Source organism: Nicotiana tomentosiformis, chromosome 10, assembly GCF_000390325.3.
Source record: "Nicotiana tomentosiformis chromosome 10, ASM39032v3, whole genome shotgun sequence".
NCBI classification, from domain to species: Eukaryota; Viridiplantae; Streptophyta; class Magnoliopsida; order Solanales; family Solanaceae; genus Nicotiana; species Nicotiana tomentosiformis.
The window spans coordinates 10492083-10564171 of NC_090821.1; the positions used below are offsets into that span (position 1 = coordinate 10492083).

Sequence of the window (72089 nt, forward strand, 5' to 3'; positions counted from 1 at the left end):
TTAGTTAATGAGGTCAACTAATCTTTATCACATAAAGACGATCACATAAATATTGATCTAACCGGATTACTAATGTCCAAATTAATAATCCTACGATCAAGAACAAAGTTTAGATTAAATTGTAAGAGACTTTACTCTCATTATCATGATCTCCATCACAATGACAAGTCTCAAAATTTAATCAAGGACCTTATTAAATTAATCAAGTAATTAATAATAACTATGATAAAAGAATATCAAATGTCATATATTTTTATATCAAATAACGTTCACAAAAATATGTTCAAATCATCAAATATGATATTGGATGTAGGGCATATCTACTGTATCCCTAACGACATGCACAAAGACACACTCTTACAGGCATGATTTCATTTTGGACTTCTAGGAGGAAAAATATCAATTTTGCAACTCCATTTACAACTAAAAGGTGGACATACTTACCAAACTCAGTTAACCTTGGATGCAAAGCAAACATATGGTGGTTATACGAAGTCTAAACAAAGAATCATTGTAACCGGCAACACTAAGCTGTCATGTTTAGTACCAGTAGACACCACCTCAAAAAATGCACACGAGAGTCACAAGAGCATATTCCAACTATTGCCAATGTCTTATACGTGCAGAAAAAAGTATGTGGTGACCTTCAAGAAATAGATTTGCTATCATCCCTGTCCGAAGAGAAACTTGCATTATTATAACCTTCAAGTTTTAACTCAGAATCTACATAAATGAGAAGTTAGTCTTTAGTCCTTCTTAAGTACTTAAGAATGGTCTTCACCACCTTCCAATGTTCCTCACCAGGATTTTTCAGATATCGGTTAGTCACTCCTAGTGCATAAGCCACATCAGGACGTGTACATGTCATGGTATACATGATAGCTCCCATTGCACTAGCGCATGGGATCCTACTCATGCGTTCTCTCTCTTCAGGTGTTTTAGGACAATCCTCCCTACTGAGAGTAATTCCAGTGCCTATCGGTAGATAGCCTCTTTTGGAATTATCCATGTATACCTCTTTAAGATGACATCAATGTACAAAGACTGGGAAAGCCCAAGCAACTTCTTAGATCTATCTCTATAGATCTTTATTCCCAATATATAAGCTGTTTCTCCCAAGTCTTTCATAGAGAACTGTTCAGATAGCCAAATCTTGGTATTTTGCAATGCTGGTACATCATTCTCGATGAGCAATATATCATAAACATACAGTATTAAGAATATAATTGCGCTCCCACTAACCTTTTTGTACACACAAGGCTCTTCTTCGCATATAACAAAATTGAACTTTTCAATTGTCTTGTTAAAGTGAATATTCCAACTTCGAGAAGCTTGCTTTAGTCCATATATGGATCTCTGTAGCTTGCAAATTTTATTATGATCAGACGAAAATGTAAAACCTTCAGATTGTGTCATGTACACATCCTTTTCTAGCTCACCGTTAAGGAAAGTTGTTTTCACATTCCATTTGCCATATTTCATAATCATAGTATGCTGCTATAGCAAGCAAAATCCGAATTGATTTGAGCATTGCCACGGGAGAGAAAGTCTCATAATAGTCGACTTCTTCTTTCTGACGATATCCCTTGGTAACAAGACGGGCTTTTTAGGACTCCATATTTTTGTCTTCTCCAATCTTTTTCTTAAAACCCCATTTACAACCTATATGTTTTATATCATTTGAAGGTTCAACTAAAGTCCATACCTTATTTTCCTTCATATATTAAATTTCGGATTCCATGGACTTTTGCCATTTCTCGTAGTCAGAACTTTGTATAGCCTCTTCATAGGTCTTAGGGTCATCATCATTATGATCAACCTCATTTGATACATCATCTTGTACTATTAGATTTAATCTAGTTGGCACATAACGTTATCGTGTAGACCTTCTAAGAGGTGTTTGTATAACTTGCTCACCTTGTGCTGGATTTAGTTGTTATTTAATTTGGTTTGGAACTGGTTCATTAACCTGTTCTTGAACTACATTTAGTTCTTGAACTTCAACCGTTGAATATGACAACTTCCTTGTCAACTTTAAAATATCCAATAAAGGTTCTTCAACTTGTGTCTCATGATCTTGATTTTGTGTTGATTCATTAGTTTCTTGAACTTCATCAAGTTCTATTTCTCCACTATAATTTCCTTCTAAAAGAAATTTTCTTTCAAAAAAGGTTGCTCCTCTAGCCACAAACACTTTATGGTCAGACAGGTGATTGAAATAATATCCCATTGTTTCTTTGGGATACCCAATGAACCTACACTTATCAGATCTTGAGTCAAGTTTATCAGACTGCAGTCTCTTAACATAAGCTGGACAACCCCAAATTTTAATATGTTTAAGGTTAGGCTTACGTCCTTTCCATATCTCATATGGCGTTCTAGAGACCTACTTAGTGTAAACTTTATTAAGTAAGTATGTTGCTGCTTCCAAAGAAGCAAACAACTCAATTTTTTTTATTTTTGCCTATTCAACAAGAAATTAATAGTTTTGCACTCCCTGGTTCATTTAAAGTGTGTATCCTGAACTCCTAAAACTTAAAGCACTAAAGTTAATTTACTTCGAGATGCAATCCAGCCTAGTTACAGTAACTCTACAGTTAAAGATTGACAAACTCCAAATATTCTTGTTTATAATGAATTTATCAGGAAAAAATATTCATGTGTTCCCACAAAAATTCATGTTGCTTGAACACATGGTTCTTCAAATGTAATCAGGTCCAACAAGTAAAAACAAAGTTCAGAGAATAAACTGAAACACAACCAAACAAGCCATGAATCAAACTATTATGAGGACATCTCCATAAATTTATTGGAAGATCAGTGAACCCCATCATAGATCTCACCATATCTAATAAGGTTCGATTTCTTCTTTCAAGCACACCATTATATTGTGGTGTTCTTGGAGGTGTCCACTGTGAGAGAATCCCATTCTCTTTGAGATACCTAGTAAAATCTTCACTAAGATATTCTCCACCTCTATCAGACCTTAGTACCTTGATACTTTCACCAGCCTGTTTCTCAACTTCACTACGGAACCTTTTGAACATCTCAAAAGATTCAGATTTGTGTTTCATAAGATACACAAATTCATATCTTGACATATCATCAGTGAAGGTGATGAAGTAAGAATATCTTTCATGGGCCCACAAACATCTGCATGAATTAGTCCCAATAATTCAGAAGCTCTTTCTTCACTTTCAGTAAATGGAGATTTGGTCATTTTTCCTTTGAGACAAGATTCACAAGTTGGATATGATTCAAAATCGTACTTGTCAAGGTACCCTTCCTTGTATAACTTGTTAATCCTTTTCTCTCCAATATGACCAAGCCTACAATGCCCAAGGTATGTATGATTTACTTGATCATCTCTTTTCCTCTTAAGACTTGAAATATGCATAATCGAATTAGTATTCACATTAGGTAAGACATAAACATCATGTTGGAGATAGCCATTCACATATAAATTATCACCATAATAAATAGAGCAAATACCATTGCCTATAATAATGCGAAAACCACGTTTGTCTAACATTGAAGTTGAAATTATATCCTAAACAAATTTAGGAACGTAATGACAATCATCCAACATAAGTATTTTGCCCGTAGGCATTATTAAAGAAATTGATCCTACAGCTACGGCCACAAATTTTGTACCATTTCTAACTTGTAGATTAACTTCTCCTTTCTTCAACCTTCTACTTATCTGGAACCCCTTTTAACATATTGCAGATGTTATAACCACTGCCAGTATCTAATACCCACAATGAAGAATCAGTAGTAGTTAAAGAAACCTTGAAAATATTTTTCATCAAAGTCTTACCTTGTTTCTTGTCCTTTAGAGTTGCAAGACACTCCTTGCAGTTTCTCTTCCAAAGTCCTATCTTCTTACAATGAAAACATTCAGCATCAGATTGGTCAGCTTTGCCTTCTTTGCCTTTAGGTTTGGTCACACCACCCTTAGGCGAAGTAGGTTTTTTCTTGGGTTTACTTTTACCATTACCCTTTTTTTTAGAAGAGTTTCCAACCAACATGACAATTCCTTTCTTCTTCTCAGATGCAAGTTGATTCTCATAATCAATCAGCATGTTAAGCATCTCATGAAGATCACAATCCATTTTATGCATATTGAAATTAATAACAAATTGTGAAAATGATTCAGATAGTGACTACAAGATCAAATCTTGAGAAAACTCTTTACCCTGTTTGCACCCCAACTTCTCAAGTTCTTTAATAAGATCAATCATATGATTGACATAAGGTCCAACTGGATAGTTTCCAGTCAATTTGGATCCAAATAAAGCCTTAGATAGATGGTATCTAGCTGTCCTACTTTGTGTACCGAACATCTTCTTAAGATGTTCGATGATCGCAGTTGGATCCATATCCTGATGTTTTCTCTGGAGTTCAGAACTCATAGAAGCGAGAATGATGCATTTGGTAGTAAGACATTCTTTCAAGTATTTATGATAAATCTTGGTGGCATCGTCATGATCCTCATCTGTGACTTCCTTGGCAGGCTTATCGATCACATCAATAAGCTTTTCATACATGAGAACAATTCTCAAATTTCTGTACCAGTCATCAAAGTTTGGTCCTACCAACTTGTTGATCTCAAGTATTCCACGTAGTGATATAGCATACATATTGAGAAATCTAAAACTAGAAAAGAAAAGACAATAATAACATATTTACACATATCATAAAGACATGGACTTTTATCTAAATGATATTTTCACTAATTATTTTAAACTATTTACCCTCATTATAGTTTAGGAAATCTTTATTTCTATTAGTGGAGTAAAGAAATCCTTCAACAATATGTATGAGCCTCTTGGAAGTCAAGTCGTTTCTCACATATATTTTAAAAGTAGGTACTTTTACCAATTGTATCCCTATACAATTTTCTTAAATAGCTCTATGTCAAATAATCCCCTGCTAGTCAAGCCGATCCTATTAGCATAGTTGAGTTCAATTATCATGATAGCAAAGAACTTATTGAATTTTATACTCTCCGGGTAGTCCAGGCGTCTAGTGTAAAATTAAATAACTCTTCCAATCCATGCATCTAATGCAATAAATAATTTTAATATATTCTCGAACTATAAGTCTCCTGGTTGTCAGGCCGCTCCTTATAAACAAGAAATAAATAAAATAATTTACTTTGATGGATAGCTCTATAATAAAATATCTTATATTTTTATTATTTAAGAACTCAATTTTAGTGTAAGGGAATTGTTATTAAAATAACTTTTAATAATATGATGATCAAATCTTTTATAGTACATGAACTTTGTTCAAGTTGTCTACATGCTTAGTCCTAAATTAATTTACATCACATGTAATAAATAATTCAAAATTATATAACGAACAGAAACGTGACATAAAAACGAAATTCAACATACTTCTAACATGTTTATCTTATATATCACATAAAATATTTCATGCCAGAATATTATTATTAATTAACATCTCATGAACTAATAACAATTAAAATAATAGTAGAATCCAATAACCTATTATAGATTATCGTCGTATCTAATACAAAATTTCAAATTCGAGTTACGAACTATCTCAGTAGTTTAACTTATATGAATACATATTTTATTCACAATAAAATAATATCAATCTATATGCATTCAAACAATTTGACTATTGCACAAGACACATGCATTATAGTTTGAACTCTTCAAATATAATCTCAAAATATTTCGTAAATATATTTTAGACACAATAAATCATGGCTCTGATACCACTGAAGGATTGCATATAGATGTTCGTAACACGCAGCAGAAGACAATAACAATCCTAGGCAGATCTTTTGTGTTTAAAATTTATTTACATGTCAAAGATCGGATCTAAGACGTACTTGATGAAGAGAGTCTCGTTTCAAAAATCTTCGATAGTATGAAGACTCTATGCGTATACACACCGAGACCAACCCTTACTATTAATTCTTTGATTAATGAAATCCGCTGACAAATTGAATCAACAATACTTCGCTGAAATTTTCTCAACTACTTCGAAGCAATAGTAATAAGACAAGAAAACAATTTTCCTCGTCGAAATTATTTCGCTCGACTGTGTGGCACTTCTTGTGAATCAAAAAACCTTGGCCATATATATATATATATATATATATATATATATATATATATATATATATAGAGAGAGAGAAAGAGAGAGAGAGAGAGAGAATCACCAAATCTTTCCCAAGTCAATTAAGGAAAACTAAAGGCGGTGGTTTAGAAGTCTAGTTCTAAACTGAATTTTTCCATAATTTACTATTGAAAAATACAAATCCCATTCACAACGGGACTTAATGGCCGACGAGTCCTTCTGGACTATACGTAAATCCAACTTTGGATTTGGTTTATGACTCTTCCATTAATATTATATACATATTCTTATATACATATAAATATAGATGTATATAAATATTAATTATGAGTATCAAATATATATCACATATATATTTTAATCAAGAGATATAATTTATTCTATTCCAAATAGAAAACTTCAATTTATTCACAATATTAATTATATTCCATGTGCTAGCAAAGTGTATAATAATATTTTATTTGGACTAATAACTTGATTTATTTGACTAATTAAATTCTTTAATTAAATTGTCAAATAATAAGTTAATAAGTCCTTTAGCAAAGATCAGAACACTCGTTAGTGTGCAGCCCCATAGGTTCAATACTAAATCGGTAGTAAATTAATCATATCAATATACTAATCAAGGGTGGTGTCTAGCAACACTCCTTAACGACCGAATTGAATGAAGTATACAATTTACTCTCAAGAATCAGTAGAAAAATAAAGTAATATTTTCTTCTGTCCATATAGCTCTGAGTCACCATAGAATATGGTTCAACTGTCAAATCCTAATAAGCGACCAATTATGTGTTCATGTCAAATATAATCGACCATTGAATGACCTAAGAAACTCTTTTCTTCTTTCATTCAATCGCCCTGACCAAGGTCTTAGTTTGGTCACTTCTAATTCATGACAACATGGAGCTTAAACTCATTACCAAGAGTTGCCAGATTTCATCTTGATCAATCACTAATTCTACAAGCATTTAATCGTACCCAATATTCTTTCAACTATCGCCCTAGGTCCATAGGTCTCTAGTATCAAAGCACAATAAATAGCTTGTCAATTACTATAACGATCTCAGGTTAAAGGAAACACTTACATCACATTTTTCAAGAGAATATCCTATTGACAATTTATGGTAATTCTAACCATTAGGAAATATCCAGTGAGTCGGTTCAATGATCGTATCTCTATATGCATCATCTATCTATGTAATTTAGTTAATGAGGTCAACTAATCTTTATCACATAAAGACGATCACATAAAAATTGATCTAACCGGATTACTAATGTCCAAATTAATAATCCTACGATCAAGAACAAAATTTAAATTAAATTGTAAGAGACTTTACTCTCATTATCATGATCTCCATCACGATGACAAGTCTCAAAATTTAATCAAGGACCTTATTAAATTAATCAAGTAATTAATAATAATTATGATAAAAGAATATCAAATGCCATATATTTTTATATCAAATAACGTTCACAAAAATATGTTCAAATCATCATATATGATATTGGATGTAGGGCATATCTACTCTATCCCTGAAATCGCGCTCAAAGACAGACTCTTACAGGCATGATTTCATTTTGGATTTCTAGGAAGAAAAATATCAATTTTGCAACTCCATTTACAAAGAAAACATATGGTGGTTGTACGAAGTCTAAACAAAGAATCATTGTAACCGGCAACACTAAACTGTCATGTTTAGTACCAGTAGACACCGCCTCAAAAAATATAGCGAACCTATCAGTCATTTTGCTTTTTAGATTTTCGTTTCCTTAAATAAAACTTTTCGTATATGCTTTTACTATTTTATGACCTGCGGGGATGATTGGTTCGGGTTTAGAAGGGTTCGGGTTGAAATCGGAACACTTAGTTCCTTAGTTGGCTTTTAAAAGGTTAAGTTTGACTTTGGTCAATATTTTGAGTAAACGACCTCAGAACCGGGATTTGACGGTTCCAATAGGTACGTATGATTATTTTGGACTTGGACGTATGTTCGGATTGGGTTTTGGATGACCTGGGAGCATTATAACGCTTAAGGTTGAAAGTTGGCTTATTGAAAGTTTAAAAGTTCTTTAAATTTGGTCTCGAGTAAGTTTTGGTGTTATCGAGGTCCGTTTGGGATTCCGAGCTTGAAAATAGTTCCGTATGGTGATTTAAGACTTGCACGGAAAATTTAGTGTCATTCCGAGTAGTTAAGGTATGATTCGGCGCGTTCAGAGCGAGTTGGAAGAACTTGAAGTTCATAAGTTGATCCTATTAGTTTTGGGTTGCGATTCTTAGTTCTAATGTTGTTTTCCGCGTTCCGAGGGTGCGAACAAGTCCGTTGTATGTTTACAAACTTGTTTGTATATTTGGACGAGGCCTCGGGGGCCTCGGGTGCCATCCGGACGATGTTCGGATCGATTTGGCCGCATATGCGAGCTCACACAAGCGAGCCCAGGGCCGCAGAAGCGCAAGGGAGGGGCTGTCTCGTGGTCACAGAAGCGGGGAAAAGGCCGCATCTGCAAAGGCGCAGGTGCGGGATTCCTACCGTAGAAGTGGCCTTGGCTATGGCCTGTAGACCGCAGAAGTGGCCTTGGCTATGGCCTGTAAACCCATAGCCAAGGCCACTTCTGCAGGAATAACTCTAGGTTTTGATAAAAATAGGATTTACCCACGAAAATGGTTACGGGATTGAGAGAAAATTATATATTTGAGTTCGTGAGGTTATGGATAACAACTTTCTTCAAACAATTTCCGGAATCCGGGCACATGGGCCCGGGGGTGAATTTAAAGAATCTTTCAATTTGGGTTGGGGAATTACTCTAATAGCTAAATCATTAACTTTTGAGCGTATATTGATTAATTTATACAATATTTGCCTAGTTTCGGATTGTTCAGCATCGAGTTGAGGCTTTAGGGTGAATTTGAGGCCGGGAAGTGAGCTTTGAGACAAGGTAGGTCTCTTGCCTAACCTTGTAAGAGAGAATTTACCCCATAGGTGATTTAAATTGCTATTTGCTTCTAATTAGGGGGAGGGGGGGGAGAGGGGGGGCTACGTACGCACGAGATGACGAGAGTCCGTGCATAGCTACTAACTATGCTTATGTCCGGATAGCTTAGGATTCGAATCATAAAATACTTGAAATGTTTGCACCTTACTTGTTAACTAAAATGCCTAAATTATATCGAAACTTGTTAGAGGAATTGTAAAAGATCGAATTTCACTTATTGAGTTTTGGCGGGTTACTTGACCCTTAATAAAAATAATTGTGTTTCATTGTACATTAGCCTTGTATTAGCTTTTAAACCAGTTATTTTTAAAGTATCATCTCTTCTTGTGGAGAGAGTCGAACGCCTCGACAACAAATAAATGCATCTATAGTTCGTGCCGCTCGACCCTCGGCAGTGTACACATTATTCTGAATCGGGCCGTACGACCTCGGCATAATCGTGCGTGATAACACTCGAAGTGTAATTTTATTGATATCTTTTCCTGGCTTAAGAGGCTAAGATTATATAAGACAGAAATTTATTTGGGACTTTCCATATGTGAAAGAATTATTTATTTTCTGCTTGTTATTGAGTTATCATTATTATTTACATAACCCATGCTTATTTAGAATTCTGTATTTCTTTGCTGTTAGCCCATAGTAAGTGTCAATGTCAACCCCTCGTCACTACTTCTTCGAGGTTAGACTTGATACTTACTAGGTACATATTATTTATGTACTCACGCTATACTTCTGCACTAACCATGCAGGATCTGAGGCAGGTGCATCTTGCGGTCACACCGGCGCGCATCCCCGATACCCTGAGGCCTAGTGGTGAGATGCTTCCTGAGCCGTTCTGCAGCACCTAGAGCCTTTCTTTTCTATTTATTTTCTGTCTATGTTATTTCAGACAGTAGTTAGAGTTTTGTATATTCTACTAGTGCTCATACACTTGTGACACCAGGTCTTGGCACACACTCTAATAGACTTTATGGCTTTGAAGTATTTATATATCTATGATCGCACTCAATTGTTTTCATGTTATTTATTAAACTTCCTACTTCTTAAATCGCTTAATAAATGGAATTTAATTACTTGGAAATCCATTAAAAGGAGTAATCACGTAGTTATTTTATCATTGGCTTGCCTAGCGGCGACGTTGGGCACCATCATAGTCTATAGGAGAAATTGGGTCGTGACGACATTGTATCAGAGCTAGGTTCACGTAGGTCTCACAAGTTATGAGCAAGCCTAATAGAGTCTTGTGGATCGGCGCGGAGGCGTCTGTACTTATCTTCGAGAGGCTATAGGGTGTTAGGAAACTACTATTTTCTTCATCTCCTATCGTGCAATTGATGCTGTGCTAAGTGTTATTCTCTTATTCTCTCATAGATGGTGAGAACGCTCGCGGCAGATGTACCCGATCATGGAGAAGTTGCTCCCCCTATTGCTAGAGGCCGAGGGAGGGATCCAGCTCGTGGTAGAGGACGAGGGCGTCCTAGAGTGGTTCCAGTCATGCCACTAGTGGATCTAATAGAGGATCCTATTATTGAGGAGCAGGGCGAGGTGCCTACAGCAGAGCAAGCCCCGGTGGATTTCATGTCCACACCTGGATTCCAGGAGGTCATGGGCCGTATGCTGCGGTTCATGGATTTAATGACTCAGGCTGGTTTATTTCCAGGAGACCCAGCCACATCTCAGGCGGGAGGGAGAGCACAAACCCCTACCGCTCAGGCTCCAGGGCATGCAACTACCGTATAGCTCAGCCAGTTGCAACAGCTATACCTGAACCTAGACCAACTGTGGCCGGCGATTCGCAAAAGCTATTGGACAGATGGACCAGGCTTCATCCTCCTGTCTTTGGGGGTGAACGGCATGAGGTCCCCCAGGATTTTAGTGATTGGTGCAGGGACAAAATGCACAACATGAGGATATTGGAGTCCCACGGGGTGGACTTTACCACCTTTCAACTGAAGAGCAAGGCCCATAGATGGTGGCAGTCCTATCTTCTCGGCAGACCAGCAGGTTCTCTTCCCATGACTTGGGACTAGTTCACACGCCTCTTCTTGGACAGATATATTTCACCCTCTTAGAGGGAAGAGTTGTGATTTCAGTTCGATTAGCTTCAATAGGGCCAGATGTCGGTGAACGACTATGAGGCAAGATTCTCTGAGTTGTCTCGCCATGCACTTATGATACTTACTACCGATGCAGAGAGAGTGCGGAGGTTTGTTGTCGGGTTGCACTCTGGTATCCAGGCCAATATGGCTCGGGAGGTAGAGATTGGGACTTCTTACGGGCTAATTGTGGAGATAGCTTGGAGGATCGATGGTGTCCGTCAGCGGAGCTGAGAGCAGGCGATGAGGGATAAGTGGTTTCGATATTCTGGAGAGTTCAGTGGTGCCCCAACTGGGGGCAGGGGTTAGTTCGTGAGGGGTCAGTCTAGCGAGCCCATATATCCAGCACCGTCGCCTCCTCGGGGTGCTCCAGTGCGACCTTATTTCAGCGTCATGCCAGAGAGTTACTACCGCCCACCAGCTATTCAGGGTTCCTCCGGTGGGTATTCAGGACATCAGGGTCAGACTTCAAATCAGCAGTCCACCGTACCGAGAGGTTATTTTGAGTGTGGGGACCTTAGTCATGTGTAGAGGTTCTTCCCCAGGCTTTGGGGCAAGGCAGTGTAGCAGGGTCAGCAGCCTATGATTCCAACACCAGTTGCCCTACCAGCCGTCCGGCCTCCCAGAGGCGGAGGGCAGGTGGGTAGGGGCCATCCTAGAGGTGGAGACCAGCCAGGAGGCGCTCCGGCCAGATTCTATGCCTTCCCAGCTAGACTAGATATAGTGGCCTCCGATGCCGTGATTACAGGTACTATTTCTGTTTGCGGTAGGGATGCTTCGGTACTATTTGATCCAGGGTCTACATATTCATATGTTTCATCTCTGTTTGCTCGTTACTTAGGGTGTTCCTCGTTAGTCCTTGGGTACTCCGGTTTATGTGTTCACACTAGTGGGCGATTCTGTTGTTGTGGATCGGATCTATCGGTCTTGCATTGTTACATTCTGTGGTTACGAGACTAGAGCAGATCTTCTGTTGCTTGATATGACCGACTTTGAGGTCATCCTGGGCATGGATTGGTTATCTCCATATCACTCCATCCTTGATTTCCATGCCAATACTATTACCTTGGCGATGCCAGAGTTGCTTAGATTGGAGTGAAAGGGTTCGTCTGTCAGTACATCCAATCGGGTTATCTCCTTTCTGAAGGCTCGACACATGGCCAAGAAGGGTTGTTTGGCTTATCTAGCTTATGTTTGGGATACTACTGTAGAGACTCCGATGATTGATTCAGTGCCCGTGGTTCGGGAGTTCTTCGATGTGTTTCCTTCTAATCTTCCAGGCATGCCACCCGATCATGATATCGATTTCTGTATTGATTTGGCTCTAGGTACCCACCCTATATCTATTCCACCGTACCGTATGGATCCGAAAGAGTTAAAGGAGTTAAAGGAACAACATGAGGAGTTGCTAGTAAAGGGGTTCGTCAGACCGAGTATGTCACCTTGGGGTGCACCAGTGTTATTTGTGAATAAGAAAGATGGGACTATGCGGATGTGCATTGATTACCGCCGGGTGAACAAAGTTACCATTAAGAACAAGTACCCATTTTCGCATATTGATGATTTGTTTGACCAGTTGCAGGGTGCTAGGGTGCTCTCCAAGATTGACCTGGGATCGGGGTACAATCAGTTGAAGATTCGGGATTCGGATGTTCCGAAGACGGCTTTTCGGACTAGATATGGCCATTATGAGTTTCTAGTGATGTATTTCGGTTTGACTAACGCCCCGGTGGCATTTATGGATTTGATGAACCGGGTGTTCCGGCCATATATTGATTCATTTGTCATTGTCTTCATTGATGATATTTTGATCTACTCACGTAGCATGGAGGATCACGAGCAACATTTGAGAGTGGTGCTTCAGACCTTGCGAGAACAGAAGCTATATGCTAAGTTCTCCAAGTGTGAGTTCTGGTTAGATTTTGTGGCATTCTCGGGACATGTAGTATCAGGCGAGGGTATTAAGGTAGATCCTAAGAAGATCAAGGCAGTTCAGAGTTGGCCTCGTCCTACCACGATGACTGAGATCAGTAGCTTCCTGGGGTTAGAAGGTTATTATCGAATGTTTGTGGAAGGCTTCTCATCTATTGCAGCACCTTTGACTAGATTGACCCAGAAGGATGCTCTGTTTCGATGGTCTGATGATTGTGAGGCGAGCTTCCAGAAGCTCAAGACCGCATTGACTTCAGCACCAGTGTTAGTGTTTCCTTCCAGTTCAGGGATGTATACAGTGTATTGTGATGCTTCATGAGTTGTCTTGGGTTACGTATTGATGTAGAAAGGACGAGTTATTGCATATGCTTCATGTCAGCTGAAGCCCTATGAGAAGAATTACCCTGTGCACGATTTGGAGTTGGCCGCGATTGTTCATGCTCTCAAGATCTGGAGGCATTATCTTTATGGGGTGTCCTGTGAGGTTTACACCGATCATCGCAGCTTGCAGCATTTGTTCAAGCAGAGGGATCTTAATTTTGCAGTGGCTTGAGTTACTAAAAGATTATGATATTACCATCCTTTATCATCCGGGCAAGGCTAATGTAGTTGAGGATGCCTTGAGCAGGAAAGCGGATAGTATGGGTAGTTTTACATTCATTTCAGTGAAGGAGAGGCCACTAGCTTTGGACATTCAGTCCCTGGCTAACAGACTTGTAAGGCTGGATATTTCAGAGCCCAGCAGAGTTTTTGCATGCGTTGTCGCCCAGTCTTCACTATTTGAGCAGATCAAGGCTCGCCGGTTTGATGATCCGCACTTGTCAGTTCTCAGAGAGACGGTACTGCAGGGTGGTTCCAAGGAGGTTACTATCGGTTAGGATGGTGTTCTACGACTCCAGGGTCGCCTATGTGTTCCTAATATCGATGGCTTGAGGGAGAAGATCCTAGAAGAGGTACACAGTTCTCGATATTCTATTCATCCAGGTGCTACAAAGATGTATCGCAACTTGAGGCAGCATTATTGGTGCCGGCAGATGAAGAAAGACATAGTTGAGTATGTAGAGAGGTGCCTTAATTGCCAGCAAATTAAGTACGAGCATTAGAGGCCGGTGGCCTACTTCAGCAGATGACTATACTAGAGTGGAAATATGAGCGCATTACCATGGACTTCGTAGTTGGGTTGTCGCAGACCTTGCAGAAGTTTGATGTTATTTGGGTCATTGTCGACAGTTTTACCAAGTCGGCACACTTCGTTTCGATTGTTACCACGTATTCGTCAGAGAGGTTGGCTCAGATTTACATTGAGGAGATTGTTCGGTTGCATGGTGTGCCATCCTCCATTATATCAAATAGAGGCCCTCAGTTTACTTCGTGTTTCTGGAGGGCAGTACAGAGTGAGTTGGGGACCCGGGTGGAGCCCAACACAACTTTTATCCTCAGACCGACAGGCAGTCGGAACGGACAGTTCACATCTTTGAGGATATTCTCAGAGCATGTGTGATTGATTGCGGAGGGGAGCGGGATTGATTCTTGCCTTTGGCCGAGTTTGCTTACAAAAATAGTTATCAGTCCATCATCGAAATGGCTCCATTTGAGGTTTTATATGGTCGGCGATGTCATTCGCCCATCGGATGGTTTGCGCCCGGCAAGGCTAAGTTATATGGTACTGACTTGGTAAAGGATGCCTCAAAAAAGGTAAAGTTGATCCAGGAGAGACTTCACACAGCATAGTCCTGACAGAAGAGTTACGCAGATCAGAAGGCGCGTGATTTGTCATTTATGGTGGGCGAGAAGGTTCTCCTGAAGGTCTCGCCGATGAAGGGAATCATGAGGTTCGGGAAGAAGGGCAAGTTGAGCCCAAGGTTTATAGGCCCATTTGAGGTGTTAAGACGAGTTGGGAGGTTGCTTATGAGATTGCTTTGCTTCCCAGTCTATCGGGAGTTCATCCGATTTTTCACGTGTCTATGCTCTAAAGGTATCATGTCGACATGTCGCATTTGTTAGACTTTAGCACAGTTCAGTTAGATGAGAGCCTAGGTTATGAGGAGAAGCCAGTTGCCATTGTTGATAGGCAGGTTCGCCAATTGAGGTCCAAGAAGATTTCTGCGTTAAAGGTTCAGTAGAGGGGCGAACCAGTCAAGAAAGCGACTTGGGAGGCCGAGGAGGACATGCGGAGTAGATACCCACACCTATTCAGCACTCCAGGTATGATTCTAGACTCATTCGAGCACGAACGTTTGTTTAAGAGGTGGAGAATGTAACGACTCAACCGGTCGTTTTGATTTCTAGATCACCGTTTCCTTAAATAAGACTCCCCGTATGTGCTGTTACAATTTTATAACCTGCGGGGATGGTTGGTTCGGGTTTGGAAGGGTTCGGGTTGAAATCAGAACGCTTAGTTCCTTAGTTGGCTTTTAAAAGGATAAGTTTGTCTTTGGTCAACATTTTGAGTAAATGACCTCGGAACCGGGATTTGACGGTTTCTATAGGTTCGTATGATAATTTTGGACTTGGGCGTATATTCGGATCGGGTTTTGGATGACCCGGGAGCGTTTGAGCGCTTAAGGTTGAAAGTTGGCTTATTGAAGGTTTAAAAGTTCTTTAAATTTGGCGTGGAGTAGATTTTGGTGTTATCGAGGTCCATTTGAGATTCCGAGACTGGAAATAGTTTCGTATGGTGATTTAAGACTTGTACGCAAAATTCGGTGTCATTCTGAGTAGTTTAAGTATGATTCGGCGCGTTCCGAGCGAGTTGGAAGAACTTAAAGTTCATAAGTTGATCCTATTGGTTTTGGGTTGCAATTCTTAGTTCTAATGTTGTTTTCCGCATTCCGAGGGTGCGAGTGAGTCCGTTTTATGTTTACAAACTTGCTGGTATATTTGGATGAGGTCTCGGGGGCCTCGGGTGCCATCCAGACGATGCTCGGATGGATTTAGGGCCCAAAGGGCTGCTGGTGCACGAGCTCTGGTGTACCCGCATCTACGAGCTTTTGGTCGCAGATGCGAGCTCGCAGAAGCGAACCCAGGGCCGCAGAAGCGCAAGGGAGGGGCTGTATCGTGGTCGCAGAAGAGAGGAAAGGGCCGCATCTACGAAAGTGCAGGTGCGGGATTCCTACCGCAGAAGCGGCCTGGGTTGTGGCCTATAGACCGCAAAAGCGGTGAGACTTCCGCAGAAGCAGACTCGCTTCTGCGAGGAAACGACCGCTGGTGCGCTTGGAGGCTAGCCAGGCCTGATCGCATATGCGACCTAACTTCCGCAGAAACGGTTCCGCAGATGCGGTAGACCGTCCGCAGAAGCGAAATCACTGAAGGCAGTGAGGTCGTTTAAGACGGACTTAGACCATTGTTTTGACTCATTTATTTCATTTTCTTGGGCGATTTTGGAGCTTTTGGAGAGGGGTTTCCACCTAGCTATTTGAGGTAAGTAATATCTACGCAATGTGAGTTAAATACATAGATTATGGGTAGATTTTAACGTAAAAATTATGGGTTTAGATGAATAACCCTAGGTTTTGATAAAAATGGGATTTACCCACGAAAATGGTTATGGGATTAAGTAAAAATTATATATTTAAGTTTGTGAGATTATGGGTAACAACTTTCTTTAAAATATTTTCGGAATCCAGGCATGTGGATCCGGGGGTAAATTTTAAGAATCTTTCAATTTGGGTTGGGGAATTACTCTAATAGCTAAATCATTAAATTTTGAGCGTATATTGATTAATTTATACAACATTTGCCTAGTTTTGGATTGTTCGGCACCGAGTTGAGGCTTTAGGGTAAATTTGAGGCTGGAAAGCAAGCTTTGAGACAAGGTATGTCTCTTTCCTAACCTTATAAGAGGAAATTTACCCCATAGGTGATTTAAATTGCTATTTGCTTCTAATTGGGGGGGAGGGGGGCTACGTACGCACGAGGTGATGAAAGTCCGTGTGTAGCTACTAACTATGCTTATGTCCGGGTAGCTTAGGACCCGAATCATGAAATATTTGTAATGTTTGCACCTTACTTGTTAATTAAAATGCCTAAATTATATTGGAACTTATTATAGAAATTGTAAAAGATCGAATTTCACTTATTGAGTTTTGGCGGGTTACTTGACCCTTAATAAAAAAATATTTTGTTTCATGTACATAGCCTTGTATTAGCTCTGGGGCGGGCCGAACGCCTCGGCAGTAGATAAATGCATCTATGGTTCGTGTCGCTCGACCCTCGGCAGTGTACACATTATTTTGGATCGGGTCGTACGACCTCGGCATAATCATGTGTGATAACACTCGAAGTGTAATTTTATTGATATCTTTTCGTGGCTTGAGAGGCAAAGATTATATAAGACAGAAATTTATTTGGGACTTTCCATGTGTGAAAAAATTATTTACTTTCTTCTTGTTATTGAGTTATCATTATTATTTACATAACCCATGCTTATTTAGAATTCTGTATTTCTTTGCTGTTAGCCCATAGTAAGTGTCGATGTCGACCCCTCGTCACTACTTCTTCGAGGTTAGACTTGATACTTACTGGGTACATATTGTTTATGTACTCACGCTACACTTCAGCACTAACCGTGCAGGATCTGAGGTAGGTGCATCTGGCGGTCACATCGGCGCGCATCCCCGATACCCTGAGGCCTAGTGTTGAGCTGCTTCCTGAGCCGTTCTGCAGCACCTAGAGCCTTTCTTTTCTACTTATTTTCTGTCTATCTTATTTCAGACAGTAGTTAGAGTTTTGTATATTCTACTAGTGCTCATACACTTGTGACATCGGGTCTTGACACACACTCTAATAGACTTTATGGCTTTGGAGTATTTATATATCTATGATCGCACTCAATTATTTTCATGTTATTTATTAAACTTCTTACTTCTTAAATCTCTTAATAAATAAAATTTAATTACTTGAAAATCCATTAAAAGGAGTAATCATGTAGTTATTTCATCATTGGTTTGCTTAGAGGCAACGTTGTACGTCATCACAGCCTATATGAGAAATTGGGTCGCGACAAAAAATTCACACCAGAGTCACAAGAGCATATTCCAACTATTGCCAATGTCTTATACGTGCAGAAAAAAGTATGCGGTGACGATGGAGTAGCGCGTGAACAAAAGAATTATGAAGAGAGAGAGAGAGAGCGCGCTCCCAGATATGATGATATAGTTAATAAAATTCCACGAAACTAATTTATCAATTACAGAGTAAAACTTTACATCATTGATAGTTTGATCAGTGGAAGACATTTCAGAGTGACTCACGTCTTGACTCATGGAGCAACTAACTGAGAATGTGAACCTTGCCAAGCCATTCCTGGTGCCACAACTCATCAGCCTATGAAACCTAAAGAATCACGCAACTCAAAATTAACATTAAATAGAGACCGAACAAAAACATAATCACAAAGCTGATATACCTATACCATGCAAGATCAAGAAAGCTAAAAATCAAGAAATTCAAAAACTCCAAGAATCTATTAGAATTTTTTTTCCTTCAAGAAAAGATTAGAATTTCTTAATTCTTATTTTAGTAGGATTATATTTATAGTTCTAGTCAAACTAAGATTGTTAGTTGGTATCACATTCTTACTAGAATTCTTTTTTCGATTTTAGTTAGGATAGGTTTTCTTAGCCTTATTCTTATTCTAGTTTAATTAGAATTAATTTTCATTAACCTTATCAATTTTACTCATTGTATAAAGTGCTTAATATGCTGGAAAAAAAGATTGCTTAAAAAACGTGATTGATTTTTTATTTCATTCTTCTTTCTTTATTCAACGCTTCTTGCAATCTTGCGGAATTGAAGAATGAGTGGGTAAGATTTTTTCATCTTACATTCTTCTAACGTGGGTTTGAAAAATACTTTCGTTAGTTTTGTGAAAAACTTTAACATGGTACTTTTATTGTTCTCTTTTCTTTGTGCTTGAGAGATGCAAAACCTCAAGTACATCACTACACTTTCTTGGGACACATTTCTAAAACTGATGAGAAAAAAGAGATGTACATCTCTCATTTGTTATACTGCTATGCCACATGGCATCTTTAAGGTTAAAGTTGTCCTAATATTTTTAAAATTGGACAAATGTCCTTCCAAGTGGCATCAGAGAAATGTGTGTGTCAATTGCATGGAAAATTCAAGATAAGTGTTATACATTCGTCATGCTTCAAATTAAAATTCTCTTAAAGCCTATAAATAGGCATTCAACTTTAGGCATCAATAATCATCAAATTTCCTTTGCCTTTTTCATTCTTTCCTTCTCAAAATTTAGTAGTCTATTTTTCTTTTGTTCCCCTCTTTAAATAGCTGGGTTTGTAATTTAATAGTTTGTTGATTCTTGTATCCTCTTAAATAGAGGTAGGCTTGTTTAATCCGGGGGAAACATTTCACACTGCTGAAATAATTTCTTAGGGTAGTGCTCAGCACGACTCAAGTCAATCTGCGTACCTGCTTATAAATAATATTATAGCAGTATTGTTGTTATTTTTTCGTTATTTTTTTCCTACAATCTAAGAAACTATGGCAAGTAATACTACTACGAAAATTTTTGATGGTGCTACCAATTTTGATGTTGTCTCTGCTGCTACTGTTCCAGCTGTCCTGTAAGATATCCATGGTGTTGCAAATACATTATTGCATCTACAACTTTGGCAGACACTAATGTCAAGACACAGGTATGTGAATAGACATGGTTACATATCTAATGCTAATATTAAAACCTTCGAGAAAAATACAGTCACTAGGATTAATATCTGATTTAGACTCACATAATATTAACAAGTGTAAAATATATAATGAAGCTAAAAATACTAGAAAGACTTATTTTTCTGTAAATAGAGAAACTGAATTATTATCCTTGATTCACACTGATTTAGGCGATCTAAAGCAAACTATGACTAGAGGTGGTAAAAGATATTATGTGACTTTTATTGATGATTTTTCTAGATTTACTACGTTGTATTTGCTTAGAAATAAAGATGATGCCTTTAATACTTTTATTTCTTATAAAACTGAGGTTGAAAATCAACTTAGTAGAAAAATTAAGAGAATTAGATCTGATAGAGGTGGAGAATATTTATCTTTAAATAAGTTTTGTAAAAAGAATGGAATTATTTATGAAATAACTCCGCCTTATTCACCTGAGTCAAATGGAGTAGCTGAAAGAAAAAATAACTCTATGTTAGTTAGTTCTAATGCTTCTGATAATTTGTGGGGTGAAGCTCTCCTATCTGCTTGTCACTTACAAAATAAAATACCACATAGAAGAACTGACAAAGCTCCTTATGAATTGTAGAAGGGTTATAAACCTAACTTGAAATTTTTAAAAGTGTGGAGGTACCTTGCTAAAGTTCTGTTTCCTGAACCCAAAAAAAGAAAAATAGGTTCTAAAACAGCTGACTGTATACTTATTGGATATGCTGAACATAGTGTTGCATATAGATTTCTTATTTTAAAAAGTGATGTGCTTGATTGCAATACTATAATTGAGAAAAAGAATGCTGAGTTCTTTGAATATATTTATCCATTGTCTGATAAAATTTTTCATACACCCGTTGAAACAAATAATAAAATTACCTCTAACGAGGAACTGAGAAGGAGCAAAAGGCCTAGGAAGGAATATTTTTCTTATGGAAATAATTTTCAAACTTTTCTTGTTGATAATGAACCATCAAATTATTTTGAAGTTATATTTTCTTGTAATGTTGATTATTGGAAAGAGGCAATAAAAGTTAAAATTGATTCTATCATGAAAAATAATATATGGATTTTAACTGATTTACCTCCTGGTGCAAAATCTATTAGTTGTAAATGGATTTTCAAAAAGAAATTTAATCCTGATGGATCTTTAGATAAATATAAAGCTCGGTTAGTAGCAAAAAGGTTTTCTCAAAAGCAAAATATAGATTATTTTGATACATTTGCACCAGTGACTAGAATATCTTCTATTCGAGTTTTAATTGCCTTAGCTTCAATCCGTAAGCTTTTATCCATCAAATGGATGTCAAAATAACTTTTTTAAATGGTGATTTAGAAGAAGAAATTTAAATGGTGATTTAGAAGAAGAGATTTATGTGGTTCAACCTGAAGGCTGTGTCATTCCTGCACAAGAAAATAAAATTTGTAAATTAATTAAATCTCTTTATGGTTTTAAACAAGCTCCTAAGCAGTGGTATGAGAAATTTGAACAAGTCTTATTGAGAGACAATTTTTCTTCATTTGAGGTAGATAAATGTGTTTATACTAAAATGGTAGACACTGATTATGTGATAATATATCTATATGTTGATGGCATGCTTATATTTGGTACAAGTTTAAATATTGTGTAAAGTACTAAATTATTTATATCTTCTAATTTTGATATGAAAGATATGGGTGAAGTAAATACGATATTGGGAGTTAAAGTTATAAGGAGTGAAGATGGCATAATGTTATCACAAGAAAATTATGTTGAGAGACTTCTTAAGAAGTTTGAATATTTTAATGTCACACCTGTGAGTACTCCTTTTGATGCTAACTCTCAGTTAAAAAAGAATAATGGTGACCCAGTTGCTCAGTCTAAATATGCGCAGATTACTGGGAGTCTGATGCATTTAATAAATTTTACAAGGCCTGATATAGCATATGATGTGTGTAGACTGAGTAGATATACTCATAATCCCAACAGAAAGCATTGGTCTACATTGGATAGACTAATGAAATATTTGAGAGGAACCATGAATTATGGTATCCTATATAGTGAATTTTCTTCTAGTTTAGAAGGGTACAGTAATGCAAACTGGATCTCTGATTCAGATGAAACAAAATCCACTAGTGGTTATGTATTCATCCTTGGTGGTGGTGCAATATCGTGGAAATCAGCTAAACAGACGATCATTGCTAGATCGACTATAGAATCAGAGTTTGTAGCTCTGGAGTTAGCTGGTTCTGAGGCTGAGTGGCTAAGAAACTTCTTAGCTAATATCCCTTTAATAGAGGATGTATTTTCTCATGTGTCTATGCATTGTGATTGTCAAGCGGCAATAGCTATTGCAAAGAATAAATCTTATAATTGTAAAAGTAGACACATGAAATTGAGACATGATGTCATAAAACAGCTGTTACGAGATGGAATAATTTTCATTGACTATGTGAAGTCAGAGATAAATTTGGCCGATCCTCTGACTAAACCTGTGGGAAGAAAATTAATTCTTCAAACCTCAAAAGAGATGGGGTTAAGGCCGACATATTGTCAATAGAGATAGTAACCCAACCTATGTGATTGGAGATCCTATGAAGTAGGTTCATATGGGTAATAACAACTCGATATTGATACTGAAGCACTAAAAGAGAGTGTTTAACTGCTACTAATTGAGAGGATGAGTTATAACTCTTAATGAAATTCATAGTCCTTATGGATGGTATATTTAAAAGCAGTATACACTTGATGAATTCACCTATATGAGAGTAGAGTGGCCGCTCCTATGAGATTTTGGCCTAGTCTCTAGAGCTCTCATGAATAACGAGGCACGCGCATGGCCTAGTGGCGCAAAACCGCGTTGAAGAACAAAATTATGAGGGTCGAAATGTGATTGATAAAATCTCTGACTTACAATAAGAATTATTGGTTCATAGAAATATTATATTTCACCAGTAATTCGATGAGTTAAGTTTTATTGGTCTAAGTTTAGTTCATAGTCCAGAAGACACCAAACCTATTGCATTTAGACCATACAAATTCAACAAATCTTACTCCTCTTTGTATGAATTTTTGAAAATATGTGGGGGAACTGTTGTGATATTTTCAAAATTGGTCAAATGTCCTTCCAAGTGGCAATAGAGAAATGTGTGTGGCAATTGCATGGAAAATTTAAGATTCAAAACTCAATAGTCATTCAACTTTAGGCATCAATCATCAGCAAATTTCCTTTGCCTTTTTCGTTCTTTCCTTCTCAAAATTTAGTAGTCTATTTTTCTTTTGTTTCCCTCTATAAATAGCTGGATTTGTAATTTAATATTTTGCTGATTCATGTATCCTCTTAAATAAAGGTAGACTTGTTTAAACCTGGAGAGACATTTTACACTACTGAAATAGTTTCTTAGGATAGTACCCAGCACGACTCAAGTCAATTCGTGTACCTGCTTACAAATAATATTATAGCAGTATTGTTGTTATTTCCCTGTTGTTATTTCTCTACAAAAGTAACGGCCAAATATTCCTTCAAGTTATGCGGTTATGAAGAACTATAAACTCCCATGAAAGTTAAGTATAGACGCCAGTTACTACATTAGTATCAGCTAGCACCACATCGAGATAATAACAGGATTTCAAAATATCTGCCCTTTTTAATGGCAAATAAAGTTCCTGATTGCAAGAGATCAACATGTTATTCTGCTTTAAACTAAGAGAAAACACATTCCTTATATGTCATGACACCCTTATGGGTTAAATAATATTCAGTCTTTTGACAAATAAATGCACATGGCACCAATACCATAATCATGCATTACAAGAACAACATTAAAAGATTGATTTATTACCAATTGACAGAAGATGAGGACATGGCCCGTATGTTAGTCTTCAAAGTCAAATCCACTGGTGTCATCTTGCATGGGACATGAAACTCTGAGCAGAAACCTTAGGATTTTGAACTACCAGTTCTTTCAGATGATTCCACAATTTTAGCTTAAACAAGGGCAGCTAGACCTCTTAAAGCTTTATCCTAACGGTAAATTGTAAAAGTTAAGTCCTTTTGTTTTGACAGAGTAAAAAGAGCAATTTCGGAGGATATAAAATACTGGCAAGAATATGTACCATATCAACAGTTGAGTAGCCATGTGCTTATCACTAGCCACTGAGAGATCTGTGACACTACAGAAGGTATATTTGCCTTGCAGTTTTCACTTGGGCCAAAAGTTTGAGCTGTGTGATTTTTTCCTTCAACTGTTGACATAAGAGAGTCTTCTGGGCTTTTAATGGCAATAAGAAAAATAATAATTCAAGTAACAGCAGAAAGATACCATAACTTATGATGTTGACTCTCAGTAGGAAATGCTGAAGGAACATAGGACTTTGTAATACTAGCACTATTCTCTGCCAGAAAATTTTGCTGCGAGCAATACAAAACAACAATTTTGAAATTCACAATTGGATAGACAATTACATGAAATACTTGGGAGAAAGAGAAAGTATTTGCTGAATGCAAATAGATTCCAAATGACAAAGACTTTATATGTAAGAGGAATACGCAAAACCTTGACATTGTCTTTTCTCCGAATGAAGCAACTTTAACCTAATGCTGTTTTTTCTAACAGGAAGTAGCTTGTCCACCCGACTATCAAGGGTTCTTTAATAGATCAGAATTCTTAGTCTCCGGGAAGACCCCGCTGTAATTCCAACATGTAACTATCCTCACTAAGTTGCATTACCATCAAAATATACATTAACTGGGGACAAATTTACCTCATAGAATCACTGGCTGAGGCTGGCGATTCATCCACAAGTTCCACAAAATTTTCTCTCTTCAGTTGTTCTACCTGCATATTTACACAGTACACCACTAATAAGATATCCTCTACATCAGCTTGCTCTCATCAATTATTTGGTTAATTTCTTATCCTGTATCACTGCTTCCATTCAGTTTAATGTATCCTATTTTGCAAACCAGATTATTAACACCCTATGTTACAACCCATGTAACACAGCTACAAAGTGCAGACTTTGCAACTGGTTTCACTCCAATTACAAGATACACTCTTTCATTTTAAAAATTGCATATTCCTAAAACTTATACACCCAAAAAAGAATGAGCTTTGTTATAAAAGGTACAACTTTAAATACTACAGTATAAAGTAGGGAAAAAGTAGTTACGCGTAGCTCGGTAGGGGTTTTTGCTTTCAAAGTTGTGGTAGTGACCTTAGAACCACCATCACTGCCGAAATTTAGGACATTTGATGGATCTACTGGAGCAGCAGCTGCAACCTTCGCCATCTCTGAAAGAATGAGAGAATGGTGATGCAGAAATTTTCTCTCTATATTTCATTTACAGTGTAGCCTCTATTTATACATGTAAAGATAATATAAGGAAAAAAGCAGAAATTAAACCTATTCTAGCCATCTTTATAATTATCAATCCCTATGCCTAACTAAGTTTTATTCCTTTATTCTCTACTATGTGCAAATCACATGCAGTAGGAAGCTTATTCCCTATTTATTTACATCAACGGCTCTTGATCAAATCTTCTAAAGGCCGTGATGCTCACACGTGTCAGTGTCTAAGACTCAGAATTAAAAGGCACCAAAGACACAGGTGAGACCATTTACATCGTATAGTCCGAAAACCCTAGGTCTTTGTGTCTGAGAGTCTTCTTCCCCTTCTCTAATTCTTCATCAACGAGCAAAGTATTTTCAGCAAAATAAAAACGGGACTTCTTCTCATCACCCCCCTCAAGTTGGAGGGAGGGAAAGGACCCCCAACTTGTTCAAAATGGTTCTCTGAGAAGCCCTAGAAAGGGGTTTGGTGAAGAGATCAGCGAGTTACTGCTCCGATGGAACGAAAGAGAGAGTGATCAAGCTGGAGAGAAATTGTTGCCCGACAAAGTGGCAATCGAGCTCTACGTGCTTGGTACGCTCATGAAAAATGGGGTTTCGGGCGATGCGAACCGAGTGAATAGGGACCGACAAAGTCGGAGTTACAGAGAGGTTAGAGAGAAGTCGCACCAACCAAGTAACTTCAGCAATTACACGCCTCATCGACCGGTTCTCAACTTCAGCAGAGGAGAAGGAAATGGAAACCTGCTTCTTGGATTTTCCTGAGATCGGAGCCCCACCAAGTGTGATGAAAAAGCCACTTACAGAACGACAAAAATCTCTACAAGCCGCTCAGTCTGCGTCACAAAAGGCGAGTAAATCAAAAGAGGGGTCTGCAGTAAGAAAGATCCCTTGAGAAGGATCAGTGCGCAAATAGCGGAGAATACGTAAAGCTGCTGAGTAATGGAAAATGCAAGGACGTTGCATGTACTGGCTCAAGCAAAGAACAACAAAGCAGAGGGATGGCCTGGTATCAGTCAAATAGTTGAGCTTTCCAATAAGGTGGCGATAAACAGTAGGATCAGACAAAGTTTCTCTCACATCAGCTTGCAATTTGGAGTATGGGTCGAGTGGTGAGGAAACAGCAGGACCTGTGCAATCAAATTCTGTCAAGAGATCCAAGGTAAATTGCCTTTGCCCTATGATAAATCCTTGATTTTCTCTAAGAATTTCCATACCCAAAAAATGATGAATGTCTCCAAGATGTTTTACTTTGAATTATGTGTTTAGAAAGGTTGTGATATGTGTAATTTCTGTGGTGCCATTTCCTGTGAGTAGTATGTCATCTACATAGACAACCAAGATAGAAATTAGACCACTTGATTGCTTGACAGTGAATAATCATTTAGAGAGCCGGAGTAACCTTTGTAGTTGAGAGCCCCAGCTAACCTAGCATACCATTGCCTTGATGCTTGCTTTAGGCCATAAAGTGATTTCCTTAAGAGACAGACATGATTAGGTTGAGGTGGAGTTAAACATGCAGGAAATTTCATATAGACCTCTTCTTGCAAATTCCCATGCAAAAAGGCATTATTGACCTCAAGTTGTGACACAGTTCACCCCTTTTTAATAGCCACAACCAAGAGACATCTAATGGTTGTCATTTTCACCACAGATGAAAAAGTTTTTAAATAATCTATCCCTTCTCTCTGAATATCCCCCCTCACCACTAACCTAGCTTTTAACCTTTCAATTGTACTATCTGAATTGTGCTTGACCTTGTACACCCACTTACAGAGTAAAGCTTTCTTCCCTTGTGGTAAGGGGACAACATCCCAAGTGTGATTTAGTTCAAGTGCTGAAATTTCATCATCCATGGCCTTCTTCCACCCAAGATGAGTGGAAGCCTGTAGATAACTGCTAGGTTCTGAGATAGAAAAAATGGAGGTAAGTAGATGCTGATTGTTCATAGAAAGTGCAGTAAAGGAGAAGGCAGTTGGTTTAAGAGGTTTATATAGACAGGAACTAAGGTCAGATAGGTAAATGTTGTTGCAAATGTAATCATTTAAGTAAGCTAGTTTTTGAGTTACTCTGTCAGACTTTCTGACTAGTAGAGGAGGAATTAGAATAGGTGTTCTGGTTGATGAGGGAGAAAATGATCTGGACATGATGGGTAAGTAAGAAGGATATGAAAGAGGAGTGGATTTAGAAGGTGTGAAGGTGATATTGGTAGGAGTAGAAGAAGCAGGACACTGAGAAAAGCTGTTAGGTGAGGAGAGGGTAGATTGAGGCGAAGACAATATGGGAAATGGTGATGGTGAGGGAGTTCTAGAAGTGGATTCTGTTGAGCTATGAGAAAGGTATCTAATGGAGGTGTAGCTGGTGGAAAGAAAGGAAAATCAGATGTCAAAGGTGAGTGAGCAAAAAGAAATTGATGTTCATAGAACCTGACATCTCTAGAAACAAATACCCTTTTAGTGTCAAGATCTAGAACTTTGTAACATTTCTGATTATGGGCATAACGTAGGAACACACAACCCTTTGCCCTAGGTTCAAACTTTCCCCTGTTGTGAGACAAAGTTGATGCATAACACAAGCAACCAAAACTTTTGATTGAATCATAGTTGGGATGTTTACCAAGTAGCATCTCATAGGGTATTAAACCATTCAGAACCTTAGAAGGTATTCCGTTGATTATATATGTAGCTGTCAACACACATTCTCCCCAGTATTGGAGAGGAACCTTAGAATGAAAGAATAATGCTCTTGCCACTTCTAAAAAATGGCTATGCTTCCTCTCAACCACTCCATTCTATTGAGGGGTTGCAATACAAGAAGTATCATGTATTATCCCTTGAGATTCAAGAAAACTTGCCTCTAGTGATCCCTTTCTTAGTTCTATGGCATTGTCAGATCTGATCTTCTTGACTTTCAAGTTAAACTGTCTATCCACCATGCATAGAAATGATTTCAAGACTGAAAAAGCATTCCCTTAGAGCTTAAAGGAAAAGTCCAAGTTGCCCTACTATAGTCATCCACAATAGTTAAAAAAAATACTTGTAACTATTGTAAGTCACAGTCTTGAAAGGCCCCCAAGTGTCAATATAAATTAAATCAAAGATAGTAGAACTCTTAATATGACTTAAAGGAAAAGGCAGTCTGGTCTGCCTAGCTTGAGGACAAATGTTACACACACAATCAAAATTGGAGGGAAAGTTAATGAAACTCAGATTTCTCATTACTGAAAAAGGGCAAAATACCCTAGCCTGACATGCCATTGGTTTACATTAGATGTAACATTAGCAACTAAAGGTACTGGAAAAGAAACAAAAGTAGAAACAACACTGGAATTTCTTCCTTTTGGAATAGAAACTACATTTTGTTAAATGAAGAAACAGACTCTATTCTAGGTGACTGGAATAGGTACAATCTATCTCTAACTTCACCAAAAACTTGTCCCTCCTCATTAAAGGGACCTGCAATAAACAACCACTAGAAGTTAGATTTAAAGAGTAACTGAATTGAAGACATAACTTATGAACATATAATAAGTTATACTTGAAAGAAGGGACATGAAGCACCCTATGAAGAATCATATCAGGTTGAATAGGCACACTACATTTGTGTGTAACACATAACTGAAATGAATTAGGTAAACTAATGCGCATAGATGCAAGTAGATGGGTAAGATATAAGAAAGAACTAGCATCAAAATACATGTGTTCAGAGGCCCCTGAGTCAATAATCCATGTTTTAGTGTTATAAACAGCAAGACAAGTTCCTGTGTATTTGAGTATGGTACCAAATACAGCATTAGCATTAATTTATGATGTTGTGGTTTCTGCACTTTGACGAGCGCAAAACACACACTTAAATATGCTCGCTAGTCGAATATAGTATAATATAATATTGTATCCACAGGGATTGGAGTTAAACAAGATTTTTATAGTTTATAGCTTGATTTCTATTCAAGATGATCAACAATTGAGATTTATATGATTAAAACTAAAATTAACTAAGAGTCTGACTTATTGACGAATGACACTCAAACAAAAGTAAGCAATGAAGATATCAATGGGAGAAAATAGGGATTGATTGGATAGGTGCAAGATAAATGTCTGGGATTTAACTCTAGTTGATTCACTTCTAATATTCAAGTGAGTCTCTCGAATTTACTCAATTAGTAGTTCAAACGTTTAGTAAAAACTCATCTTTCGATTAAGTCTCAACCTCACAATATATACCAATTTAAGCTCAGTGAAGATATGCAAGGATTCGTAGTAGATTGGTCTTTAGGAGAACCTCTCTCGATTATCCTCCTAACTAGGGTTAAATAATAATTCAACTAGCCTTTTTCGATTACTAAGAAGAATTAATGAACTCAACCAACAAGATAATGCAACGATATCACAAGTTACGCCTCTCTCTATTACATGAACATGTGAATAAAGATGCAATAATTAAATCATCCAAAACAATTTACTACATAAAAACTAGAGTTATAATCCACAACCAAATATCATTAAACCAAATCCATCAAACCCTAAAGAGAACTACTCCATGGATATGGAATAATTCATCACAAATAAGTTTAAGTTAAAGGAAAGCATAAACGATCCAAACTCTTGTCTTGAGTGAGGATTGAATGATGAAATCCTTGTGCTCTTACTTCTCCCACTTCTCCTTAGCCTCCTTAGGTCTTAGATGTGTCAAAAGTCCAGAAAATAATGTTTGTATATATACCAAGTAGGGTCGGGGCCAAGCGAAAACACCTTTTCCTATGCGAAATAGGACACTTTACGGTGTTGGATGTGTGCGGCCGCGCACCTGGGAGTGTGCTCGCGCATATGGCCATGCACTTTGGACAATATTCTACCTAACTTGCGCGCCCAGTACGCGCTCGCGCACTTCGGTGGCCTTTGAAGTGTTCCAATTTTTGACATAAATTTATACTGCTGCGTCGCACTAGTGTATTGTTTCAGTAGTTGATTCTTCCTTGAATTTTGACGTCCAGCAATGATCCTCGACCGCCGAACACAATCCCAGCTTATTCCTTTGGCCTTTTACTCAGACTTCAAAGCTCTAAATAACTCGAATTAGTTCCACAATATCTACATAACTCGGAATCACTCCTACAAGGCATAAAACACATAATTAGTACAAAACACTAGCGATTGAAAGCTCAACTCAATTAAAGTGCATTAAATTAGGGTACGATAAGCAACTAAAACACGAAATTATAGCCTACCATCAACACCCCACACTTAAACCATTGCTCGTCCTCGAGCAATCAAACTACACTTTATATAGACACGACCTCATTACACAACTCTCATAACTCATCATACCAAGAATATTTAAAATAGATTAAGCACAATAGTGTAACATCCTAGACTCAACATTTGACTCGCAAGTACCACATATTATTTACAACTCACTCACTCACTCTAACCTAGAAGTCAACGATATTACCTTTCCTTCATGAATCAAGTGCCCTCACACAACAATAGAGAGTAGTTCCATACACAATAAAATTTAAGAACAATTAGGAACTTCAAAATAGAAAGAATTCACTCACTCTTAGAAACAACATTCATATTCCACAAAAGATGCACCATAGGCTTGCCCGTAGTATACTACTCTACTAATTCGAGCTCATTCAGTCAAGGATCCAGTAGGACTTTCATTGGTTGTAATGTAGGTTGCGGGATGGGTAGGATACAATTTGGATATAGAAGTGACTACACCTCCATAAGCACTTTGATACATACAATTTAACATTTAAAACCCCACACTTATGTCAAACCATAACTCCACCTTCACATCAATATATATTAACTCCCTACTTCTTTTAGCACAATTACATCAAAAGTTACCACTATCAAGGAATATTTTTCACAACCATACAATTATATTTTTTTCTTTCTTTTTCAATTCAAGTGGCTCTTACTTTTTAAAATCGTACACCTTTCTTCTTATTTCAATAGTTCCACTCAAAAGCCAAACCAATCACCCCACACTTCAACTTTTACATAGTTCATAATAATTTCAAGTGCTTATGAGAGGTACAAGGTTTAAATAGATGGTCAATTAAAACAAATGGGTAAGGCTTGTAATGTGGTTGCCAAAGAAACAAGATTATAGGCTCAAAGGGGTTAACTAAGATATAACAATTAGGCGGGTAGAAGCATGTAACTGGATCAACAAAGAAACGCCTATATCACTTCCAAGACTGAATAAAATTACTATTTCTCTTTGCAAACACAGATGGCAAGTTCTAGACATCAAATGCAATGCACAGAATAATATAAAACCTCACACACACATGGCACATAACTCACTCCAGATTGGGTTATCAAGACACTCTAGTCAAAGTAGTTAAGCAAAGATAAGATCATACAATTTAAGGTACTTACAGAAGAGTAAAAAATTGAGCCTAAGCATCACAACTAAAGCACTCACTATTCTCAAGGTATAATAAAGTTAAGAGATATTGCCTTCAATTCAGCTCTCAACACAAGGCTTCCTATTCCTAAACAAAAATAAAAACTAACTACACTCGGTTCAATCAAAATCCTTGGAAAAGAACCGCGACACAAAGAAAAACTAAAAAAAAAATAATACATTACCTAACAAGGTATTTTTTTTTGCCTTTTCTTTCGACTTTAATCCCTCAAGAAATCTGTCGAATGATATCCATCGCCGAAAAAATCGTATTTTTTTTAAAATTTTTGGTTTTTGTTTTCGAAATTTTTTCTTCCAACTATTAAAAAGCAAAACAAACTAAAACTAATATACATACAACATACAAATATCCCCTACCCCACACTTTAAATTGTGTCATGTCCCCATTACACACAATTAAAAAGCATAAGGTAGAGAAAACTGCCTTGAATCTCTAGTCGTGCTCCATTCTTCTCGCCCGAACTAGTGCGCATATCCATGCAGACAGTTTTTTCTCAGCTTTCTTGGGGTACACCCTACACTTATCTTGTTCACTAAGTGCAGCCTTCTCTTTTGAACTCTTCACTTTACATTCAACACTTGCAGTTGGCTTCTCCTTTTTCACCCCCGTCTCTACATTCATCTCGAAAGTCACCGTCTCCTCACCCACTCTAAGCATGAGTTTTCTATCATGTATGCCTAATATTGCTCTGCCCGTTGCTAAGAATGATCTTCCTAAGATGAGGGGGACCTCCTTATTCTTCTCCATCTTCATCACTATGAAATCTACAAAAAATACAATCTTATCTACCCGAACTAAAACATCTTCCACTATCCCCTCAGGTTTGATAGTTGTTTGGTCTGCCAGCTGCAAAAATATTGGTGCAGACCTTATCTCTCCAATCTCATTCTCCAGCTTCCGTGTAAATAGACAAAGGAATTGAATTAATTGAGGCACCAGAATCACATAAAGACTTATCAAAATTAAGAGTGCCTAACGAGCAAGGTATAGTAAAACTCTCTGGATCTCCACACTTTTGTGGGAGTTTGTTTTATAAGATTGCACTGCAATGCTCTGTGAGCTTGACTACTAAGGTCTCTTATATCTTCCTCTTCTTTGTAAGGATCTCCTTCAAGAGTTTGGCATAAGCTGGTATTTGTGAGAGAACTTCTGTGAATGGCAAATTTACATTAACCTGTCTTAGTATATCTAGAAATCTCTCAAACTGCTTGTCCAGCTTTTCTCTATACAACTTTTGGGGAAAAGGTAGAGCAGGTATGTTCTTGCTCTCTTCATATTCCTCCCTTCTTGAAGTTTCCTCCTTCTTCTTTTTTTCATCTCCCTTCTTGTCTTTCATCTTCTTATCAACTTCATCTTTCAGTTGCTTCCCACTTTCTTTTTCAGGTACCACCTCTTTTTGGACTGGAGTGGGATCTTTCAACACTTGCCCTCTTCTCAAGGTCACAACATTCACTGTTTCCTTGTGGTTTCTTTCAGTATCAGCTGGCAGAGTACCTGGGATTATTTCAGACAATACAGTTGCAATTTGTCCCACTTGCTTCTCCAAGTTCCGCAAACCAGTGCCAAGTTCTTTGATAGCTGAACCATGAGCATCTAATCTCTTATCTGTCTTGACAATGAATGATCTCATCAGATCTTCTAGCCCAGGCTGAGTGAAATGTTGAGGCTGGAAGTCCGACCTCTGATGATTTTGGAAGCTTGGGGCTCATTGTCCCTTGAATCTGGAGTTGTTTTGTTTCCATGCATTTGAAGTACCCCCAGGTGAACTCCAAAAACAAGTAGGGTGCTTCTGACCCATTGCATTAAAGTTATAATTCCCAACAACATTAACTTCCTCAATCGAGGTTTGACACTCATGAGTAGGGTGTCCTCTTCCACATATATTACAAGCTGCTGGCGGCTCACTGTGTATTGAAGCTAATGTTAGATTCCTGATTTCCTTGGCCATGGCATCAAGTTGTACCTGCACAGACGTATTAGCATCAACTTGGTGAACACCAGTTGATCTTCTTCTTTCAGCAATCTCAGAGGGCCACTGATTTGCATCTTCAGATAACTCATCTAGAATTATGACTATCTCCTCTGGATTCTTCTTCATCAACGGACCTCCAGCTGCATTGCTCAATGTTCTGCGTGCGGTTGGTGTCAATCCATTCCAAAAATCCTGGAGTTGCATCAGAGTTCAATTCCGCTATGTTGACACTTTCGCACTATCTCCTTAAACCTCTCCCAAGCTTCAAACACAGTTTCGGTCTCATTCTGGCAAAAGTTATGGATTTCTCTTCTAAACTTACCCGTCTTAGCTGATGAGAAATATTTGTCAAAAAATTTTCTGGTCATCTCATCTCATGTTCTAATCGATCCGTTAGGCAAGCTGCTAAGCCAGTGCTTTGCATCATCTTTGAGTATGAAAGGGAATGCCCTTAAGTAGACTGCATCTTGTGACACATCATTGTATTGAAAGGTATTCATAATCTCCTCGAAGTCCATCAGATGATTGTTCGGATCTTCGTTCATCTTTCCTCTGAAGACACAACTGTTTTGCAGAGTTTGAAGCAACCCCTGCTTCAACTCAAAATTGTTAGCTACAACTGGAGGTGGTCTCACACTTGATAAGCCTTAGTTATAGACCGGTCTAGCATAATCGCCAAGTGGTCTCCCAGCACCAGGAGCTATATTTCTGAACTGGTCTGCAGCCAAAGGTTAATTCTGAGCCATTCTCCGAGCACTTTCCTCCTCGTAGACAAGTTGTGCATTTCGAAGAGTTGTTTCCTCAACATCCCTTACAGTTTTTTCTCTTTGCTAGGCTGCCTCTCTTGCAGCCAAATCAACATTATCATCATCTCCCACCATAATTTCTTTGGTTGAGGATTGCCCTACCTTCTCAGTATTCTCGAGGAGATTTCTTTCCTTCCTCAATTGTCGCAATTGTTTCTCGATTTATGATTTGTATGGCAGCACTTCCTTCCAGGAGGATCGAGTCATGCACCAATCTAACTTGTAGCATGCGAACACTTAACAAGCACCAACGTAAAAAGGGAAAAATAGGATAAAATAAGAAGAAAAATTCCTGAATTAGCACTACAGACTATTTCAAACATTATTGATTGTCAATCCCCGACAACGGTGCCATAATTTGATGAGCGTAAAATACACACTTAAATATGCTCGCTAGTCGAATATAGTATAATATAATATCGTATCCACATGGATTGGAGTTAAACAATATTTTCGTAGTTTATAGCTTGATTGCTATCCAAGATGATCAATAGTTGAGATTTATGTGATTAAAACTAAAATTAACTAAGAGTCTAACTTATTAACGATTGACACTCGAACAAAAGTAAGCAAGGAAGATATCAATGAGAGAAAATAGGGATTGATTGGATAAGTACAAGATAAATGTCTAGGATTTAACTCTAGTTAATTCACTTCTAATGTTCAAGTGAGTCTCTCGAATTCACTCAATTAGTAGTTCAAACGTTTAGTAGAAACTCATCTCTCGATTAAGTCTCAACCTCACAATATATACAACGATAATACAACTAGCCTCTTTCGATTAAACGTTTAGTAGAAACTCATCTCTCGATTAAACAATAATTCAACTAGCCTCTTTCGATTACTAAGAAGAATTAATGAACTCAGCCAATAAGATAATACAACGATATCACAAGTTATGCCTCTCTCGATTATATGAACATGTGAATATAGATGCAACAATTAAATTATCAAAAATGATTCACTACATAAAAACTAGAGTTATAATCCACAAACAAATATCAGTACACCAAATCCATCAAACCCTAAAGAGAACTACTCCATAGATATGGAGTAATTCATCACAAATAAGTTTAAGTTAAAGGAAAACATAAACGATCCAAACTCTTATCTTGAGTGAGGATTGAATGATGAAATCTTTGTGCTCTTACTTCTCCCACTTATCCTTAGCCTCATTATGTCTTAGATGTGTCAAAAGTCCAGAAAATAACGTTTTTCCATGTATATATACCAAATAGGGTCGGGGCCAAGCGAAAACCTTTTCCTATGCGAAATAGGACACTTTCCGGTATTGGATGTGTGCGGCCGCGCACCTGGGAGTGTGCTCGCGCATATGGCCGCGCACTTTGGACAATATTCTACCTAACTTGCGCGCCCAGTGCGCGCTCGCACACCTGGGCGGCCTCTTAACTTTGCCAATTTCTGACATAAATTTACACTGCTGCATTGCACTAGTATATTTTTTCAGCAGTTGATTCTTCCTTGAATTTTGACGTCCAGCAGTTATCCTCGACCCCCGAACACGATCCCGACTTATTCCTTTGGCCTTTTACTCAGACTTCAAAGGTACAAATAACTCAAATTAGTTCCACAATATCTACATAACTCGAAATCACTCCTACAAAGCATAAAATATACAATTAGTGCAAAACACTAGCGATTGAAAGTCCAACTCAATTAAAGTGCAATAAATTAGAGTGCGATAAGCAACTAAAACACGCAATTATAGCCTACCACCACACTCCCAATTTGCACTTGCTTGATTATGTTTACCAATTCTGACACTTGTTCCTTACTGAAGAATTGGTTCTAATTGCTCATGTTTGCTTCACTGCAAGTGTTGGACTTCTCCTCACTTTCCTTTCCTACCACCACTGCATTTGCCTTTATTGCAGGCTAATAATTGGTTGATCTTGTGAATTGAAAATCATCAGGGAAGCCTATTAGTCTGTAGCAATCTGCTCTCACATGCCATGTTCTCATACAATGATTACAACTCATATTGGGATTGTACTTTGTCTTCTTTCTGAATTTTTGTTGCATGTTCTTATTGTTCCCCTGTTTCTGAGGAGTTCCCCAGGATTTCTGAATGTTGCTCCTTTGATTGAACTTCCCTTGAGATCCTACCACGAAGGATGCACCATCTGATGGATATTGTGGGCTAACATATATATCCCTCTGACTTTCATCTTGAAGAAGGAAAGACTGGGCATGATCCATGCTTGGAAGTGGGCTCATAATAAGGATGTTTCCTCTTGCATGTGCATACACATCATTCAAACCCATGAGGAATTGAATGACTCTCCGATCCTCTAGGAACTTGGCTACCTACTTCTTCCCTTCACTCACACAAGTACAAGTGCACCCTATATGTGAGTTTAGTGAATCTAACTCATCTCATAGCCTTTTCAGAGTTGTAAAATATCCTGCAATACTGTTGTTTCCCTGAACTCTCTTAGCAATTTCCTTTTGCAAGTGGTAGAGTTTGGCTACATTGGATTGTCCAAACCTATGCTCAAGAGTATTTCAAAGCTCTTTTGCATATTTGGAATAAATAATATTGTCTCATATCTCCTTAGTTAGAGAGTTGAGAAGCCACGAGGTTATCATGTTATTGCACCTACTCCACTGTGCATGATCCTTTGAATCGAGGGCAGGTTCATCACAAACCCCATTGATGAACTCTAGTTTATTTTTAGCTGACAGTGCAATCAGGATTGATCTTCTCCATCCTGGGAATCCTCTTCCATCAAAGGGTGAGGTGACAATAGCCATTCCAAGTGCATCTGAAGAGTAAAGGAAATAGGGGTGGTTGACATCATGATTCACAGCTTGACTGATTGAACCAGAAAGAGAAAGTGTGGGTGAATAACATGTTCTAGTCATGATGGTAGATGAAGTTGAGCAAAAGGAAAAAGGAAAATTAGAAGATGAAGTTCAAGGATTGAGCAGAGATCTGCTCTGATATAATGAAAAAATGAGAGACTGATGATGCAGAAATTTTCTTTGTATATTTCATTTACAGTATAGCCTCTATTTATACATGAAAAGATAACGTAAGGAAAAATGCAGAAATTAAACCTATTCTAGCCATCTGTACAATTATCAATCCCTATGCCCAACTAACTTTTATTCCTTTATTCTCTACTATGTGCAAATCACGAGCAGTAGGAAGCTTCCTACTTATTCCCTATTTATTTACATCAACGACACTTGATCAAATCTTCTAAAGGTTGTGATGCTCACACGTGTCAGTGTCTAAGACTCAGAATTAAAAGGCACCAAAGACACAAGTGAGACCATTTACATCGTATAGTCCGAAAACCCTAGGTCTTGTGTCTGAGAGTCTTCTTCCCATTCTCTAATTCTTCATCAACGAGCAAAGTATTTTCAGCAAAATTATCATAGGGCTTCGTCTTCTCATCAATCTCCTCCACTTTAACTAATAAATAGCTTCTTCAGATACTGCTAAAAAAGATAAGAAAAAAAGTGTGCCTAAAAATATAGTAAAAATACCCGCATATACAAAATCGGGATAAATGTGGAGGTATTTTACACTATCAGGTTATATGTAAGTCAACTGCATATAGTTGTTTATAGCAAAGCATGAGTAGAGAAACAATTTGGTAATTTTCTAAATAAGCATGAAAAATCTTTATATTGTTAGTGTATATAGATTTTAATTATTGGGATTGTAGTGCAACGATATTAACCTATAAACTTATTGAAATTATTATCTCTAGATTTACGTGAAGTTTAATCATCAATCTCGAAAATCACAAATACTGAAATATGCTGAATCGAGTGAACGTTATACTTGCCCAGAGGTGTGCATTAGGATAAATTGAAGACGGCGAGAGAGCTCCGGTCAGCAATGAGAGAGAGAGAGAGAGTATTTTGGTTTTAGAGGCCTTTTATTTTCCTACTTCTTATAAGAGGGAATACACACAGCTGACAGTCAACATGCCTGCCTGGTTTAGGGGTATTTTCGGAATTATTTATTTTTCTTGCCGAGGTGTATTGTACCTTCTGGTGTAGAGAATTGATTTTCTGTTGTGTTGACTGAACAATCAGCATTATTTACTCTACTTCCCAATGCATCCTTGTATAGGTAATGGATAGAGTTGCAGTACTTTTTTCAAAGTCTTATTTTGCCCCTAACTTTGTACCTTTTTACAATAAATACACTTGTTCAATTTTGTAAAATTCGATGAATAGTACGAACTTCTTTCAATGCCCAAAAAGGCATTACAGTTGCTGTTGTCACATGAAAGTGACACATGCTCTCACAATTCACAAGTGTATCCATCATACATCTTTTGGCATATGTGCTTTAGGTAAATATTTTCTTCTTCAATATGAACTTCATTGCATACAAAAAAAAAATCATTTTTGTAAACTTGATTATTCCCTTTATTGTAAATAAAAAATTATCCAAACTTTAGCATATTAATTTATAGAAATTTATATAATATAAGTTCAATTTTGGTCATCATAAAATAAAATTGATCTAACTTTAGCATATTCATCTCTAAAATCTTATAGAAATAATAGTAACTTTTTTGGGTAAAACATTTTGGTTAGAATAAAATAGAGTCAATTTAAAGTAAAAAAAAAAAAAGAAGTACTATCTATTACCATCACAAAAATAAATAAAGAGACAATTATATACTTTATTATGCTTTTCATTTACTATAAAAAAAAATAGAGATTTCTAACTAGATTGTCTTAGTTATTACTGTGACGGAGGAATGACTCAATTAAGAATTATATATGATTATTATACTTTTCACTTACCCCTGAGAAGAAGAATGGTTTGTAAATAAATTGTATTAATTGATAAATGAAGAACTATATATGAATATTATTCTTTTCAATTATTGGAAGAAAAAATTCTGTTAAATAACTTGTATTCATTGTTAGTATGACAATTTGAGAAAAAAATAGGTAAAGTGGATTATTCAATAAAACTTATAAGAATATAAAGTACTCCTAACTTGTACACTTATGTGATAAGAGTCTTCACTCTTAGAGGGTACATATCCTGTGCTTGAAAGGGGATTGAAAATTTTCAAACGGGAAATAGGAAACTCAATAAATGTTTGACAAAAATCTCAAAATGAATTTCTTGTCTAAACATCTCACTAAATTTTTTATGCTATAGATAAAACAAAATAGAGTATCTATTTTGACAAAAATATCAAAATCCTCTAAATAAATGTCACGACCCAAAACTCAACATGTCGTGATGGCGCTTATCATGATACTAGGCAAGCGGACAACTCATACATACCAACTCTTTCAAATCCAAAATATACTAAAGCAGATTTAAATAAGTAATATTTTCATAAAAACTAGATGAAAATGTCATAACTAAATACAGAAGTTTCCCAAAACCCGGGTGTCACTGAGTACATGAGCATCTATACAAATACAGAGTCTGATATACTATCTAAGAAAACAGAAACTGAATAAGTAAAACTGAGGGATAGGGGAGGAGAGTCAAGGTGTGCGGACGCCAGGGCAATTACCTCGATAATCTCTGAACGGTTGGAAACTCTGAGATCAACAACCACCGTGCCCGAAAATATCTATATCTACACACGAAGTGCAGGGTGTAGCGTGAGTACAACTAACTCAATAAGTAACAAGTCTAACCTTTGGACTAAAAGTAGTGACGAGCCTCACAGGTACAGACCATTTACAGAAATACAATACAGAAAATGTAGACATGCTTCAAGTTCAACAGTTAAACTCAGAACAGATAAAATATGTCAAGTCTGGATGATACGAGGAATAAGACATTGATATATCTACATGTCAATATGCATATCGTATGTGATGCAACACAATGAAAGCATCGCGTACTCACACTCTCGGAATACTCCACTGACAATCTCAGTTCTCACTCATCACACTCAATCACTCAACATTGTACAGGGTAGATACAGTCCGGGACAGATCCAGCTCGAATTAAATATCGTGAATCAATAGCAACTACTATCACTGTGGTTGTGCAGACTCCGAAGGACAGATCCAGCCCAAGCGCTATAATAAGCCAAATCCTGGCATGAATCAATAAAGCTTGTCGCGACGTGTAGCCCGATCCCATAAATATCACTCACAAACAGGCCTTCGGCCTCACTCAGTCATCAATCTCTCCAGTTTCTCGGGCTCACAACACTCATGCTAAGCAGCCCCAATCAATGATACAAGATGTGATAATATACGATAATAGAGACTGAGATATGATATGCAATAATGAATGCGACTGAGTACATAACTGCAATTAAGCAAATAATGACCATTGTGGGTCCCAATAATACTATCATATAGCCTAAATATTATTTCTAGCATAAATCACACCTCAAGTACTCTAACACATAGAGTACAGTAATAATGTTTAGATAAGATAGCTACACAGCTCCATGGAATTAACTAAATCACAATTACTACGATGCGGGCCCACACGCCTGTCACATAATATGCGCGTCATCTCAACACCAATCACATAGCACATAATTTCAGAGATTCGTACCCTCAGAACCAAATTTAAAAGTGTTACTTACCTCAAACCGTGTAAATCTCTACTCCAACAATCCCTTGCCTCGAGAATCGACCTCCGAGTACCTCGAATCTAGCCAAAAATAATTCGAAACGATCAACTCAAGCTATAGGAATCAATTTCATATGAAAATACTAAGTTCTTAATCAAAAGTCAAAAAGTCAACTCAAAAGTCGATCCCCGGGCCCACGTCTTGGAATCCGATAAAAGTTACAAAATCTGAAAGCCCATTCAACCATGAGTCCAACTATACCAAATTTACCAAATTCCAACACCAAATCGTCACTCAAATCCCTAAATTTAACTCTCCAAATCCATAGCCTCAAACTCCTAAAATTCCACCTCAAAAACACACAAACTAGGTGGAAAATTCGATGGGGAAACAATATTATTGAATAAAAATGATCACAAGTGACTTACCTCAAGAAACCCCTCGAAATTACTCTCAAAAATTGCCTTAGTCCGAGTTTGTAAAGTCCAAAAATTATAAAAACCTCGGAACCCAACGTTTATATTCTGCCCAGTGCTTTTTGCACCTGCGACCAACTTACCTGCATCTGCGGTGTCGCAGAAGCGATAAATTCCCCGCTTTTGTGGTTCTCCTGGCGACTCCTGCGCTCGCACCTGCACGACCTTCTTCGCATTTGTGCTCTCGCAGGTGCGGAAATACCCTTGCATCTGCGCAACTCCCCCAGCTCATCCAAATCCGCTTCTGCGCCCAATACGCCGCATCTGCAATTACGCAGGTGCGGAAAATAACCTCGCACATGTGACCACTGTCCACTTCCTTCCAAGCCACTTCTGTGATGCCAGCCACGCACCTACGACCATGACCTCCGTATGTGCGATTACACCAGTCCAACACTCTCCAGTTATTTCTGAAGTCCAACATTTGATCCGTTAACCATACGAAATCAACCCGAGGCCCCCGGGACCTCAACCAAACATACCAATAAGTCCCAAAACACAATACGAACTTAGTCAAGGCCTCAAGTCACATCAAACAACATCTAAAACACAAATTGCACTCAAATTCAAGCCTAATGAAAACTAAGAAATTTCAACTTCTACAATCGATGCCGGAACCTATCAAATCAAGTCTGATTGACCTCAAATTTTGTACACAAGTCATAAATGACACAACGGACCTACTCCAACTCCCGAAACCAAAATCTGAGTCCGGTAACCACAAAGTCAATGCTCCGTCAAACTTCTCAATTTTCAAAACTTCTAATTTTTCAACTTTCGCCATTTCAAACCTAAATCAACTACGGACCTCCAAATCACTATCCGGACACACTCCTAAGTCTAAAATCATCCAACGGAGCTATCGAAATCATCAAAACTCCATTCCGGAGCTATTTACATATAAGTCAATATCCGATCAACCTTTTCAACTTAAGCTTCCAACCTTAAGACTAATAGCCTGTTTGGCCAAGCTTTTTTCTTGGCCAAAAGTGCTTTTTTTGTCAAAAGTATTTCTTTCCTCAAAATTAAGGCATTTGGCCAAGCTTTTTTAAGGAAAATAAGTGCTTTTGAGTAAAAGCAGAAGCAGTTTTTGAGAAGTAGAAAAAAGTAGCTTCTCCTTAGAAGCACTTTTTTGAAAAGCACTTTTTAGAAAAATACACTTAAAAGTATTTTTTAAAAGCTTGACCAAACACTAATTGTTGCTCAAAAGTGCTTTCCAAATTAATTAGCCAAATATAAACTATTTTCACCAAAAATACTTTTTTGAAAAGCACTTTTGAAAAGAAATGCTTCTCAAAATAAGCAAATTTTAGAAGTTTGGCCAAACAGGCTATGTCTCAACTCATTCCGGAACCGAACCAACTACCTCCGGTAAGTCACATAACGACAAGTGAGCATAAAATAAGCAGTAAATGGGGAAACGGAGCTACAACACTCAAAACGACCAGACGGGTCGTTACAATGAATTTCGTGTCTAAGTTGGAAACAATTCTTTTGTGTTTTAAAAAGGAATCTTTATACCATTCAACATAAGTTAGGCAAAAAAAAATTGCTTATGCTAATTAACACGACATGATCATAAAGCAACCTCCTTTTAAAATTTGATTTCTGAGTAATAGTTGGGACAAACAAAATTATATAACAAAGTTATTTTCAATTATTTTTGGTGATTTAAGATTAACTGAAGAGGTTCTTTAGCAACAAAAAAATTATTATGAATTAATTTAAATTGTCGTTCATCCAACTGCTTAAGCTAAAAAACGGTATTTGTTGCATGATTATTCGTCCTTCCATTAAATTAATAAACATGGAGTATAATCAATTTACCGGGCTCCTTACCGGGCTCCATATTAACTTCCTTGTGCGCTTTTTTCAAGTTGTTGTCATGTATTTTTACTTATTCCTGTCAAATAAAAGTTTGCCTTTCTCTTTATTGCGGTAATTGTAAGAAAAATAAGTTCAAGATGGAAAATAAATTGCTGAATTAAATATTGTTCAAAAATAGTGTTTCCATTTTAACTACTATCAAGTCTTCAAACAATTATTCTTTTTCTCAAGTTTGAGTCGTGTTAAAAGAACTTTTGAAAGGCACTTCCTTAGAACTCAACTAGAACATTATTGTTACAACCTAATAATGTACTCCAATAATTTAAAAAAATTGCCCTTGCAAAGTTTGGCTGGTTTTGTTTAAAATAGAATTAGGAACTGATAAAAAGTATCAATTAAAATAGAAACAGACAAATAAAATGTCTTAATTAGCCCATGCCATAGGTAAAACCCCCAACTATTGAACCAAGTCAATCTTAAAACAGAATTTCTTGCATAGTTCTACGACATGAAACAAGGAATTTTATCCCCTTTTTTATTTTATTTCGTAAATTTAAACTACATATTTTGCCAAATTAAGAAGTATCTCAGGCTAGCTATAATTCAATTTCAACAAAGTTACAGTGTGTAAAATTTATTAGGGTAGGCTGTCTACATGTACCCTTTAGGATGCAGTCCTTTTTTCGGACCCTACGTGAATACAACATACTTTGTATACCAAGCTACCTTTTAACAGTGCATAAAAATACATTATCACTAATTTGGCTTTAGAAAAATGACAGTGTCATATCATATGTCATCAAAAAAATGATGTGTTTAGCTAAGAGAACATATATTCAATAAAATTTCCTGCCACTTAATTTATTTCATGTTTGTTTTCAAAGTCAGTTATGGATTAAGTAAAAAATAATTTAGGTTCATTTTACGAAATTATATTAGGTGAAGAAGGAAAAGTAAAGGAAAAAAACAACAACCTTTCCAGTTTCATTCTATGAGTGGAAGGAAATATTTCCTACTAAAAATGTTAGAATCACTTTTTCTATAATTTTTTAAGGACAATTCGGTTAATATAAGTTTAATGTTGCAAAAATTATATCAATATACTATAAGTTAAATATTATTTTATTTAATCTCAGATGAACTTATGTGATAAGTCAACAATGAACGATTAAATTAAGAAATAGTTTTCTCTTGGAATTAGGCCCGTGCCTCGCACGGGAAACTCTTTACTAAGTTGTATGAATACGTACGGACTTGAACGCATAAATAAATGCGAGGTACATATAAGAAAATGATTAAAAAGGTCCTTTATGTTTAAGGGTAGATTTAAAGTAATCCCTTAAGTACGCACTAAGAAGTTTTAGTCCTTTAAGTTTGTCAAAAGTTAGCACTTTTGGTCTCAGTCAAATATTTAACAAACTCAACTGTGAAATATATATATTAGTGGGAACTCACATTTATAAGTATGATTTTTGTAGTTTCTGCTATTTTTTGACTGTTTTTAGTGTTTTGAGTTGTTTAAAGACCACAAGTTTCAAAATTTTTTATTTTTTCTTAAACTTCAGTCAAACTATATCACATAAATTGAAACATGAGAAGTATATTTTACGCTATTTGCAAAATTCAATAATATATGATCAATTATTATTGAGAGACAAAGGTACGTACCTCAAAAGAGAAATAGGAAGGAGTTGAGGAGAAAGGGGAAGAAATAATAGCAACAGTGATGTCTCAGCAGTTACAGAAGAGAGAAGTCACTACACATTACTGTAGCAAATAGCAGCAGTGATGTCTCAGCAGTTACAAAAGAGAGAAGTCACTACTCATTACTGTAACTGTTTTAACAAGAGAAGAAGTTAAAGACTCTCCAAAATGTAATTCATTAGTACTATCAAAAGAAAGAATGTAGTACACATCAAAATTCATCCAAAAAAAAAGAATATAGTACACATCAAAATTCATCTAGGCTGATATTATGTATACGCCTAAAGGTAAGGATAGAAAAGCATTGGGTTTGGACGTAGGACTATCATGCATTACTTCTGCTGAAAATTCAATTTTGATCCAAAACAGTAAAACTGGCGATTCAGCGAAACATGAGAACCTCAAAGTTCATATCTGCTTCCACAGTATCCGTAGTAGTTTTGTCGATCAAAGGGCCTAGCAAGCCTGAAATTAGAATGGGCACGCAGAATTATGAACATCAACTTCATAAATTGAAGAAAATAGATGACTTAATGAAACAGGAATGCTAAGATGGAACAAAAGATTTAGCCTTCGATCTCCAATGCCTGGCTAATGTATAATTCAATCAAAGTTTCTGTCGTCATGTAATGGCGCGAATGATAATACAAAAGTAAATAACTAACCAAAGAGTTAAGGTCAAAATCAAGTTTTACCGGATTCTAAGGCCTCCAGAATGCCAATGCTCACACTCTTTTGTTACCATTCTTACCAAAACCTGTATCTTGCATCATTGCCACAAATTCATTGTAATCAATGCGCCCATCCTGAAGAGAAATAAGCATAGAAAACTAATTAGTTTGAAGTTTGAGCATTCTTCATTCGCACTACTATAATCACACTTTTTTCTATGTTCCTGCATTTAATCGTGCATATTGTGTATTTGCATGGTATTAGAAATAAAACTCTGATCAGAATGATAAGATCACGAGGATACATTATCTTGATCAACTTCACGCATAAGTTCTTCCATGGGAATATTGCTCAAACCAAACTTCTCACAGGCCTGTTGGAGCTCTTCCTGTGTAATATATCCGCTACCATCTTGATCAAAATATGAAAAGGCGGCATACATATGATCCTCCTTCTGGACTTTGTTTAGATGGAGCATAGCAGCGATAAACTCGCCATAGTCAATGGTACCACTATTATCCATATCTGCCTGCATTTTTCCACAGAGAAATGAGATAAAATTGCTAAACAAGGATCACACTTAATGGTCTATTGTTCGGAAGATATGAATTCCTACAGATTTTGCTTGGCCTTTTTTCTATGGAAGATAAAATTTATATATCAGCAAAAAAGATTGACCTCTGAAATTCAGTTGGTTACTTCAAACTTCATGTAGATAATGTCAGTGGTTGGTCACTTCAAATATCTTATAAATTTCTCCACAAATTACATTCTCGATTGTTATGATATGTGTGGTTGAAGCAGGCAAAGGTTGGCCTTCAATCTGATGAATTGAAGAATATTTGTACAGTTGTAATACTGAAGGCTTTTAGCACAGATTATCTTAGCTTAGACCACAAGGCTAACTATCTTAATTCAGTTAATCACCCCACCCCCAAAATCCAACAACTACAGTCAACATAGTTGAGCAACTAAAATTTGTATTGCTCACTGGGAAAGTTTACTGAACAGTTACCTATCTTAAGAAACAAAATTGAGCCTTTCTCTATTTTGGCCTTTGTACTGCGTCTCTGATTTTGCATAAGGATAGGATTATTTATGTGGTTCGACCTCTAATCAAAAGTTTGGGGTTCCCGACTCAATGCTGGTGTACTATATCTTTCATAATTTCATTAGGAAATGCAGCTAAGAGATCAATATTTCTGATGCTGCGGTGCCATTGGATAATACAACAACTTAGTTTTGTTTTGGTTTTTATTTTGATATCATCTTGGAAATAATAGGTTTAAGGTGTTGTCGTTTGAACAAGATATCATTGACTCAAAGCAAGTACGAAAGCTATTGAACACAACAAATAAAAACAAAACCAAAAATGAAAAGAGAAACTTTTGCGTACCGCTTGCATTAAACTGTTTATTTCTGAATCCTTAAGATTGGCGCCCACTTTTTCCAAACCCTTTTTCAGTTCCTCTAGCGTAATATGTCCACTGTTATCTGTGTCTATCATTTTGAACATTTGCTTCAGTCCTGCAATTTCCTCTCCAGACAGATTTTCAGCAATAACCTAAACAAAACAGCTGAACTGGTCAAGCACAATAATAAAAGCCTAGTATTAGTTGGTAGCAGTAATATGAAAGGATATTCTGTTTCTGGTCAAACAACAACTGCGCCTCAATCTCAAACAAGCTGCTATCGGCTACATGAATCACCACTGACCATGTTCCCCATTTAAATTCATCTCAAGGCAAAATTATACATAATAAAATGTGAAGTGCTAGAAGTAAAATATTGTGAGACATATATTGGAAACAATCAAACATAATAAACCATTTTCTTTTTAGAACAGATATAGTTCTCAAGTTTGTTTCTACTAAAGATTATTTATCGTCAAAATGAGAAATACCAAATATAAGACCAGTGATCAAAGGTGCCAGGAATTGGAACTTACTCTGATTGCTATCTTCTTTAATTTATTCATTGCAGAAAATTGATTGAGACGAGTAAGAACAGCAGAATCAAGAGGCTTATCTGGAGCAACCCCACCTACACGGACCCACGGGTGACCTGAAATAGATAATAAACAGTCTTTCATTCAATTCAAAGAGCATCCAACAAATACACAAACAGATAAATGGACTTCTTCAGACCACTGATAAGTTAAGAAACTATTGAGTTTCTATCAATTTATGAATGCCTTTTCAATTACATTTCCCATATATGTCATAGTCTCTGTTAATCGATCCATCAAAGAAGGTCAAGTAAAAGGTCAAAATCTCTATTATCCTATCCATCACAGAAGCTCAAAGTAGAAGGCCTATCTTCCTCATATTTCACAATTTTGTTAACCAATATGGTTGCTAGGCGCATAGGCCTTCTAATCATGTGTCCAACCTGACAACAATTTGGCAAAACTCTACACCGAAAACAAAGTTGCTCAAACATTAGCTTGAGACGAATTGCAGCTTCTGTCCATCATCTTCTTTCTTTAAATGATCTTATGCTTTGAAGTGTAGAAGTAAATGTTGATGTTCAAAATTTACGTTTTTTCCCATCTCATGAAAGTCGCCTGATGTATAGCCAGAAAGAAAATAAAAATTGTTGAATTTTCTATATCTTGTTTTGCAGTACAGCAGATGCTGCAATGAGAAAAGCTTACTAATCCGTGACTGCTACCAAGATCCAGTATTTCATATATTTTCTTTTGGCATCTCCAGCTTCTCTCAGTAAAACTTTGTCCATATTAAAAACACATTGGACAAAGGAAAAAACAAAAGAGGCTAACAGGAACAAGAATATTTCTGCAACAAATAGAATAACAATTTTAATCACGTTCTACCCTAAGAATGATTGAAGAAGTAAGTCAAAATCTGTTTGAGCAGACAAGTATGCAGACTGCACGACCATGTTACGCCGAGAATAAAGGATGAGAAGCATCACCGCCAAATACAAAAATACAAAAGGATGTCAAGAGAATAAAGGATTGGATTAGATAATACTGCATCTTACAGAGAACTTCATGAGCTGTCAGCCTCTTTTTGGGATCTCTCGCAAGCATTTTTCTGACCAGGTCTTTTGCACTTTCTGATATAGTTGGCCAAGGTTCTGATACTAAGTCAAGTTCCCCCTTCACAATCTGTTCAAATATACCTTGCTCCGTTTCTGATAGAAAAACATCAACATGCATTATGCAATATGATCAACATATCACGATAGCTTAGAATTATAGAAACAAATTGTGAAGAAAGAAAATCACAAAATCTCACCATCCCAAAATGGAGGCACACCACTAAGAAGTATATAAATAATGACTCCAGCACTCCAAATATCACATTCTGGACCATAACGCTTCCGCAAGACTTCTGGGGCCACATAGTAAGGGCTTCCAACGACATCGGTGAAGGTTTCACCTGGATGCAAAAAGATTTTAATTCTTGGTCAGGCGTCAGAAAGTAAGTTACAACAGCTAGAAGAAACAGATGACAGCAACAATAAGATCCTACAATTACATTTAAGTAAATACATACATGGCTTTAATGATCAGCATTAGATAACTACTCTTCCCCAGGTAGTAGGAAGTAGAGATTTCTTGGGTTGATTTTTTGGATATTCAGAGTTTTTTACTAGTTTGGAAGGAAATGCGCACTTCTGGTTTTACAGTAAATTGAAGGTGCACGTCCAAAAATTCTTCAAAGCAACAAATATCTCACATCTATATCTTCACAAAATTGATAGCTTTGGGGCACAATACCAAGTTTTGTGCTCCTGTAAGTGAAGAAAAATATTCCCAATCTGAAATTCATGCGGGTGTTGCAATTATAACAAAAAGGCTCCAAGTAGCTAGACCAACTTAAGAATATGATATACTTGTCTGTATAAATCAATTTTATATTGCATATAGCTTGTAATATTTTAATAAGATTCTAAACCTCATACCCCAGAAATGAGATGTTCACTTTCTAGAATAGGCAGCAGAAATGTAGGGAATATATGACGATGATTTCTCAGTTATTTTAACATCATAGTAATAGGAAATTACAGGCTTTAGTGTCATTAAAAGCAACAGATTTGTCAAAGTACAGGATACCAGATATCTGGAGTAATTCAGGAGATCCTGTTTGCGAGTCCATGACAATTAACTTTGCTATTACAGGTAAAAACTAAATTTATGATGTTATAAGCATGAGTGAGGAAATGAGGAGTTTTGGTGTTGATCAAATGTGGTTACATCTACTTCTTCCTTTGTCCTGATTTGGCCTTGAGACCTTGTAATATCAGTATAAGACTATTAAAAAGCTCACAAAAGTAATTTTCAAATTGTAACCTAATTAAAAGGATTAAAAGATTACGTTATATTTTGCATAATAGAAGTTTAAGAGTACACAAGGCGTCTTTGCTATCTTGAGAAACCAATTCCAAAACTTATGTATTGTCTAAACAAGAAACCAATTCCAAAACTTATTTATTGTTTAAACAAGGCTTTCTTCTCTTCCTTTTGTTGATAAACTCTTAAGATACATTGCCAAAAGGCCGGCAGAAACTTGTTTTAAGCAAAATAACAAAGGAAGATCCTCAACAAACTATCACGTTCATAAACGGTGGAAAAAGATGATTGAAAAACATCCTTAACTAAAGCTTTAAGTGTGTGTTTATTGGAGCTAACACAACTAACAAATGATATGCAAGTTAATCTATTATTGCATGGATAAATTTGAGTTCAACAATTTCCAGTAAGTTCCTGATAGATGACAGATGAAGGGGCAAGATTAGCACAAGTACTTAAGGAACTTTGTTTAAGCAGAATGTATACCTGGTCTAAAGAACATAGATAACCCAAAGTCAATGGTCTTTAATGGCGACTCCTCTTGCTCGTTGACAAAAAGGAAGTTCTCAGGTTTGAGGTCCCTATGCATAACTCCCAATGAATGGCATGCTTCTACAACACCTACTATTACTCTTGCAAGTTCAGCAGCCTTCTTCTCTGAATAATGCCCCCTCTTAATAATCCTATCGAAAAGCTCCCCACCAGCGCAAAGCTCCATTACGACATGAACAGCAACAGCATCCTCATAAGCCCCAACAATCTGTACAACGCTAGGGTGCCCTGCCAAGTGGTGCATTATCTGGATTTCTCTCCTAACATCCTCCACATCCTCTTCAGTTGTCAACTTCCTTTTAGCAATTGACTTACACGCAAATTCCTTTCCTTGAGCTTTGTCCACGCACAAAAACGTTGTCCCAAATTGCCCTTGTCCTAGTTTCCTTCCTAAAGTATAAATTTCTTTCAAATTGCCCGTTTTTCGTCCCAAAACAGATTCAACTTGAAGCCCTGCACTCAATACTCGCTTAAGATTACTAGACTTGTTTCTTTTCACATCTTCCACTGGCTTATTGGTAACGGTATCATTGCCATTTGCACTGCTGTTTTTATTAGTGTCTTCCACTTTGACATCCTTTAGGGAATTTCTTGATTTGTCATCCTGAGGCTGATCTCCAGGTATCTGAAGATGAGGAGGAGGGGTACTCTGGACATTAGAGCTAACAGAATCAGAACCTTTTGCTTCTGTCTTTGATGAATCTGCTGAATCTTTGTTCAAAGTGGGTCCCGAGCATGTATTCCCCATCAAAAATTAATAAACATAAGATATAGTGCTCAGAATCAAAATTTCAACCTTTGTCGAATCCCAATATTATCCAAACTTGCATTTATTACCATGATCAACAAAGAAAATATATATATATATATATTATAATTTCACAATCTTCAATTTTCCTTGTAATTCAAGAATTGGACATTGAACATGCGAGAAGAAATTAAGCAAAGAGATTGACCTTATCTTGGAGCTGTCACAAGAAGCTCCAAGAAAAATCAAACCAGAAAATGATTATAGAAATCTGTAGAGAAATGAAGGAAATATTTTTCTTTTTCTTTTTGCAGGGTGGGGGGTGGAGGGAGGAAATGGCTGGGGAGAGAAGATGGATAGATCAATTGGGTGGTTTTGATGAAATTCGTTAATTTCGTTAATGATTTGCAGTGTACCTTTTGTGCATGCATGCGTTGTGGGTAATAGGGCACTACGGTTCACAATATTCTACCACCCGGAGGGCATTTTCTCTTTAATTTATAACGATTTGGTGTGAACAATAAAATTAAATTGTATTACAAAGTGACGAAATGTAGATCGCATAACATTGACACAAGGATATCTTTTATTTTTAGTTAGACTAGAGTTGAAAAAATATGGGGTGCTCTGTTACGTACACTGTAAGTATATCCTCTACATTATTACTTTTCGCTTTTTTGCTGTTGCTAATAATTAACCATCAATGATCTATTATTGCTACCTCTTTTTTGTTGTTAATAATATTTAAGGGTTTCTTGCCAATTAAATAGGGGACTTGGAAGCAATGGCCGAGTCCGGAATTCTGGTAAGGAAATTTTTTTTTAAAAAATACAAGAATATCATACTTGGTTTTTGTTTCCTTATACTAAAATTCGGCCTCACCTCACCAAGAAAGATATGATGCCAAATACAAGCTCCTAACCTATCGTGACTTGAAAGGCTTACAAACTAAAAAGAATTACACAACCTCGTATTCACCACACCACTCCACTCCACTCCACAAAAGATGTGAAGAAATAAACCAATGAAAAGAATTACATCACAAATGAAAACTAGCTTGAATTTGGCATTGACGATCAGCAATCTGCATACCGGATCCCAATTTCGAGATGTAAGGAAATAGTTATTGGAATCCCAAGCTATTTGACAGAGACAACTTCGCAACTCCAACACAAATTCATATATATGATTTAGGCAACAATAGAAGGATCCTGCAAGGCGGAACTTCAGTTTCAGTATACCAGTAATACTACACTCAATTTAGATCCTGAAATATACAAACAAGAAAGAAAGAAATGGCAGAGGGAGGGGGGAGCATTTAGCCATCCAACATAGTGCTATCTACACTTAAGGATTGCACTTTGTGACTATACTACTATTCAAAAATGTTTTAACACTTGTGTATGAGATCCCACCAATATTTAGGGTTGTCTGCCCACCACTAACTCTTTTGATTCTAATTGTTCTCTCATTTCCTTCCTGGTTACATCAAAGAGGCATGTGTAGTAGTCAAGTGATGGATTTCCAGCACTTTGTTTTTTGTTTTTCCTTTTTGGCTATAATGTTAGCCAGATAGAAGATAAAACATACAAGCTTTCTAGTAATTTTTTATAGGGCCAATTGAAAACATATATAGCACCATACAGACCCTAGAAACATTGTACGTCGAGCTGCAAACTTCACAAAGAACATATATTGAAATGGGACCCAAAAAAAAACAAATCAAGAAATGAGTCAGAACTCAGAAGCTAGGAGATGTAACGAGAGTGGAAATTGCCGGATGGCTACATCGGCTGAAGAACTTGACAGCTTGTGACTGATGTCACTAATTGTTCGAGAAGAAGAAAGAAACTGATGTCACTAATTTTAACAAGCACGAAGGTTTAGAAAATCAAAGTGGGCGCAATATTAAGCCTGACTTCTGGTTAGGGACAACAGTCCGAAAAATACCTGAGTTCTATTTCTTTTATGGACCTATAGAGGATTAGATGCAGATCTTGCCACAGCAGATAAATTTTACAAAATTGAAGTGGGTCTTGTCAAATTTATCTTCTAGTTAGGGACACATATGCAGAGTAACAGTCTGCAAATGAGAGTGCATTTTTCTTTTAGGGTTCCTGAAATTGCTAGAGTACTAGATACAAACCTTGTAAGTGCAAGAATGATCAGATAACGCAATTTTAGTTCACACAAAGTTTACTTATAGAACAAGTGGAAGATGGCAATGACCTAAGTGATGACGGAGCTTTGAGGTAACCTCATGGCATCTAATTTCTAATTCCACTTTGCCAAACAATAATGAGTCTCCAGAAGAAAATATTGTGTATCTTAGACATGATATTTTGGCAATAACTCAAAGAGCAAAAAGCATGTCCTCGTAATAGCATGATTCCCGATGAAGATACTCAATATTTTATCCCACCTATCAGAATATTTCTTTTCATATGTTTTTCTATTGTTGTTTGTGATCTACACGATCAGGATAAATAAAGGAAATGAATTGATAGACAAAAGGTAGACTTAAAAATATACAGGAGAGAAGAGAAATGAGGAAAACCATACCCTTGCTGTCAAATTTGACAACGCAAAACTCCATTTTTCTCTTGTTTTTGTACTAGCAACTTGCCCAACCTTAGCTACTTTAGTAAAAGCACCATTCAACCAGGCAGCTCCAGCATTAACATACCTGAACAGCTCCAGAATAATGGAAATGTGAAGCTTTAGTAATATTATAATAATAACACTTTATGCTTGCTTGCTACGGTACAAATGGTTCAACCAAAGTGCAATTATTAGAGAAAAAGGTCCACTTAATTATAGAGGGGACTCTCACTGTCTCACATCTTTCTGGAAATTAAATGAGAAGCAGAAAACAACAAAAATTATAATATAAACAAGCACTACCCGCTAACTCCAAAACACTTAATGAGAAAATCAAGATCAAGTGATCCGTGCAAGTATTCCAATTTAACTCCCTCAATCTAACCAGATCGAGTTTCCTTCAGAAATTATCTATTTCCTTGCGATCTTTTCTTGTCTCAGAGATGTCTATTTTTGTTTTAGATTTTTCAATTTCATTCGTCTTCAAGCTAGTTCTCCCCCTCACTCGATCTTCTATTTGGGAGATGCACTATATTTAGTCTATCTCTTTTAGTTGAGGAAAATGCACGACGGATAGGCAACGTGAGTGGCCATACACATTTTTATAAAATGTTTATCACAGAAGATCAAATCAAGATGATCTTTGCCTCCTCAACCAACTGAAGTTTGTGGACTCTGATCCTCCTTCAGCAAGTAAGAGTAACATGCCTAGTTTTCAACTTCAACAGAGTTGGATTAGTAAGCTATGCAAAATCTAAAAGTTGAAGAATTCATTTTAATTATCCCAAGGGAAAGCTACTGATTACGGTACCAGGACTCGCAATTTAAGAAGAGTTTGAAATTGTTTAAGAAGATATTACGAGGCCCCGTACTAGATAATGCAGAAAATGTAGCAGTGATTTTCAAAACAATGGTTCAATGCCCAATGCTCTTTCAGATGTCAAATCAAGAAGTCTGCTGACAGAGCAATCCAACTCTGCTGTTCAATGAGATAAGATGAAAACCTGACTACAGAAGGAAATGATACGTGGCAAAGCACGGAATGTGAAAGAAAACTTATCTTTTTCTTTCTTTTATCAGAATGTTGTGAGGAAAGGAAAATATATGCTGTTCCCATCTCTCAATTTAAACAAGTGGCCCCAAGGGGGAAAACTGGTAGCCCTCTTGCGTTATTTCCTCCTCTTTTAACAAATCAAACAAGAGTAGAGAATTTTAAAACTTTCCCTTACTTCCCATTCCTTTCTATAATTCAAAATGTAGGGTAATTCAGCTCATATAGCCACTAACAGCATGCAAGATTCTCTCAGGAGATTATCTCAGTAAATAGAAGCAAACAAAGAAACAAAAGACAGCAGGTAAAACTGTAGAAACCCTAAGAACTAACTGTGGCAACAACTATAGAAAGGCATTGTTAAAACAACTGATTTGAATCACATAAACATTTAAAGAACCCAGACCTGCTTGATTTGACCGCTGATCCTGTGTCATTCAATTTCCTTTCTGCTGCCATAACTGCAGCCATCGTTTTATCTGACACTTGAAGCCTTTGATCAACAGATTTAACTCTCTCATTTACAACTGAAATTCCAACCGTAAGCTTTTCTGTTAGCCCAACTCTTCGGTCAAAGGAAACGACCCTGGCAGATGCAGTGGCTCTTAATTGGTGTTTCTCATCAAATGCCTTGGCTTTATTCACTGCATCTTGTCTGATAGCTGAACCTTTTGCCAACATATTTGAGACAACATCTTGTGCTTTGCTGATATATTCTTTCCCATTCACCCTTGCATTGCTAGGAGAAGTAGGTTTGGCCTGCTAACAGAGACAAGTGATCAAGAGATGCTACAATTAATGCAGAATACTATAAAGCCGAAAAGAGCCAATAATAAATACACAGTCGAAAACAAATATCTGCCTGCAAAGTGCATCGAAGGTGCAAATCATAATACATCCTACACTACAAAATACTTGCAATGGTTCTTCCATATCTAAAAGCTCTCTATAGAGATAGCAGCTTTTATGATCTTGTGGACAAAATATGCGCAACTTTTTAATAACACGAAAAAAGAATCATCCAGCTTTATTTACTTCATTACCTCAGCAAGTGGAGAGGAACTTTCTCCGGCCACATTCACAGCATTATCAACTATCCTGACTTCCTGTAAGCAACGACTAGACTACATAAATTTCCAATATAGACATTTCTAAATTATTATATGTCCATAACTGATTTTTGCAATTATATGTAAAGAGATAACACTTTCACACTTGTCTATGTAGTTACCCGAGTCTCAGATGGTGGAACATAGTTTTCTGCCTGAGTAATATTTACAATCTGATCCACTATGGTCGCTCCCTGCAAAATGGGTAAAATTGTAAGGGTACTCAATCTTTCAAACGAGCAATTCTAACAAATCAGTAGCAGTGAATAGACATAAAACCAATTTCCATGTGCTTTATTAGCTTCCGAAGAATAATGGCATATCAAGTTTTGATGTACTATAGTAATTGTTCTTAGGAGCGCCATCCATTTGTTCTCTATGTAGAAGAAATCAAGCAACTTCGGAACATTGTCAAGTAGGCATCATGAATCACTGGCCAAACGCAACAAGATTAGGGGAGGTTGTCATATACTCATTATATTTCATAAAGAATTTTTATTGGTGATAAGTAATTTATAGATGGAAAGGACAGCACTAAGAAAGTGTGTCTAAATTTACATATTGTGCAACTCCCTGATCATATCTAACAAGGAGTCAACGTCATTTACATAGGCCAAGTTGCTATATTTCATAAAGATTTAAGTTATATAAAAGATTTAATTATATAGTTAGGTTATTTAAAACCCAAATACAAATATAGGTAACAGTTGGAGAATTTGTTAACTCTAGAATTTCCAAAAGAAATGATGAAAAACACACTTATGTATAGTTGAGCCTACATGCCATGTTTAATGGCAAAAACTACCTGTACTTTCTCCATCAGACAAAAGTTTCGCAAAAGAAAACAGAATCTCAGATTTACTTTCTACACCTTAAATTTCCATGGGTTAATGTCTTAATGATGCAACACAAGGTCATACTTCGCATAAAGATCTATTCTTTCACAATCTGAACAAGTTATTCAACTCGAATCAACTGCCCCTGTAATGCTGCTAAATCATTTATTGCACCAACATATAGAGGATTTAACAGTTTAAAGAAAATTACCCTCTCGGTGTAGTTTAACAGGTTATAGTATGTTTGTTTACCATTTTATTCAAGCTACCAATAAATGCTTATTTAAGGGGTAAAAATTGTCAGCCGTGTGACAAGGAGGTCATCAATTCAAGCCGCGAAAATAGCCTCTTGCAGATAATGCAAGGTAAGAGCCAATGAGGTCCAACCCTTCTCCGGATCCCGCACATAGAGGGAGCTAAGTGCACCAGGTTGACCTCTTTTTACCAATAAAATGCTTATTATAAAGAGTTACATGTACATGATAGTGTAATTGTACACCGCAGTGGTTAGAAAAAAAATCATGTACGAATAGCTTGAAAGATAAAAACATACACAGTTTTAGACTATAAGTTAAGAAAATGAAAATTACCGACAACAACAAGGCAATTTCAAGCGCTTTCGGATCTTTAAACGTAACAAACGCAGTCTTCGATTGTCCTTGTTCTCTGCACTCCACACCAAAATCAGTCAAAAAAGGAACACTTGAACTCAAATATACTGATTAAAGTGTTTAAACCTCACGAAACATTGCAGAAAAAGTGAAGCTACTCACCGCCGAATCTCAATGCGCTCAATCTCCCCAGAAAACGAGAAGAACTCGCGAACTTCTCTCTCGGTCGCCAGATCTGATACATTACCTACCCGTACTGTTCTTACCTCCTAAAAGTACATAAATTAACCAGGAAAAAGTTAAAACTAATTCAATTTACAGTGAGAGAAGAAGAAATTTCAAATCCCGCCATGAAAATGGAGAACTCACCTGCATTCTCTCTCTCTCTCAGCTTCTCGTTGTGTTTGCTTAATGAGCAAGTGGAAGAGAAGATATAATAAATGTGATGAGCTGAACAGGAATGTGACAGCGGAGAATGTAACTGTTATAGTTGTGAAGTTCAAAGATGATTAATTAAACTGCCCTGATTTGTTCCTAAAATATCGGTTTTGACATTCACTTTGCTAATTATTGAAGATTCCGTCTAATGTTGTTTTGATGCAATGCGCTTTGCGGTCAAAGTTGACCGCATTAGAATACGTATTCCGAAAGTCTTGTTTACGTAGGATTTAGGAACAAATTACAATTGAGTTCCCATCTTTTGCTTTCAATCCACATTTACCTGTTTGGTTCACCAATTGTACACTTTCTCCCTCCCTCTCTTAATCCACTCAAGGTATTTGCTTTTTCAGAGAATAAAAGTCAAGATTATAGATGGTAACATCTATATAATGAATTAGTTGAAATTCATACAAATACAAATGGCCCTTAAGGTTGTGATCACTTTTTATACTAGGACGGTTAAACATTAGACACGCTTGGTACATTCAAAATGTGCCTATTAAACATTGTGTATCCAAGATGTGACACAAGAAGTGACGGGTAAATACTTAAATATTATTTTTTTTCCTTTTTTCTTTTTTATCTCATCTGCCGCCACCTCTCCTTTTTCTTTTGGATAGATCAGACTAGCCTGAAAATAATGGAGTAATAGCTTTCACCTCTTCTCTCAAATTCATTAGCCAAAATCATCCATACAAAGAACTTCCAGCTTCTAACCTTAGATATGACCAAAAATACGATACAATCTAGGCCTCAAGACTAACATGAAGAATAGATTTTAAAAAATGGCAACTTTACTTTAAGGTCGTGAATATATATCCGTTAGATATAACAAAAGCAAATATCATAATAAAAAAGAGCTCAAATCGCAATTGTTACAGCAATTCAAGAATCTCTATAGGACCCACCATATTTTCTTCACTTTCAATAAATTAGCAATATCCTTTCATTTTCTATGTAAGATTATAACAACTATTAAAAAAAAAAAAAAAAAGGAAAAATTTGCCATTTTCTCTTTTCACCAATATTCATGTTTATTACAGATGCTCTAACAGTAATGATATGATGGGTGTTGTGTTGGTTGAAGAGCCAATGAGGTGGAGGTGGCTCCATCAATGTAGTTACGGAGTTGGGGAGGGAGGTAAAAAAACGACAGATATCGATCGGAGATGATGAGTCTGGTATTAGAGATTATTAATAATTTAAGTTGCTTTGTTTTAACTGATAGTATATGATATGGCTTTTTTCATTGGTTATACTGCCACATTAATTAGTCGGGTTTTGTACCTCACACGTATTCATTCATTGCCAAAACATGCTTATTAGTGGAGTATTTGTTTTACACTTTAATGAGATGATAAAGCTGGCATTAATTAAATCTTCTCTCAATTTTCCAAAGTAGGAGTGCTAATTCTTTATTCTTTTCTTGTTTTTGAATTTTGTCAAATGTCTAATGTCCTCAAAAAGAACTTTGAGTGCGCCGACATGACAGGACCTGAGTTGGACTATGGGGACTCTTTTTGTCCCCCTTCCCTTATCCCCGGCCCTCTCTACTTTTTTGCCCGTGCCACTAATTTCTCCTTTAGACTCCGCCAGCGTTTAGTCTTCCCCTTATTGTTAATGTTAGGGGTCGTTTGGTCGGGTGTATAAGAATAGTATATAATACAGTGTATTAGTAATATATAGATTAGTAATATATGGGTTATTAATGCAAACATTAGTTATGCAGATATTATTTCTTATAAACTGTTTGGTGTGGTGTATTAAAAATTATAATGCATTGCATAATTTTTAAGAAAAATAGTTATTTACAAAAATGTCCTCCATATTCTCTAGTTTTAAGGGACTTTAAGGATAATTTTGTCTTTAACCATACTAATGCATTGCATTAATAGCCTTGGTATTACTAATGTCATGGTTTTCTATGTATTACTTATACATAGGCTAATATCAAGTATGATGTATAACTAATGCAAGTATTAGTTATTGAAAAAATATACCAAACAAGGTATTACTAATGCACAAAGCTAATGCTTGCATTGTTTTTTTTAATACCTCCTCCCAAACGACCCCTTAATGTTAATGCAGTTCCATATATTGATTGTCTTCTCTACTGGTTTTAAGGTAATTCATAATATCTCCATCCTTTCACTTTATTTGGCACAAACTTTAATAAAATTAATTTTTTAAGTATACTATAACATTTGTATATTTATATAAAATCTTTCAAACTTATGGTTTTAAACTAATCATAATATTTGTATAACTTTAAAAGTTTTTTAAGAAATATGTTAATCTTTTTAGAATCTACTAATAAATAATGTTAAATAAAGGAGAAAGTGACACAGAGGGAGCAGTAGATAGCAACTTGTTTCATGTCTCAACTACGGGTGTCAATGGTTCGGTTCAACCGATTATTTTATAAAATTTGTATCGTATCAATTTTTTGGTTATTTTATTATGTACAATCAAAATTAGACTTTCCGAAACCGTCTCAATCATGTCGGTTTCTCTTCGGTATCGGTACGTTTAGGTTAATTTTTGGTATTTTTTTTAAATGTCAGGTAAAAATTACTAGTAGAAATAGAATGCAATAACATACATACTTTTATAGAATTTCGCAAAACTCTCTAGACATCTTTGTTGTTTAAAGGGTGATGAATTAAGAAAACATAAAAGATGGTCATAGTATTAGATCCATCAACTATTCTACATCAGCATAAAAGAAACTAAGCAAAGACAAAGAAAATATAAATCACACAAATGAAAAGATATTAACCAAGTTGGGATTCAAGAATAAAGTATATGGAAGATTAAATATTCAAAAAGATAAATTTAAATCATACGAAAAGAAACATACTCAATACATTGTAGTTTGCTGCTCATAATCGCTAGAATACTTTGTGTCTTCCTAACGAATATGCTGAAAATAATTTAGTTTCAATAGAAGTAGCATAATAGTTTTGGAAATTAGGATTATGAGTTTAATTACTCGTTGGCTTTTAACCATTTGTATAATTCCAATGCCCAAATAAAATTAATGCTTTATTATTTTTAAACTTAATATATAAATATATTTTCTACATGTAAATTTATTCGGTACGGTTCGGTATTTTTCGATTTATTTTCATAAAATAAAAAACCTACCCTAATTATCGGTACGGTTATAAATTTATATAAAAACCTACGGTTTTATTAAAAGAAACCTAAAAATCGATTCGGTACGGTACGGTTCGGTCGATTTAGTCGGTTTTTAAATATCCATTGACACCCCTAATTTCAACTATACTCTCTCGGTCTCTCCATCCCAAATAACATAATTACTCTTTGTAAATGATTATTTTTGGCGTGATTTTCTGAAATAAATTTTGTGTTTTAATTTTTTTTAACCAAGTGGTGTTTTCTTGGAAGTAGTCTAGAAAAATGTAAAATTTATTTTAAAAGACGAATTAAAATTATGTTCACATATAAGATAAGAAATAAATCAATTATGCTCTTGCATATAAAAATAATTGAGTTATCTTGTTGGAACAAAAGGCCTTACGTAATACTAATTAAGAAAAAAACCAAACGGAAAAGTTATAAACTTAATTAATTCGTTGTGGACCTCTGTATTGTCCTTTATTGTATACTCTTACAATATTCTTGTTCAGGTTATAATACAAGCAATTAAAATTAGTCTTCAACAATTGTAGACCTATAAATATAGTAAGCAAATCCGGAGAGGGCAGAAACTACAAGCATGGTAGCTGCAATACTAATGGCCACTTTTTTGAATTTCCTGAATCTTGAATTCTTTGATGTTTGCTTCGCTACTTGCATTTGCATGGATGTTGTTGCTTTATATTCTTCCTTGAGAGTTGAAGCAGCTGTAACTTTCTTTGGCAATGTAATTTTGAGAACACCTTTCTCAAAATTTGCTTTTATCTCATTTGTGTTATGGTCTTTCCATACTGGAATTTCTTTAAAAAACCTTATCCTAGTTTGGTTCACTTGGCGATCTCCTGAGATTTTTAAAACTCCAAAATTGCTAACTTGTACCTTCAAACCTTCTTTATCCTTGAATTCTTGAATGCAAAGAACACAAAGTTTATCAAAAAAGGGAATGCAAGACATGGCATTAATTAAAAGATTTATACAGCATTATATTGCATATATATCATGAATTAATTTTATGCCCCAAGTTTCTCAAATATTTTATTTCTTCTTTTTCTGTTAAATATTTACCTGGGAGATGGACCAAGAGAACATCAAGTCCTTCCTCATGTTGCCACTCGTAAGATGGCTCAAAATGACCTTCTACTGCTCCAGCTTCTGTTTCCATTAAGGCAATATATATATTAAGTATTGCTTCTAAATTTATATCTTAGTTAGTTTGCTTCTAACGGCTTCAAGATGATACCCTCCAATTCTCTTGTATATATAGGGCAAAGACGATGGTGCAAGATACGAAGCAAAAGGAGGTTGTGTTTGAGTTCTTTCGTGGGAAGGGAATGTATTCCTTTTTTGTTTCTGATGGTTTTCGTTTTGAGTTACTTTGTGGTTTCCCTAGATTCTTACTCAGAACACATGATGAGTTCCAAAGCTATGAGAAATTTGGTTACTGACTTCTATTTATATTGACTTACATTGCACATAATTAAAAGTACATGTCATATATATTGTACAACAATAGTTAAGTGATAAACCTACATATATGACATTACTTTGATGCATCTACATTGTGTGGGTTAACGTTTCTAGTTTGTCATTTGTATTAAATCATTTTATTAGCACCTTTAGGGCTCATTTGGTACGAGAGATAAGAGATAATTAATTTCAGAATTAAATTTGAGATAAGTTTATCCTGTATATGTTTGGTTGGGAAACAAGTTATTCCACGATTAATTATCTCAGGTTTAATAGTTATCCTGGATTGTTATCTCACCCTCCCATAGAGATAAAAATAATATTATAATTCCGGGATAACTAATTCCTGAATTAGTTATACCGCGATTTTATCTCAACCAAACGTGAGATAAAACCCATCACAAATTTATTTCCGGGATAAATTATCCATTATCGTACCAAACGAGTGTGTACCCTCAAAATCGGATAACAATTGAATTTGTAAGTGGTTTAAGGATACGTGGACTAACTTGACACAAAACGATAAATTAAATTGCAATTGAAATAAATAATGGTAAAGTAAATGCAGACCACATGAATTGAACAGTCTTAGCCTTGGAAAGTTAATCATCCTCGAGCCAAGTACGCTTCGATCGGTGTAAGGACACAGAAGAACAAGATGAAGGTACAAGAAGGGGGAAGGGGGGGTGAATTGTGGTCTATTAAAAAATAGTCGACTAACGATGATTTTAGTTGACTAGATTAAGAGCAGAATGTAAGATAAAAAGTAAATGTAAAGTGAATAACACACAACGATTTTATATTGGTTCGGTACCAGTGTGGTACTTACATCCAGTTTCCCTTGGGTCACAAGGGTTCCCTTTAGATCTTGAAAGTATTACAATACAGATGGTTTTGATTCGTTCACCACAACGAAGTATAGCAACAATGAATTCTGAATAATGACACAACTTTCTTTTGTGTTCTAATTCTTCCTATCTTTTGAGACACTAATAAACTGAGGATTACAGTGTTTAGGCTAAGAAGTAGAGAAACTTAGAAAATAATGTGTGTAGTTGCGCAAGTATTCCATTTGATCTTAGCGGACTTCTTATAGGAGAGAAGAGAGTTGTTGAGCCTTGACTGAAAATAGAGGCACGAGATCTACAAAGGGATTTGACCCAAGGGGTGCCTCTTCGAATCCTGCTCTTGGGAGGGACCGGATTCGATGGTGACTTTCCTTGTCACAAGCGTACATTGAGGAGACATTCAAGCCTACAATTGAGCTTAATTAAGGATACTGAATATTTGCTGGCAATAGCTCCTTGATTTGTAACCTAATTTCCTTTAATTGAGGCCGAATGGATATGCTAAAATTTGATTCCTTCTTCTTGTCCATTAATTCAGCAATCACATCTTGGACAACTTCTCATTAGTATTCTTTCCTTTTGATGATTTCAATTCCTGCAAACCAAGGTAAGTGAACATTGTCGCCATTGAAACTTTGGAATATAACTTAACAATCTCCCTCTTTTTGATGGTGACAATCAAGAGAGAGTAAACATTAATTATGAGACTTCCCTTTTTATTTCACCCTCTAAGTTGCTCCCCCTGAGTTGATGCCATCTCCCCCTGAATGAGTGTTGTCTCCTCCTGAGTGGTTTACTTCTCTACATTGTTCTCCCCCTTTGACATCAATCAAAAAAGAAAGAAAAACACACAATACAAGTAATATAGGAAGTAATATACATAATAACTAGTGAGGTAGTGCAGCAAAAGTAGTGCCTTCAGCATAGGTATAATTTGTACAGACCCAAGCAAAAGAAAGTTTGTTTAAAACCACCAGCAAACAAACAAGAGCATAAAAAATATTGTTTGTAACTCCATCATACAGAATCGCATTAACTTCTTTCCAGGAAGTACTTGAGAGTGTTTATCACTTTGGTGCAGAAGGAGACATAGGAGTTTTCAACATCTTTGACAAGCTTATCCATATTTTCACTCATGGAATTGAATGCCCTGGTTCCTTGCCTCCGCGTGGCTCCTATATCCATTCTGAGCTTAGCCACATCTATACCTGTCTTCTTAGTAACTTTCCTGATTTTGTTTACCTGTTCCTTTATCTCAACCAGTAGCAATTTCACTCCATCTAGATAATGCTGAATTTGCTGAAGATTTTGAGAGGCAGTCGACTGAGAAGCTGGTTGTTCAGTTTGAACTTCAGCTGACACTGGAATGCTTTCAACTTTGGCGCGCTTAACCCATCTATCATCACCCAAGGTGTACCCCATCATTGAAAAAGTTGTCTTATCATAAGTGCTGGTAATGTGCTTGGGTGTAAAGGGCACCAAATCTACCTTTATGACTTTGAGAATATGTGAGATGAGAAGACCATATGGTAAACAGGCAGCAGACGAAGAGATGTCGCTGATACTTTCAAGCATGTATTAGCGAATCCACACAAACCAATCTAGTCTTTTATTGTTAACAAGACAATAAAGTATAAAAACATCTCTAGTGGACAAAGAGCTAAGAGACCTAGTTCTGGGGAGAAGAGTAGTAGCAATCATGTGGGCCAAGATAGATGTTCAAACTTAAGGTTCTTGGGACCGATATCAAGAGGATTATCAGACAAAAAGGTTTTTTCTTCTTCAAAGGAAACTTCAATATCTTTTGGCCACGAATTTTGCACAAACACATCAAATCCACTAAACTTAGCAGAGAAAATCTTTTCAAATTGATAAGAAACCAAAACAATTCTAGTGCCTAACACCATAGATTCCAAATCATCTTTGTCATTCACAAAAAGGTTTGCATAAAACATCCTTACTGGTTCCTCATAAACAGAGTTTCCAATGGTATCAATCAAAGAAGAAAGATGCTAAGAATCAAATATAGCAGTCACATCACAATGTAGATTTTTCATAAGAGGGAGACTTACAGAGCGTCCATAAGCCATAGATTTTGACTTATAGGACTCAAACCTTGCTTTTTCATTAGGGCCATAAAATATTAATTTGTCCTTAGGACCAAATTTTGTGTTCTCCACTTTTCCTTTCTTGTATGCAGCCTTTTTGGGGGGGAGGGGGGGGGGTTGCTCCATAGTTCTTTTGCCTGCTTTTTTCTGGCTAATGAGAGGATTTTCGGAAGATTCACTACTCTTATTGTCCGTTTTGAAGAAATCTGAGTCAATGGATGGCTCCAAGTCTACAGGTTCTTCAGGGTGTAGGGGATTTTGAAATCTCCAGCTGTGTCTGGTTGCAATGGAATAAGAGAGGTTTCTTTTGTCCATGGTGAGATTGGAGAGAGTAACAGGGAAGGAAGGGTTTTTATCGATACTTTTTGGGAGGAACGAAGAGTCGCTTTGGTTAAAGGAAAAGGCGGGTTCAAAAGGAAGTGATGCTTCGGAAGAGACTGATCGGCGGTACTGATGAAGAAATAATTATTACACTTACAAGAAAATTAATTAAACCACACATACTTAAGGAAATAAAATATTTTAGAATACGATAAAAGATTTATTTTATAAATTTGGCACAATGCCAATCTTTTTTCGAAGAAAAAAAAAATCTTTCTTCTAAAAGTGGTTTTGTAAAAATATCAACAAGTTGAGAATCAGTACTAATAAATTCTAAAACAATATCACCTTTAGCGACATGATCACTAATAAAATGATACTTAATCTCTATATGTTTTGCTCTAGAATGATGCACAGAATTTTTTGATAAACAAATAGCATTGGTATTATCACAAAATATAGGAGTAAAGGTAAGAGATAAACCATAGTCGAGAAGTTGATGCATAATCCATATAACTTGTGTACAACAACTTCCAACAGCTAAATATTCTGCTTCAGTGGTTGATAGGTCAACATAATTTTATTTCTTGCTATGCCAAGATACTAATGCATTTCCCAAGAGTTGACACATGCCACTTGTGCTTTTTCTAACAATCTTGTCACCTGCAAAATCTGTATCTGAAAAGCCTCTTAGAGCAAAATTGTTAGAACGATCATACTATAATCCTAGCTCAGAGGTACCAATTAAATATCTAATAATTTGTTTAACAACAGTGAGATGGGATTCCTTAAGAGTCGACTGAAATCTTGCACACTTGCACACACTAAACATAATATCTGGTCGACTAGCAGTGAGATATAATAAGGATCCAATCATTCCTATATACATGGTTTCATCAACCTTTTTTTCATTGTTGTCTTCATCGAGCATTATTGTTAGACTCGTTGGAGTGTCGATTGACTTAGTATTTTCCATGCCAAACTTTTTGATAAGCTCCTTAGTGTACTTGGTTTGGCTAATGAAAATTCCTTTAGGAGACTGTTTGATTTGAAGTCCGAGAAAGAATGTCAGTTCTCCCATCATGATCATTTCGAATTCTCCTTTCATGGAAAGAGCAAATTCTTCACATAGAACAGAGTTAGGACTACCAAAAATAATACCATCAACATAAATTTGAGTAATAAGATTACCTGAACTAGAATGCTTAATAAAAAGAGTTGTATCGATATTACCTCTTTTGAACCCTTGATTTAGAAGAAAAGAGCTTAACCTTTCATAACATGAACGAGGAGCTTGTTTGAGACCGTGCAAAGCTTTAGTCAGCTTGTATACATGATCAAGAAAGGTGACGTTTGCAAATCCTAGTGGTTGCTTCACATATACTTCTTCAGAGATGTGGCCATTTAGGAACGCATTTTTAACATCCATTTGAAACAGCTTGATTCCTTTGTGAGCAGCGAAAGCAAGTAATATTTGTATGGATTCGAGTCTCGCTACAAGCGCAAAGGTTTCATCATAGTCGATTCCTTCTTACTGAGAGTATCCTTGAGCAATCAATCTTGCTTTATTTCGAACCACTTGACCTGATTCATTCAATTTGTTTCTGAATACCCACTTAGTTCCAATGATGGATGAGTTTGAAAGTCTTGGAACCAATTCTCATACTTTATTTCTTTCAAATTGATCTAGTTCCTCTTTCATAGCACTTATCCAGTGAGTATCTTTGAGAGCTTCATCCACTTTCTTTGGCTCAAGTTGAGAAATAAGAGCCACATGAGATTTGTTCTTCTGTGACCTTCTTGTAGTGATTCCTTCCTGTGGATCTCCTATAATGAATTTGTGAGGATAGCCAGGTTCACTATTCCATTCATTTGGAGTGTTTGAGGAAGGTTCTCTTTCTACATTAATCGACTGATCTGCTGGAGACAGTTCGAGATTTTCTTCGGGCTCTTTAGCTGGTTGAGTCTATTGAACAGCTGACTCACTTTGATGATCCTTTCCTACAATAACAGATTTAGGGACAAACGAGATTTCCTCATCTTCAGGAATTTTTTCATTCTTTGGGCGAGGGTTAGTATCAACAAAAACAACATGAATTGATTCTTCAATGCATAAATTTCTTTTATTGTAAACTTTATATGCTCTACTTGAAGGAGAGTATCCAAGAAATATACCTTCATCACTCTTAGGATCAAACTTATCCAGATTGTTCTTTCCATTGTTGTGGATAAACCATTTGCATCCAAAAGGGTGAAAGTAGCTGATATTGGGTTTCTTACCGTTCCATAGTTCATAAGGAGTCTTTTTGAGGATTGGTCGAATCAGACACCTGTTGATGATGTGGCATGTTGTACTCACAACTTCTACATAAAAGTGATGAGGTAAGGATTTTCCACAATCGTGGTTCTTGCCATGTCTTGTAAAGTTCGTTTTTACGCTCTACTACTCCATTTTGCTGCGGTGATCTTGGTGAAGAGAAGTTGTGAGAGATTCCTTGATCGTTGCAAAAATTATCAAAAGCTCTGCCTTCAAATTCTCCTCCATGATCACTCCTGATAGTAGATATGTAGTATCCATTTTCTCATTGAACCTTCTTACAGAAAACTTCAAACTTCCTTAGAGCATCATCTTTGTGACTTAGAAACATAACCCAGGTAAATCTAGAGAAATCATTTACAATGACAAAAGCATATTTCCTACCACCTATGCTAGCAGTTCTAGTTGGACCAAATAAATCTATATGCAATAATTGAAGAGGTTTGGAGGTGGAAACAATGTTTTTAATTTTGAAAGAAGAGCGAGTTTGTTTTCCCAGTTGACATGCATCACAGATATGATCCTTTGAAAAATCTAGTTTTGGAAGACCGATTACAAGATCATGTTTAGAAAGCTTTTGAATAGTATGCATGCTGACATGACCAACTTTTCGAAGCCAGACCCAGGGATCATCAATCATGGAAGTAAGACAAATTTGATCTCCAAGACTATCTAAATTGCTGATAGTATAGACATTTCTATCTCTATTGCCTGAAAGAATGATTTTACCTTATTCATCTTCTATAAACCAGCCATGTTTCTTAAAACGAACCTCATAGTCGTTGTAACATAGTTGACTAATGCTGAGAAGATTATAGCCGAGTTCATCAACCAGGTAGACTTCATCTACATCACATGTTAAGTTCAGAGAAACTTTTCCAACACCAATTATATTTCCTTTGGATTTGTCTCCAAAGGTAGATGTTCCTCCATCTAGTTTGGTGGCTGATTTGAACAATTGTTTGTCACCAGTCATATGTCTGGAACACGCGCTGTAGAGATACCATTTTCCTTTTCGATTCTTCTTGCGGTGTTCCTGCAAAACAAAGTTACTTGTTTTTAGGTACCCAAGCTTGCTTGGGTCCTGAATGGTTAGAATGCTGAGTGTTAGCTTGATTTGAAGATTTAGGTATCTAGACCCATCTCCTGTTATCCTTGAACCTGCAACGATTTGAGGTATGACCCCTTTTACCACAATAAAAACATGGTGGACTATTAGAGTTTCCAGAACCTTTTTCTGCTCTAATTCTTTTCCTGCATTGGGTAGTACTATGGCCATTTTTACCACAAAACGAACATGCAAGAAATTTTTGTTTGTGATGAGTAGTCTGATTTGATTTGACTGAGTTGTGACTGGTGGATTTTTGCAATCCATTCAATTGAAGTTGAAGCTCATTAACTTCATCCTGTAGCATATCACGCTCAATTTCACATACTTCCAGTTTCAGGGCCCAGTCTTTCTTTTCTCTCTTGATCTTTCTAAGTTCATTCACAACTTTTCCGATATCTGCAAGAGCAATATCAACAAATTCTTGAAGTTCATAACAATTAGGGTATATGGGAAGATGTACCTCACTAGTTCCTTCGTGTGCCATAAGGCCAAGTTCTCTTGAGTTGTCTTCCTCATCATCTTCATCTGTCATTAGTCCAAGCTCCCCTGAATCTTCATTTTCATTCATAGCCATGAAACATATATTAGCAACTTCCTCATGATCAGACTCTTCTTCATCACTCCATGCTCCGAAGGATTTCTTCTTTTGCATGTTTCTGCTGAGTTTCTTCTTTAGTTCAGGACAATCAGCTTGAATATGACCAAACTTTCCACATTCGTAGCATCTTCCATCATTTTTATCAGTTTCATTGTTTATCCTTCCTTTCCTAAAGTTAGGCTTCCCTCCTCTGCTATTTCTATTTTTCCTCATCATGCTTGTTACAACTTGAGAGAGTATGGCAATGTTTTTATCTTGTTCTCCTCCTCCTTCTTCTTCTTCTTCTTCTTCATTTTCTGGTTCAGCCACGGTTTCCTTAAAGGCAACAATTTTCTTCTTTTCCTAAATTTGTCTATCCAAGTGAGTTTTCTCAAAAGAAATTAGATCACCTCTCAGTTCATCATACGAAATTTTGTCAAGATCCTGATATTCCAAAGCGATAACTTTTGACTGCCAAATGGTAGGTAAACTCCTGAGAATTTTTCTAACCTGTTCATCACTTTTGATAGGTCTGCCAAAGGACTTCAGATCTCCAAGAATTTTACTGAACCTGGAGAACATCTCTTTCATTGATTCTTTATCCTTCATTTGAAATAGCTCGTAGTCTCGAACCAAAAGATTGATCTTTGTTTCTTTCACTTTGTTAGTTCTTTCGTACGTGACCTCCAGTTTGTCCCACATTTCTTTGGTTGTTTCAAAACTTGATATATTTTCATACTCTTCTCCACTGATAGTATTGTACAATAGATTTTTTGCTTTGGAATTTATAGTTATGACAATAGCTTGTTCATCAGTGTAGTCATCTAAGTCAAGAGGATCAGTTGATACGATGACTTGACCATTGGCATCCTTCTTTGGTGGGATTGGAAGATTTCTCGTTTTGATCACACTCCAAACTTTAATGTCATATGACATCGTGTATGTTTCCATATGCACTTTCCAATGAGAAAAGTGTTGTCCGTTGAAATAAGGAGGTCGAACCTGAGAGGTTCCTTCTTGAAATAGTGCACCAACAACAGTGTTAGATCCAATGATCTTTTTCTCACCAGCTGTTAAGCAGAGATTGTGAGTCTTGCCCTGATACCAATTGAAGATACAAGAAAGGGGGGTGAATTGTGGTCTATTAAAAAATAGTCGACTAACGATGATTTTAGTTGACTAGATTAAGAGCAGAACGTAAGATAAACAATAAATGTAAAGTGAATAACACACAACGATTTTATACTGGTTCGGTACCGGTGTGGTACTTACATCCAGTTTTCCTTCGGTCATAAGGGTTTCCTTTAGATACTGAAAGTATTACAATACAGATGGTTTTGATTCGTTCACCACCAACGAAGTATAGCAACAATGAATTCTAAATAATGACACAACTCTCTTTTGTGTTCTAATTCTTCCTATGTTATGAGACCCTGATAAACTGAGGATTACAGTATTTAGGCTAAGAAGTAGAGAGACTTAGAAAACAATGTGTGTAGTTGCGCAAGTCTTCCATTTGATCTTAGCAGATTTCTTATAGGAAAGAAGAGAGTCGTTGATCCTTGACCGGAAATAGAGGCACGAGATCTACAAAGGGATTTGACCCAAGGGATGCCTCTTCGAATCCTGCTCTTGTGAGGGACCGGATTCGATCGTGACTTTCCTTGTCACAGGCTTACATTGAGGAGACATTCAAGCCTACAATTGAGATTAATTAAGGATACTTAATATTTGCTGGCAATAGCTCATTGATTTGTAACATGATTTCCTTTGATTGAGGCCGAATGGATATGCTAAAATTTGATTCCTTCTTCTTGTCCATTAATTCAGCAATCACATCTTTGGATAGCTTCTCATTAGTATTCTTTTCTTTTGATGAATTCGATTCCTGCAAACCAGGTAAGTGAACGTTGTCATCATTGAAACTTTGGAATATAACTTAACACAAGAGCTTAAAGAGAAATAATAATTATGTATTGCTTTCGAATGCATGTTACAATGTGTTTAATGAATTATTATACCCCCTTTATATAGTAGAGGAGTCCTACTTTAGGTACAATTTTATAAAAGGTAAAAATCCCTGAATTTGCTTATTGTCGGTTATGCGCCGAGATTCCCGCCACAACATATGTCCGGTTATAGATATTTCGGTCTTCTATTGGTTATGCTAATAATGTTTCTTCGAGATCTTTCGAGGCTAGGATCGACTCCGGGGTCTCGGACTCAATTTTCTCGAAGGCAGGTGTTCTAACCCCGGGTTCTAGCCTAGTGTGACTCGGGGCCGATTTTCAGTCTTG

The 72089-nt window shown here is 36.6% G+C and overlaps 5 protein-coding genes and 1 long non-coding RNA gene across 6 annotated transcripts; 1 reads left to right on the plus strand and 5 right to left on the minus strand.

The window, feature by feature from the left end:
• Positions 1–4166: 4166 nt before the first annotated feature.
• On the minus strand, positions 4167–4643 carry LOC138899748 (uncharacterized). Its single transcript, XM_070186438.1, has one exon. The coding sequence runs from the start codon at positions 4641–4643 to the stop codon at positions 4167–4169; it is 477 nt and encodes a 158-aa protein (XP_070042539.1).
• Positions 4644–25803: 21160 nt separating this feature from the next.
• LOC138900637 (uncharacterized) lies at positions 25804–37233 on the plus strand. The gene is made up of 2 exons (XR_011411753.1): positions 25804–26314; positions 36572–37233. It is a non-coding gene; the product is annotated as an uncharacterized lncRNA (long non-coding RNA).
• A 7867-nt stretch (positions 37234–45100) lies between these two features.
• On the minus strand, positions 45101–51699 carry LOC104108332 (calcium-dependent protein kinase 20-like). Its single transcript, XM_009617342.4, has 8 exons — positions 50419–51699; positions 48875–49018; positions 48618–48770; positions 47560–47675; positions 47008–47175; positions 45916–46140; positions 45635–45745; positions 45101–45404 (listed from the first exon to the last, which is right to left on the minus strand). Exons 1-7 carry the CDS (start codon positions 51230–51232, stop codon positions 45665–45667), a joined length of 1701 nt encoding a protein of 566 aa, XP_009615637.1. The 5' UTR covers positions 51233–51699; the 3' UTR covers positions 45101–45404; positions 45635–45664.
• A 333-nt stretch (positions 51700–52032) lies between these two features.
• LOC104108330 (binding partner of ACD11 1) lies at positions 52033–57940 on the minus strand. Its single transcript, XM_009617341.4, has 8 exons — positions 57810–57940; positions 57603–57709; positions 57420–57495; positions 56116–56187; positions 55928–55990; positions 55291–55643; positions 53795–53918; positions 52033–52443 (listed from the first exon to the last, which is right to left on the minus strand). The coding sequence occupies exons 1-8, from the start codon at positions 57813–57815 to the stop codon at positions 52423–52425; spliced, it is 822 nt and encodes a 273-aa protein (XP_009615636.1). The 5' UTR covers positions 57816–57940; the 3' UTR covers positions 52033–52422.
• Positions 57941–61450: 3510 nt separating this feature from the next.
• Positions 61451–62278, minus strand: LOC104108329 (16.9 kDa class I heat shock protein 1-like). The gene is made up of 2 exons (XM_009617340.4): positions 62109–62278; positions 61451–61948 (listed from the first exon to the last, which is right to left on the minus strand). Exons 1-2 carry the CDS (start codon positions 62203–62205, stop codon positions 61557–61559), a joined length of 489 nt encoding a protein of 162 aa, XP_009615635.1. The 5' UTR covers positions 62206–62278; the 3' UTR covers positions 61451–61556.
• Positions 62279–68369: 6091 nt separating this feature from the next.
• LOC138899749 (uncharacterized) lies at positions 68370–71085 on the minus strand. The gene is made up of 5 exons (XM_070186439.1): positions 71065–71085; positions 70303–70890; positions 69244–70155; positions 68903–69140; positions 68370–68815 (listed from the first exon to the last, which is right to left on the minus strand). The coding sequence occupies exons 1-5, from the start codon at positions 71083–71085 to the stop codon at positions 68370–68372; spliced, it is 2205 nt and encodes a 734-aa protein (XP_070042540.1).
• Between the last annotated feature and the right edge of the window lie 1004 nt (positions 71086–72089).

Excerpts from the sequence above, each read along its gene's own strand:
- LOC138899748 (XM_070186438.1), bottom strand. The coding sequence starts at position 4,643 with ATGTATGCTATATCACTACGTGGAATACTTGAGATCAACAAGTTGGTA.
- LOC104108332 (XM_009617342.4), bottom strand. The coding sequence starts at position 51,232 with ATGGGGAATACATGCTCGGGACCCACTTTGAACAAAGATTCAGCAGAT. Across the intron at positions 48,771-48,874 it reads TGTGCCTCCATTTTGGGATG|AAACGGAGCAAGGTATATTT; the intron begins GTGAGATTTTGT and ends TTTTTCTATCAG. Across the intron at positions 47,176-47,559 it reads TAAAGAAGATAGCAATCAGA|GTTATTGCTGAAAATCTGTC; the intron begins GTAAGTTCCAAT and ends TGTTTTGTTTAG.
- LOC104108329 (XM_009617340.4), bottom strand. The coding sequence starts at position 62,205 with ATGGAAACAGAAGCTGGAGCAGTAGAAGGTCATTTTGAGCCATCTTAC. Across the intron at positions 61,949-62,108 it reads TCTCTTGGTCCATCTCCCAG|AATTCAAGGATAAAGAAGGT; the intron begins GTAAATATTTAA and ends TTTGCATTCAAG.
- LOC138899749 (XM_070186439.1), bottom strand. The coding sequence starts at position 71,085 with ATGACCGAAGGAAAACTGGAT. Across the intron at positions 69,141-69,243 it reads TCAAGGATAACAGGAGATGG|GAACACCGCAAGAAGAATCG; the intron begins GTCTAGATACCT and ends TTTGTTTTGCAG. Across the intron at positions 68,816-68,902 it reads CTATAATCTTCTCAGCATTA|GCAATAGAGATAGAAATGTC; the intron begins GTCAACTATGTT and ends TCATTCTTTCAG.
- LOC104108330 (XM_009617341.4), bottom strand. Across the intron at positions 55,991-56,115 it reads TTCCACCATCTGAGACTCGG|GAAGTCAGGATAGTTGATAA; the intron begins GTAACTACATAG and ends CGTTGCTTACAG. Across the intron at positions 52,444-53,794 it reads TGTCAAATTTGACAGCAAGG|GATCCTTCTATTGTTGCCTA; the intron begins GTATGGTTTTCC and ends TCCGCCTTGCAG.